We start from the raw sequence: 72,089 nt of genomic DNA, 5'->3' as shown, positions 1-72,089 counted from the left end.
TTTGATTGTAATGTTTTGGGACTATATAATGTAATACTTAAGACTAGAATTATTCACTGTCTTAACTCGTCACAAGAAAAGCTAATTTTACTCTGATAAGAGAATTTTTGATTGAAAACGTCACAAACATTTCTGTCAGATGAAAAATGTTGATCTGTCTGTATCCATTTCGTTTTCATTTCGAGGCTGACAACAATTATTGCACGTAACTGTCATGGTTGAATGTCGTAGACAGACGTTTCTTCCACAATCACCGCATTCTCGGTTTGTTTTTATATTCTTTTTAGAGCCACATAAATAACATATTCCTCTCCTTGTAGGGATTGATACAGCTGGATAAACTACGTCACTGTCTCTGTAATTTTCCAAAAATACTAACAAATCTTTTGGTAAATGTTTCAATTTATCTCTGTCTTTCAGGTTTTCGCTCATCAGTTCCAAAGATAACGCATGTAAGAATTGTCTTCTCGCTTTTTCTTTCATATTGCCTGTGTTGAATTGAAAAATGCGTAGTGAATTTATTCCTGCAAAGTGAAGTAAGCGGAAAAATATACACGAAGGCCACCTTTGTGTTCTTCTTGATGTTGAAATTCTGGAGCACATGAGGTCTACAGTATCAACTCCACCTTTGGTTAAATTATAGTCTGTGATTTGTACAGGTTTTTTGGTATCTTCATCAATGATTTCGGTATCATGCATTGTGGAGAGCACTAGTACAGCTTTCCTTTTTTTTGTAATCACAGAAATCAAAGTTTTGTCATCTTGACACTGCATTTCATTTACTGTCACAAATTCTGGGGGAATTTCTTTTTTATTTTTTCTCATTGTACCTAAAAAAGTGAGGCCTTTGCTAAGGGGGTATTCAGCCAACAGGTAACATGAAAAATAATTATCAGTTGTTACATTTCTATTTGTTCCTTCTATTCCTTCAACCAATCTAGCAACCAAGTCGTATGGTTTGTTGGAGAGTACACTTCTAAATTATATGTATAAAAAGTACGTGCATCACACAATCCTTACAGTTTTAACACGTATTTGGCCGGTTTTTGAGACATGTACTAAATGAATGAACATCGTTCTCTAAACGCAACCATCATCTTATCAACACTGACAAATTCCCCTAAACTGAATAGTTTTTGGCTGTTAGCAATGAAAGAAGACAAAATTCCTCGTATTGGAGCTAGTTTGTCCGTTGCTTGACGTTCCAATCTCGAGTTTAGGTCATCAAATCTTATAGCTGGTAGCAAAAATCTAAATGTATTTAGGCTGAAATTGGCTCGCAAAATTGTCAGACCTGTTCCATTGCTATTGAAATATTCAGAGAAATTTGCACGGTTTCCTCTTTTGACCGCAATCAAAAACAGACCACCAAGCAATGCTAGCATTTCAGCCGTTGTTGTCGGCTTATAATCCCTTTCACATACATCAGAGTTACTGTTTCCTTCTGCCAGTGGTTGACGTGCCAGTTTTTTCCTTTCAATATAAATATTCGTGTACCTTACGATCCCTTCTACCATTTCGGGAGTTATTATACACTAAAAACTTTCCAATCGAGTTTCACATTGTCTGGCTTGTCCTCTAGGACCTGCTAGAGATTTGATTATATCGTTTTGACTTTGACTTTGTGCTGGTAATATTGGCCCTACTAGCCCAAATAGTGTCCATCTCCTTCCTATATAAAATCTGATTACGGTTAATATGAAAATGTAAAGTCGTTTCTTCAGTATCTAACAGTGCTCCTAGTAAAGTCACATTATTAAAGCGCTTTCTTGAATAACAACGGAACAGTAATTCTGGAGTTTCACCAGCTTCTGCACGTATTTTTATAGGTGGAAAGTACTTAACTTTTCATGACGAACCGGGTGGATCCTCTACGAATTCTTACCACAAATCTTTCGACTGTCCCAACTGTTAAGCTTCTTTTTGCACTCGATCATTCCCTTTTCAAAATCGTGGCCTGTTTTTAACCAAACAGATAAGTTAAATGAGAGTTGATCAAGACTTTAACTGGAGTATCCATAGTATAGTGTCCTACTTCCTTTTTCCCGGTTATTGCAGCTCTACTTCGCATAGACTCAACAAATCTTTGGAAGTCCCTGTAGCCTGTATAGCCTCCCATAACTGTGAATGTTTTACCTGTGTAAGATATAGTGCACGAACTGAACTTTCGATTATGCCCCAAATGTTCGGCGAAATTCATGTCACGCTAGGCGGGTTGTCAAACTATTCCCTCATATTGTCCACAATGTTCTTCAAAACAGTCAAGAATAATTCTGACCTGGTGACATGGCGCAATGTCATCCATATAAATTTCATCATTGTTTGGGAGCATGAAGTCCATGAATGGTTGCAAATGGTCTGCAGGTAGCCGAACATAATCATTTCCAGTCAATAATAAGTTCAGTTGGACCTGAGGACCCAGTTCATTCCTCGTAGACCCATTCCACACTATTACAGAGACTCCACCAGCTTTCACAGTGCCTTGACAACTTGGCACGCAAAATTTTACATAAACGGTGCTGCTCTCATTCGATAAGTGAACACCGTTGGCCACTGCTTTGTTCGAGGTGAGAGGTAATGCCTGAAATTTGGTATCCTCACCACACTATTGACACTGTGGCTCTCGAATTATAAAATTTCCTAACCATTTCCGACATGGAATGTCCCATGCGTCTAGCTCCAACTATCATTCCGCGCAAAGAGTCCGTTAATTACTGTCAAGCTACCACAATAATGTCGGAAACCCTTTCACATGAACCACCTGAATGGCAAGATCAATGTGTAGTTTTTATTTAGAAAAGAAAACATCGTGGTGGATAAGGAAAGGATAGGTACTTTATTTGAATTTCGGTACTAATATGTAAGATCACCAGTGCATTTAATTTTTGCACTGTTTCCCTGGCCTTTATACCTCGTATACGCCATGCTACCTTTATTTGTGCCTATCACTAGCCGGTGACTTTAGTCACCTCAGTGTAATTTGGCTGAAGTACGTCATCTGTCGACCAGCTGTGATACTTTGGTCACGTAACAATTCGCTTAAAAGTCATTTAAGCTTGTAAACACACTTAGATCAGAATCAAGAGTTGCAGCTGCGAATGCCTTTTTCTACTACTAGGAGACGTAGGTAGTAGGATCTGTGGAATCCGAAGGATAGCTCCGAGAAAGCATGCTGAAAACTCTCGGTGGGGCATAGAAACCCTACAAGGTAACAGTTCACTACCATGGCTTTGATTTGTCTTGTATAAAGGTAATTGCGAAATAAAAATTGTGAACTTTACAAAAGGGAGAAATACACCACTGAGCAGGTGCCTGTCCCTCCATCAATCCTTACGCACAGGTAATAATTGTAACACGCGGTCCCTTGCAGTACACAGTTTCAAAGTAGAAAATACCTTAGTGCAAAAATTGGGTTTTGAATGAAAGACGAAGGATGGTGCAGAAGAACTGAGACAGATAAATTTCTAATGACTCTGTTTTTTTCTGAATACATGGAAACCTACAGGACAGCGAAGAAAAATTACAAAAACCGGTACAAAAATTAAATAAGCCTAAATTACAACCTTAAGACATCAAGAACAAAATCGAAACAATGGCCTTCTTAGGAAAATATCGAGTAACCACTAAAATGATTCAGAGTAGCTTAATAACTAGCGGGTATCACTGTGGGTGGGATGTGACAACTTTTGAAGAGGTTTGTTTATAAATAAATAAATCTTCTGCTACCAGTCACGATTTTTCTTTATTTTACTATTCGCACGACGCGTTTCGAGAAATAATTCCCATTTTCAAGTGCGTTTTTTTGATGTGTGTTAAGCCATTTCTTTTGATCTTGTCAGTGTATGTGACTCTGCTTCATTTCGTTGACGTTTACTGTAATACATAAGAAACGCGATTTTTTAGTTGGGTATCAATTCTTTCTGTGAGGTTAGTGGCTAAAGTTTGAGAACAATTTGTACTTACAGTTTTATAATAGTCCATTTGTGTAGAGTCTCACACACACTTAACATCACACACAACTTGTACACTTTACACATCGAAAATATCTTATATAAACAAAACAGTTACAAAGATTTTATATAAGATATTTTCGATGTGTAAAGTGTACAAGTTGTGTGTGATGTTAAGTGTGTGTGAGACTCTACACAAATGGACCATTAGAAAACTGTAAGTACAAATTGTGCTCAAACTTTAGCCACTAGCCTCACAGAAAGAATTGATACCCAACTAAAAAACAGCGTTTCTTATGTATTATAGTAAAAGTCAACAAAATGAAGCAGACTCACACACACTGACAACATCAAAAGAAATGGCTTAACACACATAAAAAAACGCACTTGAAAGTGGGAATTATTTCTCGAAACGCGTCGTGCGAATAGTAAAATAAAGAAAAATCGTGACTGGTAGCAGAAGATTTATTTATTTATAAACAAACCTATTGTATCTACAGTCGCAGGCTTTCAGAAACCATTTATAATGGATCAAATCAAAAATAAAAAAAATACTTTTGAAGAAGTGAAAATAAAAAATAAGAAAACGAACACCTATTAACATGTGTATCACAAGATAATAAGAACATCAAAGTTTAAAATATGCTGAGAAACCAGAATAAAAGTTTATAATGATGTGTGTTAGCCACACTACTACGTCGAGCGAGAAATTGAACAAAAGACCCAAGACGACCCGAAACATCGGAAATGAAGTTCGTCAGATCAAAGAAAATAAGAAACAAGGGATGACAAAGTATGAAGAAATGGGGGAAGAACACGAGTACAACCATTTACTGAATAAGTTATCCAATGAAAGCAAGGTCATTAAGAGCATTTATTGCGTATAAGAGAATGCCTCAAAAGGAGATGGATTGTAAGCCTACTGGAAAAATATTTGTGGGAAGGTCGAAGAAATGATGCGGCCAGAACGAGGCAAAGGCGTAGTCTTGGACTGGCAGGTAAAAGAAAAGTCTAGGTATTTTAAAAGTTTCAACCAACAGAAGGAATGCAATTTTAAAGAAGGATAATATTAATGTGATGAACTTATGGTAGATATAAATGAAGCAAATTCAAACTCATACGGTGCTGGAAAACGTCATATTTGCGGCTGTGGGAACTTAGATCCAGGGTGAGCAGAGTAGGATAAAGTAAGTATTATGAATAAACAAAGTTACTTCGCTGTCAAATGAAGACAAAACAATAAGCAAAATAATAATTTCAAAATGAAAATGTTTGGGTATCTGTGAATTCAAATTCCACTTCCGGGTAACATTTATTACTATGTTTCATCCCCACATATTTTATGCTTTTCGGCACGCTGTCTACAAAATAATATAGAAATTACCTTCAAGCTTGTCTTAACTCACAACGGATGCACTCTTGAGATGAGACACTGCACGCGGAAAGTTCCTGCGGTGACGCACGGCATATGTCGACTGTTCCCAAGCACGCGCAGCAGTGTTCATGTCACTGGATTCATCAGAGCTTTCTGGTTGATTGGCTCTTGACTACTGTGGGTATGTTTTCACCAGGCGTACGCAATGGTCTTAAAAAGTAATCCGACAGGTGAATTATTGTCCCTTGCATACTTTCTTTTCAGAGCGTATTGGTAGAGTTCCTTAACATTCAGACACTTTTATATATCTTGACCACAGTATTTATTTACTAATTATGCCTTAAGTGTTTCGGCTACAAAAATACGTAAATTGGTAACAGTGGAGGAGCATTATGACATTTCCAAATGATGTACATTACACGCTAAAATAAAGTTTTCACCAGAAAAACATGTATTTCTGGTGAGTGCTTTATTACACAACTGTCCACTGAAATTGCTGCACCAACAAGAAATGCAGATGATAAACGGGTATTCACTGGACAAATATATTGTACTAGAACCGACATGTGATTGCATTTTCACGCTATTTGGGTGCATAGATCCTGAGAAATCACTATCCAGAACAACCACCTGCCCAAGCAGCTTCAACACGATACCACAGTTCATCAAGAGCAGTGACTGGCGTATTGTGACGAGAAAGTTGCTCGGCCACCATTGACCACACGTTTTCAATTGGTGAGAGATCTGGAGAATGCGCTGGCCAGGGAAGCAGTCGAACATTTTCTGTATCCGGAAAGGCCCGTTCAGGACCTGCAACATACGGTCGTGCATTATCCTGCTGAAATGTAGGGTTTCACATGCATCGAATGAAGGGTAGAGCCATGGGTCGTAACACATCTGAAATGTAACGTCCACTGTTCAATGTGCCGTCAAAGCGAACAAGAGGTGACCGAAACGTGTAACCAATGGCACCCCATATCATCACGCCGGGTGATACGCCACGATGGCGATGACGAATACATGCTTCCAATGTGCGTTCACCGCGATGTCACCAAACACGGATTCGACCATAAAGATGCTGTAAACAGAACCTGGATTCATCCGAAAAAATGACGTTTTGCCATTCGTGCACCCAGGTTCGTCGTTGAGTACACCATGGCAAGCGGCCGGCCGAAGTGGCCGTGCGGTTAAAGGCGCTGCAGTCTGGAACCGCAAGACCGCTACGGTCGCAGGTTCGAATCCTGCCTCGGGCATGGATGTTTGTGATGTCCTTAGGTTAGTTAGGTTTAACTAGTTCAAAGTTCTAGGGGACTAATGACCTCAGCAGTTGAGTCCCATAGTGCTCAGAGCCATTTGAACCATTTAGCCATGGCAAGCGCTCCTGTCTGTGATGCAGCGTCAAGGGTAACCGCAGCCATGGTCTCCGAGCTGATAGTCCATGCTGCTGCAAACGTCGTCGAACAGTTCGTGCAGAAGGTTGTTGTCTTGCAAACGTCCTCATGTGTTGACGCAGGGATCGAGACGCGGCTGCACTTTTCTTTACAGCCATGCGGATAAGATGCCTGTCATCTCAACGGCTAGTGATAAGACGCCGTTGGGATCCAGCACGGCGTTCCGTATTACCCTCCTGAATCCACCGATTCCATATTCTGCAAACAGTCATTGGATATCGACCAACGCGAGCAGCAATGTCACGATACGATAAACCGCAATCGCAATAGGCTACAATCCGACCTTTATCAAAGTCGGAAACGTGATGGTACGCATTTCTCCTCCTTACACGAGGCATCCCAACGTTTCACCAGGCAACGCCGGTCAACTGAAAAAGTAATTATAAATTAGACTAATGCTGTGCACATTTTAGTTGGAAACGAGGTTCCGTCGACTCTTATCATCGTGGTATGAGGAGTAAAAACATAGCAGCTTCTGAAAATATTTATCTCGTTGACAGACAACATTTAACGTGATGTTACGCAGTGGTAAGGTCGAGTTATGACACAATAGAGCCAGTTTACTTTATAAATATACAGAAAGCATGTGTTGCTTTAGTAAAACACACAGTTGTTACAACGCGATTAACCCTCTGTCGTCCTACAACTCAGTATTTGGCAGAACGCGTACAGAATAACTGTACCGAACGTGTAGAGTACCGTATGTAGGCAGCTAGTCAAGCTACTGTTTAAAAATGTCAATTTCATTGTTTACTTGATGTTTTTCTTCGATATTAAAGCCACATAAAAGTTTTATTGAACCATATTGATTCGTTATTTCATAAGATAAAATTTATCGATGCATATATGATTACCACTGATTTCCACTTTTCTTATGTAGTCATTTGTGCTTAGCTCGGGCATAATTTGTCAAACGCATACAATGACAAGAATTTTTCACAATATATTTTTTCTGAGCGCTTTTGGTAGGCAACAGGTCAACAATATCTGCAACATGAACGTTGAACGTAGGTAATTCGTTTTAAATATGAATCCGCTGCCAATTATATATTGTAGCAGAACATGTTCATTGTTTAAATTTAGATTCCCTTGCGGATTGCTTTGCCAAATAAAAGTGTGTAACTGGATGTACCACTCACGTTCACTTCTAGACCACACATTGTATGTAATACGTCCTTTATATATATATATATATATATATATATATATATATATATATATATATATATATATATATATATTAGATTCTGAACGAAGAAAATTATGTCTTACAATTCCGGAAATCCTTTGCAGTCTGACGGAAATCCTGAAACATGGACTCTGAACGTAAATTATTTCTTTTGGAAATGAGTCTGTTGCTACCTATTGCAGCAGAAAACATTATTCTTTATCATTTAAATTGGCTTGTGGACGATCCACAAAGTAAATATAATTATGTTATTAGAAATGTCACATTTACTTCGCAGACATACAACTTATCAATTACTTACAAAAGCCTATGAAGTTATTTACCAGACGAACTTTCGTTTCTACTTAACCATATCTGTCTTATCGACACTTAGTCGACAAGTTGCACTCGAGGAGAAGCGCTACAAAGAATCCCGACATTAATCAATTTTCAGAGGAATGGAACATAAGACATAGTAATGAAACAGACAATTATTAAATTACCACAATTAAATCAAGTTGACAGTTAATCACGACAAACTTGAGTGTACGGTAAACATTTTTCTACTGTAAAAGTGATTAAACGGACAAAAACATTTCATAGGGGAAATTATAAGTACGAGGAAAGCCTGTTATCAAGTCTAAACATCATTTTTAGCTAACTAATGAAATTGAGGACAAAAGATATTTGTTGACCTTTTAAAAATTAACGTGTAACAATAAGACGAAGCATAATACAGCAGTATTTGAGCAGTGTCAATAAAGTTGAGGACGTACTGCTGATAACTGATGCCTTGCGCATTACACCAGGAAGTGTAAATATGTTACAGTTTCTCAGTAACATTCGTATGAAGCGAAAATGTGTGCGCAGTTAGTCATTTATTTATAGCGAACCTCCCAAAATAAAAATTAATTTTCGTGTAGTCACCAAGCCTTTAAAGCTACGGTTCATTTACGGAAATCCATTTGAAGTTTCCACAGAAGTGTAATCTTCACGAAACGGAGAACATAATCTTGTGTGTAACGATGCATCACTCGAAGTGTAGGATGAATGAGGTATTTATTGCCGAACTTTTAAATATTTATGCATGCACTCTCATAAATTTCGAGGGATAATGCGTAATAAATTACGTAAATTTCGCCACACTGTTCATTCCAGATGAGCAACTGGTTACGGTTTCACAAAAAAATCTAACTTCTCTGTGAGTCCACAAGCTGAATTATGCGAAGAAGCGAAAACCGAAGTACGTCGCCGTCACCGCGTCACAAGCGTGTATAAAGTCCTAATCAATCATGATTAGTTTTACATCGCGGAATGCATTCACATGTAATGTTTCGGTAGACAGTGATGTAATGTGAATCAAATTTCAATAAATTAGCCATTTCACACACAGAGACATACGAAATTGTTTGAATCGAACTATTCGTGTTGAACATATGCCGAGCTTGCCAAATGTTACTGTATCGAGAATACTTTAATATGGGTCCTCTCACGACATTTTTAGGTAGCCATAATGACTTGGACATATTCCCTTGAACATGTTTACCATCGTGAATATCGAATTTTGAGTAAGAATTTTGAATAAGCAGCATGAGATTGACGATTGTTTAACTTCCTCACTAGCAAGATCCTATAACAGAACAGGAAATCAGTTTCATCATGTGTGAGTCTACAGCCTCTACATAGTTTACGAATTCCAAGATCATATGAAATGTCCACTGTAAGCCATCGATTTTTTTCTACTGATGAATTTCATTCTGCTATTGGCCAGTTTAGGCCTGTAGCAGTTTTCAGAAGCAGTTTCGTCTGTGGAAAGTGTAAGTAATAAGTGAAGTAATAAACTTTATAAGTACAAAAATTTTTATAGCCCACAGTGGACATTTATAATTCTTTTAATATTCAGAATACACAGGAAGTGGAAGGCGTAGTCTGATTAATGTTGGGAAATACTAACATAATTTCAGATCTAGTAATGTGGTTCGTGTTAAACTAGCTATGTTTTCCGGCTTTACTTGGGCTCAATGAAGTGTTACTTTGAACAAATGATTTGGTTGTATTATCATTCAATAAAAGATTAATTTTTACTGTTATTTATCTTAATTTTCTTACGTTTTCTTAATGTGTTTCACATTCCACTTGTAATGTTCCCACAGCAAATACCCTCTACCACGTACCAATTAACCATTTTCAATCAAACCATCCACATTCATTCACTTTGGAAAAGTTATCTGATCTCATTTCCCCGTAATATATGCGGCGACTGCTCGCCGACGCCAAAGTATTTTCTAGTGCGTTTATTCTTTGAAATAATAGAGATGCATATACGCATTCTCCATGGTTGTTAGAGTGGTAACTAGGACAGCCTCTGGAGTATCTGTTATGGAATTGACGTGTTTCTGAGAGATACATATTCTGCTTTTCTTCTCGATAAAGCGAGTCAATTAACATTTGTGCCGTTGGCGGTTTGTTTTGAAGAGAAAGAGATTGTAAAAGGAAAATAATGAAGGCGAGGAATGACCGGAGATCTGGACATGTAATGGAGATGGATTTAATACACGATTTCCTCCACAAATAAGATTTGTGACTTTTTTGTTCTGGAGTGAATGAACGAATGAGTTTTTTTCTGAATCATTTGTTGATCACGTTGGCCCTCTAATTAGTGGGGAAGTTTCAGCTGTGTCGAAGAGAGCCTGCAATCACTGAGCCTGTGTTAAATCGTCCAAAAAGGCTTCGTACACATCTGGAATTCGCAATCTTTCGTAAAAGGAACAAATTGTCCATACGATTGATTCTCCCGACTGACTGCAGTGTATAAGAGTAATAATAAATGTAAAGATCTCTTACAGCAAGCCAGAAGCTGATTACCAAGACGAAGGTCTCCACCAAAGATTCTATTTGGCTGATTCCTTTTTTTCATGTAATGAAATCATATATTAAAAACTATACGTAGGTAAAGGAGAGAAAGAGAAAGAGCGAATGAAAATAGAGATAATACTAATAATCCTCCATTAGTCTAATTTTTCGCCTGTCTTATCACGGATCAGCCAAGAACTGGGAGGGCCTTACTTTACTGTAGACTTATGTGTGAAGGTGAAGGGATCTTAAAGACAACAGATACACGCCTATACAGACATTACTCAGAGATAGCGGCTAGCTGCATTGATCATCTATTGTTAGATTAAAGAGACGGTATCTTATTATCCGAACATGTGAAAAATGTTATACACTCTTACTGATAGGTCTGTAAATAAACAAAATTTCGCGAACCATGTAGAAACCCCGAATACTTAAAATATATGTGTTTTGTATCCTTAGTCTCAAAGAAAGTGACTTAGAAGAAAGCTTTGCAATAGTTTTGTAGAAAATATTCTGGTATCTTCCGGGCCAAATAAGCGATTAGTTCTGGTGGCTACACCTATAAACTGTGCAGTCTTATCTTGGCCCTGTTACGACTCTTGCCCCTGCATCAATTTATACACATGTGTTGCCCATTCTTTCGAAGACGACGTTTCTATGTTGATTATATTTCATGACGTGTATGTAATTGAAGTCTGCTAGTTGCAACTTGCACTTCCTGCATGCTCATCTATTTTTGGGAAGAGTTCAATCTTTATCGCTTATATCCTCCTTCAGTTGATGTTTCTCTGTTTCGAATCGAATGTACTCTAAAATCGCCTCTTCCCCCTTCTGACTTGTAACTTCTTCTAATCGTTGCATTCCTCCATGATTTACGGTAATTCATTCTTCTCTTTCATGTCCCATTTCGTTTCTATGTGCCACCTTATGACTTTGTGATTCTGAAAACTTTTTTCAGTTGATAGCAAGGTTGGTAAAGCAACCAGTATGTGTGATATGAAGAAACAAGCACTCTTGGTTGCAGTGTTAAATTTTTTACTATTTTACCATCCAGCGTTCACATTCATTTAGGCTCTTCGGAACTCTCTACAGGAGAGATACAAAATTTCATAGTAGTGGTGTGAAACAGTTTCACTAAATGGGGTATTTTGTATTTCTTTCGTTGGCCACTCCGCAGATGGCTGCATAAAGGTGAAACTCGTCATTGGAAAATAATAAAAAAATTTAACACGTAAAACAAACATGGCTTTTTTGTTCATATTTTCGATTTTGGTTGGTGTTGCGTGAATACTCTTCTATTTTTCGGTATTTTAACGACAAAACATCTGTTCTTATTCGTTGATACAATAATAATGACGCCTGCACATCAGTCTTTCCCTCAAATACCTCATGATGGAAATCGGAGAGCAGTGCATTTACAGTTGAGATTTCTAGGAATTTTACAAAGAATTCCTGAAATTTTTTCAACAATACATCTTACTCGCACTCTAAGCGTTGCACTATATACCCTGGAGGATCGAAAACTGAACAAAAAAACATCGGGCAAAAATTCCGTTTCCAATAGATTCCTAAGAATTTGTAAGTAATTCTTACATATCTACCATCTCTTTCGCAATCTTCTATCTCGCTTGCACAGCTCTGCTACACACTGATACACGTTGTTGCTCATCACTTGTAAAGCATTCAGCATTTTCTCAGAAGAAAATACTGTTAGATTCTATCTCGCTATAATATTTCGCCTCCTGTTTCAGGCTTTACACAACCACAACCGCTAAATTTTATTATCCTTGGAAGGCCAAAGGTTATATACCACTATAACAGAAAGTTGGTGGCAGGTGGTGGATGTGTAGAAAACTCAGTATTTACCAACACACACATGCTTTCGTAAATATAAACGACGCTCTTCTGTAAACAGTTAAATTCCTTTCCCTTGTGATCTGTCCCGACAAAGTGATATTAATATGGTAGAAATTAAATGGTGACATCTCAGCTATTTTCATCTGAAACGGGTAACCCAGACTTCAGTTTACGTGATGATTCATCAAAAGAAAAGGAAGATTTTACTGTCACTGCTTATGATGGTCCATTCTGGTTTTATGAAGAATGTTCAAAAGATGGAACAAGGTTCAGCAATAGCGCAGGATAGAACGATGAAGAAATGAACTTTCCTATATTTCTCGAAAGAAATGTTCATTCTAGGAAATATGCGAGATATAAATCTTACTGAACTTGTATTTATGGAATTTACCTTGTTTACCAGATCCCGTTGTCACAACGTAACCACTTTATAAAAACTTGGCTCTAATTTTGAGGCAGGAACAGCAGTAACGGAGTTTTCCAATTAGCAGAAAAGATTTATAGAATGCAAAAGTAGCTTATTAATACTTTGAAAGTACCTCCACAGATTATCAAATAGAAATTCAGCACATATCTTACCAAAACCACTTGGTCTTTTTAGAACATAGTGACATATATATACGTCTAAAGATACTTGAGGTGAAGAAGTAGTAGAAATATGTAAGTAACATGAATACATACAAACAAAAACTCGACGAAATCATTAACATTACAGACACAGAACGAAGATAACGTTCCATGTCGTGCAGTGGTTTCGACGTTTGTCACGCATTACGGAGTACTGCGGTTCAAATTCCTTATCGACCGTCCAGTGTTTGGTTTACCGTGGTTTCTGTAAACCTCATTATGCCGGTATGGATCTCCAAAACGTGAAAGCTGATGCCCTTCCCTTCCTGTCGTTTCCAAGAGTGTGTTTTGTTTCTGAGGATCTCGGCATCTACGGGTCTTAAACCGTAATCTCCTTTCCGTTATTTCATAATGTCAGTCATCCAGTAACTAAATACTAAATTGAATACAACTTAAAAAAGGTAGGTATTATAAAATGAAACAACGAGAGATATTTTCTTTGTCGTTATACTGAGTGTCAGAGGTGTAAGGGCAAATATTGTAATCATTGGTACCTTTATATGTACCCAATTTACCGGCCTGTGTGGCAGAGCGTTTCTAGGCACTTCAATCTGGAAAAGCGTTACCCTTACGGTCGCAGGTTCGAATCCTGCCTCGGTCGTGGATGTGTGTGATGTCCTTAGGTTGGTTATATTTAAGTAGTTCTAAGTTCTAGCGGACTGATGACCTCAGATGTTAAGTCCCATAGTGCTCAGAGCCATTTGAACCATTTTGTACCTATTTTTGTGTGTTCGTTGTCTGCGTCTAACCGTCTTTTCTAAAACACGTCACAAACTTTATTACCGGATAATTGCAGCACGGTAGTGTCCGTATAGACATGCCGTTTTGTTTCCACGTGACCTACTGCCCAGGGGAAAATAAGCATTAATAACTAGTTCTTTCCAAGTGTACTTGGAAGTAATAACCAACCTAAAAACACGCAACTCCTAAGAGATACAATCGTTAGTCTGCAGATGAAGTAAATACTGATGTAATACCGTTGTTGAGTAGCCTGTCCTCTATGGCCGATAAAAATATCTGCACTGACACCCCTAAATCACCGTATGCCACTTGGCTGAAGATCCAAACTGATTTTGAAATAAAATTCATGTGCGTTTTACGAATCGAAAATAAAAGATTCAATTCAAGACAGAAGATTTAATGAAGCTGCACGAGAAGAATTTTGTCAAACGAATATTAGAAACACAGTAATTGCTACGACATGGCAATAACACATTTTTATAGATGTGGAACTTGAGAAGTAACGAAGCTCAAATTCCAATAGACAGGTTCTGGGCCTCTGTACCACCCGCAGCTACTAACAGGTCCCTAAATTTACACAGGTTGAACCATTTGAGTCATGAGAGCAGTTTCTGTAAAAAATTGTGCTTTGAAAGAAAGTAATTTACACATCGTCATCGTCATTTATCATCATCATTATTGGTGGAAATTTGACGACAAATGCTGGATAATGGCCCACTCTAGATATTTTCATGCGCGTGGCTCATAAGCTATGCTGTTTGAAGCTGCTCCTGCATTACGTCTATCATCTATCCACGGCCGTTAAACGGTCGCATCTGTTTTTATCTCTTGGAATCCAACATAAGAACTTTCTTGGTTTATGTGCCATCCATTTTCCTGGCTGCATAACCCGGCCACGTTCATTACATTTTCAGCACATCTTCCAGTCCAGTCAGTTTTCTGCTACATTACCTTGTTTTCTTGTTGCTGCAGGTAGTTTCCACCATGCGAGCGGCGTTAGGTAAGAAATGCAACACTGGATCTTTCTAAAAGCAGTTTGGTTTTATTTCAGTTTCCAGTGCACCATTTTGTTCGCCACAATTTTGACTGCAAAGCCTAATTTCCCATTATAATACGCGTTCAATGCGACGGCGTTGCGCCACTTTATACTGAGGTCCGTTGTGCCCTCAAGGTATCACGCTACTATTCTATGTGGGAGCCCAAACCCTGCGGCATCAATAACTTCCGTATCACCTACTTGTTCCTTCCAGCAGTGTGTGTTCATCATTCAACCAAAGAGATGGAAGTCGGAAGGTACGAGATATGCGCTGTAACATGAATAAGGAAGAGGAGTCCAATGAAGTTTTGTGAGGTCCTCTCGGGTGCATAGTCTTGTGTGAGGTCGTAAGTTGTCAGCGAGAAGGAAGAGTTCGTTTGTATTTTCGAGATGAGTAAGACGCTGATGTCGTTTCTGCAATTTCCTGATGGTAGCACTATATACCTCAGAGTTGATGGTTGCACCATGAGGGAGGACATCAAACAGAATAACCCCTTAGGGGTCCCAGAACTCCATCACCATGACCTAATCGGCTGAGGCTGCGCTTTTGATGTTTTTCTTCGAAGTAGAGGTGGCGCCACACCATGGATTGCCGTTTCGTTTATGGTTCGAAGTGATGAACTCATGTTTCAGCGCATGTGATGATGTTCGAAGAAAATGGTCATGATCAACCTCGTAACGCGCAAGCAATTCTGAACAAATATCCAGCGTTGCTGCTTATGGTCTTCTGTTACGCTGCGAGGAAATTGACATGCATGACCTTTGAGTTCCCCTACCTGGTGGACGAGTGTAATAGGACTTCCAACAAAGACGCCCTGTTGCGAACCGAAGGGTTTGATTGTGATCCGTCGATCACGTTAGACGTCCAACATTTCAGAAGTCACAGCTGTGAACAGGCGGCCGGCATGCAGGACATCGGCCAGGCTTCCAAGACCTCGTTTCGATGATGACATTCGCCTCGCTCAACGACTCATTGTGCTTTTGTTCAGTGACAGGTCTTCGTAAACATTCTGCAAGCGCCTATGAATATCTTCGATGATCTGGTTTTGTGCGAAAATAAAATGACAGATCTCTGGTTCGAACGCACCTTCGGTACAGACACCATTTTGAAGTCTACGTGCCGGCCGGAGTGGCCGAGCGGTTCTAGGCGCTACAGTCTGGAACCGCGCGACCGCAACGGTCGCAGTTTCGAATCCTGCCTCGGGCATGGATGTTTGTGATGTCCTTAGGTTAGTTAGGTTTAAGTTGTTCTAAGTTCTAGGGGACTGATGACCTCAGAAGTTAAGTTCCATAGTGCTCAGAGCCATTTGAACCATTTTGAAGTCTACGTACTACTCTGACACCAACAGGAACTTCATGAAAGTTCAGGGAATGAGGCGGGAACACTGCAGGATATTCCACAACAAATACTGATTTGTTTCAATTAGATGTATAACTTACTGAACACGTCTCGTACTTTTGTCCATTGCACAAGTAAAAACATCCAGTTATTGCTTTAAATGTCCTTGTACTATATGCATTAGAAAAATACTTGTTATACATACCGTACTCATTGTAAGCTTTCCTGTACACAGCGCTTTTTTATCGTAGCTTTAAAAACACTACATAGTTCACCAAACGCCAGTTACACTTCTTATACTCTTCTGTTTACTCTTCTTCTCGTCTATTCAATCAACTGCAAGAATTTAAGCTTCATCCACTGGTTCTGTCACAAGCTTCTACTATTACACTTTCAAATTATTGATTATATATTATTTTTATCTTATTGTAATTTTCTATAGAATTTTATATATAGTAGAAGCAAACACTGCAATACTATCTGCAAAGCTATGTGATAATGGTGATTCATTAGCAGGTATTCATCTTCATTTTTGTTGTCATGTGGGCACCTTCTTGTTGTCAGGAAAACTCCTTGTCTTACTCCTCCTCTTTTCATAAATTCTCATAGTACTCACACAGTCTGAAGGAAGCTGTGAAACGTCCCCTTTTGAACAATTATACAAGACTGTGCTTATACTGACACACAGTATTTTTAGCGCAACGCAATCTGACTTTCAATAATCGCTACAAGAGAATGGCCCTGACTAACATTAACCTGTACTTTTCACATATCACTTACCTCACAAAAATCTTGGTTACTCCCACTACTGCAATACAGCGAGCGCCACTACTGCCAGCTAAATAAAAGATTCAAACTATGGAAGGCACTAACTACTGATAGGGATAGTTAGCAAATGAAAGATATTAATACAGAACAAAGAATGTATTTACCTTGATATCATCATATATATATATATATATATATATATATATATATATATATATATATATATATATATATATATATATATATAGAGAGAGAGAGAGAGAGAGAGAGAGAGAGAGAGAGAGAGAGAGAGCAGTTCATGACAAATTCCAAAACTCCACCATCTCTCTCCCCACATCCACCACTGCTGGCGGCTCACCTCCAACTGCGCAACGCTACGCGCTGTTCACAGCCAGCTGCCTAACACTACAATGGTTGAGTATTACAACAATGCAAAGCAGCCACAGACTGCACACAGCACAGCCAGTGATTTTCATACAGAGGTGGCGTTACCAATAAAAAAACCTAAACAGCCTACTTACATAGCCCCCATGCTCCCCACAAAAAATTTTACAAATTTTGTTGGGCACTGGCCAATACATATTTGTTAAAATTTTTTTTCACAATTACAATAACAAAGAAATCAAATGCACACACTTATTGATACAATGTTGGTCAAAAGCTAAAATTTTCTCACAGTCCATAAAGACAGTCCTGATCATTCATCACATTGCAGTGCTTTTCTCAAAGTCCGAGCAGTAAAAGAAAATGCACACGGAAGTAGTGGATTTCCATGCAGTCTTGAAGAAGTAGTGTTGTCCTTCCAACGGAAAGACAGTGCTGACTCAACATGCACACAGGTAATGGGCCACAACAGAGTAAACCCACAGCAGAGTCAGTCGACCTTTTGAAGAATATTGGTAGTTAGGTCATCATAGAGCAGACCCACTGTAGTCCTGGTAGAGATAATGGTATTGGTGGGCCACCAGAGGCGCAGACACACTGCACTCCTTGTAGAAATAATGGTATTGATGGATCATCAACGAGGTAGACCCACTGTAGTCCTTGTAGAGATGGCCAGCAGCCATCTGTTGCAAATGTGCAGGTGCACAATCACCATCGAAGAGTCTTGCGGACAATATAGCAAGTCCATAAACCACCACTTGTGCACTCACAAAGTTTTTTTGGAATTGTCCTTAGAACCAGTAATGCTGTTATCCAGTCCCTTGCTGAATTTTTTTAACACACGTGCAAGCACTAACAGCCCCTACTTCTCACATATTGTCCATAAACTAAGACCAACAGAAACGTGTGCAGTGAAATGTAACTTACAAGTTAATAATATGATGAACTGGTGACAAGTACAATTTTATAACATAAGAACACAATAACAAAGGTACAAAACACATCAGTAACGAACATAACAATACAAATAACATTTGCGGTAATAGGAGCTTTACAAAAGAATAGAAATAAACATATACGTCAGTGTTACAGGAATTATGAGAAAAGTAGACAAATAAAATAATGAGAATAGTTTTCGAAACATTAACTTCACATATGAGAATTGAAACAGAACAGAATTAATAATGTGTAAACATCTTTACAAAGAAAATTACATATTATAAATGCAAATTATATTTGAGGATAACAGTATTCCTCATCATAGTGAATGTAGCTTAGTATTAGAAGAGAAACAAAATTCTATGAAACAGTACACAGAGAAAGGAAGAAAACAAATACACATGGGTACACAAACACATAGTGGGATAACACAAGGAAAGGACAGGGTTTCTTTTACTGCAGTATTTTGCAAACAAAACATTCTTTACTTCTCGGAGATCTCCCTTCGTTCCTCATTATTTCCAAAAAGTCCTATCAATACCTGCTTTCTCTACTCTGTTCATATTTCTTTCAAAATAATTACGGATCATTGTACAATACTCATTTTGGCCCAAAACGTTTTCATATACCTTCAATGCATTCTTTCCATTCATCATAACTAGTTTCTTATATAGTCTACCCCCTCTTAAGCTAACTTAAATCTACTGAGCTCAGATATTAAACTAAGGGACGAGGCAATGCAGCAGCACAGAACAATTAACACAAACAGCAATGACAAAAAAGTGCAGATTTGCAAAGGAAGCAGCATTTTAGAAATTAGCGAAGCAATTGCAATATTACGACTAATATAAGGCAATGTGCAGCAAACAAGAAAAATAAATCTGGCTTATCAGAGTAACACAAATTAAAATTCAGTAGCACTATGCCTGGCAAACAGCATAACTTATACCTAAACATGACAAAGTTCAAGCAGAAAAAGTATTACACTAAAAATGGCCATGTCTAATACCTATGTCACATCTTAACACTAGAGTGATGCATCACAATTTATTCTACGAAAGAAATTAACAAGTACTTGAAAAGAAAACTATGATTGCAGTTCCTGTGAAGGTAAATGTCTTTTTGTGCTCCCTCATTTTTTTGAAAAAAATTATTATTTACTCGATCTGTAGACAGAAAATATTTATATTAGTACATCTATAAAATTTTATTTTAACCAATGCTGCAGTGCAGCTAGAAACTAGATATTAAACAAAATGAGTAAATATGTACAAAGGAAGGCATGAAACATCATTCATTAGCCATAGGGCATTTCATAAGGTAGTACAGAAAATCTCTCAACTCTCGTAGAAAGACGCTTGTCATAATCAGGTGTGCAGATGTAAAAATATTTCTCGTCATTTCATTAGGCATTTCTGCAAATATCATAAATTAAGAGCTCCACAGTGTCAACATATGTTTTCAAGTTCGACCGTGTCGTTTTTGCGATGCTCTCTACAAAGGAACGTCAATAGCGAGGATAATGGCCTCCCTTTTTTTTTTTCTTCCTGTGCCGCTGGAAGGCACACGCTAATGGCTATTTTTCTCGGGTGGCTGTCGCCCATCTGGATGCCCACGACGTATTACGTGCAGGTGGTCACTTAACTTTCTTACGGAAATATTTACGACAGCAGTTTCCGCTATAGTGGCAGTCTTATATAAAAATATTTCACAGGTCAAGAATTAGCGTTGCAAATCTGTAGAAACAAAATCCTATAAATATAAGTGTCCAAAAAAATATTCATCAGCATTGTGATACAGTCACACATTTACACACATTTCATAACCTTGAAGTACGATTCTTGGGTTCCAACAACCTTTTCCACAAGTCAGAGTCCCTAATCACTTTTCATTACTCCTTACCTTATTACACATATACATATTCGTCGACACGTCAATCTTGCGACGACACTTCACTATTTCATCGTGATAAATACATAGCATAATCAAATTCCCCATATAGCATCAAATTGTTCATCATAAACATAGCTCAACAGCATAATACACATCGTCGTCGTAAAAATAACATCATAATACCTCAGTCAACTCTCAAAATCGTCGTAGCTTCCTCCAATAGTTTCAAAACCTAAAAAAATTCTCTGCTCATGTCAAAAGTGTCATCCGCCTCAACCGCACTTCAAAAATCATGATCCCATACCAAATACATCATTCAAAGTTCTCATAGTATCACAATGGTTCCAAAAAAATATGAACAGTTCCAAAGTACTGACAAAATGCAATTTCATACGTGTGAAGTTATTCAACTGTGTAATTACATAAACATCTGTCACTAATGTAGTAAAAAAAAATGTTCATCTCTCAGTTACATGATCAGATAGCTGCGTAATTTGTGTGTTAGAGAAATATAGTACCGATGTGTAAAGTTGTATAAGCAAATACCATATTAGCTAGGATTCCTTGTGGTTGCCACACACATGGTACACAAAGTAAGCGTGTACCCCCCTGAGAATTAATGTAATTATACCCTCAGGTGTTACAGATTACAGCAATGGAATGAAATGTATCACGGAAAACCCTTGTCTCATTGCACTTCAAATATCTTAAAAAAATAAATGTTTTAAGTACAAAAGTAATCACTCAAATACGTGTCCTGTAGCGCTAAACTGTGCGTCATGTTGTAAGATAATTCTGTGGAAGTGTCGTAGTTATCGTCCTCCGAAAGCTAAGTTCTGCAGAAGTCAGTGTACTTACCTCACGATAAACAAAAGTGAAATGCTTTGTGTATGGATATCGTAGTTATTACGCTTATTGTTGTGATGAAGAAAGTACTGTACTGTAACGTATTGTTGTGCCACGAAAAAGGCTGTCTCATTGTTGCTATACCACAAAAGTTACTACTAAAACATGTTTTTCTTTCCAGAAGAATTCAGAAAACTGTGCAGATATAAAACAGATACACCGCAAAAGCAACATTGTAAATTGTCACTCATTAGTAGCGTCGTGATAAAATCGTGTAGCTGTCACATAAACTAACCACTGTGTCATCTGGTATCTCACAGAATGTACTTTAAATCCAGAATGTATTTTCAAGTAAACCAAAATGTTGCATTAAAATCTCATTAGCAGTACCGGTAAATGTTCTAAGTATGTGAGCCTTATAGTCGTTACGTAATCGTGCAACAAACAAGCAAGAATGCACACACACAATAACACTGTGTCATCTGTTCCCAATAACAATGCAGTCGTAATTTCTGTTTAAATAAGTTCTCTAATAAGTTCCTTTGGTTCTTGACTGGATATTTAATTTCAAACATTGTTGCATGTTAACAGTTTCTTAAATCTTACAAAGCATACTAGTAATGTTAAGTGAAAAGTTATATGGCAAAGACAAAGTTAAAAAGCAGATTATTTTTCAATAAACGGTTTTACATGTGAAATGTGGTGTAAACGTTTACTCTTCCTAGTACGCAGAGTTTCAACTTTAACGCAATTGTCAAGTGGTAAACGTCGGTAAAGAATACTGGAATTTTTCTCAAGGTTAGCGTCTATGTTATTTTTCCCTGAGCCTGCGGGCGCACGCGGCTGCCTGCTGTGCGAGTCATTGTCTGTCTCTTTGTTGGCGCTCGCCGTTATTGGGATTTGGAGACCTAACTTCTACAAATTCACCTCCTCGAGAGGGCCCCGCTCTGTTTGTATCCCGCCAGTTCTGATGCAATTCAGGTCTGTCGTTACGTTCATATCGTCTGTCGTCACGTCGGTAGATGCCATAGTTTCTTTCTTTTCGGTCACATAGTGGAGAATTTCTCCCTGAATCGTAACTGCGCGCTGGACCGTTGCGTCTAAAGTTATTCTGTCTCCCTTGATAATAATCATTTTGGTTCCCAAATTGTCTGTTTCTATGGTAATCTCTATCATGTTCATTACTATGGAAGTGCGATCTTTCTCTGTACCTATTATTCTGCCAACGGTTGTCATATGGGTGGTGTCTTTTTTGGTCACAATTTGTGTTGTGAGAATAGCCTTGTCGTGTCCAGTTATTATTTCTTTCATCGTGGAATTGTGACAGATGTGATCTTTAATTGTTGTGCTCCTGCGTTCCGCGATTGTCAGTGTCAATTTCCAGTTCTTGTAACAGTCCCTGAAAAGCTTCAATGTCGTCTTTGCAACGTCCTGCCAAAATAATATGTCGTAAATGTTCAGGTAATTTGATTAAGCAAATGCGGATGAGTTCTGAGGGGCTGTATGGGTTTGACAGGTACTGATTCTTGTGCAACATGTCTTCAAAATATTTCACAAGACTGGAGAATTCAGATTGTTCGAAATGTTTCATCATTATGATGCCATGTTTTACTCGATCTTGTGTGGCTTGAGACCAATATGCTGAGAGGAAGGCATGGTAAAATTCTTCTTCACTGTGGCAATCGTGAATGACCGATCGCATTCTTACAGCTGGTTCATTCTCTAAGTAGCCACACATAAATTATAATCTGTGTTCTAACGACCAGTTGGGAGGAAAACAATGAGAGAATTGATGGAGCCACGCTTGTGGATGAATGTCGTTGGCAGAATTCTTAAATGTTTTGAATTTACGTGTAGTAATGAACAGCTTATAGTCAAAATCATCATGTCGGCGAGTCGCATATCGGTCATTGTTAGGTCGTGTCGGCCGTTCCATCTCGAAATTCGGTGCAAATTGCCAGTTTCTTTCATAACTTCCGAAATGCCCTGTGTTATTATTTTGCGTCTTTTCCGTATTTCTAAGTCCCTCTTCCCGTGTTGGGGCGCGAGTGTCCTCTGAAATACGTAATTCTTGTATTACCTGTGTTAGCTGATCTTGTACTTCCCGGATTTCTCTTTGGTGTTGCGTATTAATTTGATTCTGATTTTGTTTGAATTTCCTAATTTGTTCATACTCTTCTGTGTCAGTGAAGGCTACGGGTCTTGTGTCATTCAGATCATCATCTACCTTTGTAGATAAGTTAGTGACCTGATCAGAAAGTTCGGCTACTTTATCCGATAGTGTACTTATTTGCTCAGTGTGTTTTTCTGAACCAAATTTCAGAGTATCTACTGTGTCCTTTAAGTTTTCCTGAGTTTTTGCAAGTTGCGTAACCGAATCGGTAGATGCAACTGAGTCAAATTTAACTTGCAAGGTCTCATGATTTTCATGAACAATAGTTTGCAGTTCTTTTATGGCTGCTTTGTGATTCTGTAATGCATTTTCATGCCGCGAAAAATTAGGTTGAAAATGCTCATAAATTTGTGTTTGTACGTCATTACAGGCTTTTTGACATTTCGATTCAATGTTATGTAACTCAGTAGTTAAATCTTCACGTGTTTGTTCAAGAGTTTGTTCCAATGAGTCTAACTTTTTAAGATTTTGTTCCACTGTGCCTAACTTTTGAAGCTGTTGCTGTGTTTGTCTCTGATTTTGTTCCATTGTGTCTAACTGTTGCTGTGTTTGTCTCTGGTGTTGTTCCATTGTGTCTAACTTTTGAAGCTTTTGCTGTGTTTGTCTCTGATTTTGTTCCATTTGCTGCATTAATTGCAATAATAATGCGTTAGTGGCTGGAATCGGTTCCTCTATGCTTTTCGGCACTGAATTTGCACCGGCAACATTTACATTTTGACAAGCAGAAAATGTGTCTTGACTTATTTGAGAAAACGGTGAGGATCCAAAACCTGAATCTACAGTATTTGAGAGATCGTGTCGTGTCATTTCGGATTCCTGAGCCGAGCTATTGCCGACCGATCGATCGATAATGCTTCCCTGCTCACTAATTGTTTCACTGCCTACGCCATTGTTTGCAGCCCGCTCCATTTCCCTATGCACAGTTACCAAATTACTACTTTGAACGTCTGTTAATTCATTACACAGTGGTGCTGGCAAGCTACGCTCGTCGTCACTATTATTTCTCAGTTTGCTTTGGAGCCTAGTGTTACGTTTTTCACACGCCATTATTGTCACAGAAAAACACAATTTGAAGAGCAAAAATAAGAGAACACATTAACATAACACTGAAAATAATATCTAGTTAATTGCAGCTGCGAAATACTTGGTGCAAATCTACATGCGTGCCACAACTGTTTTACTGTACAACAATGAAAGACTGCAACTACAAAGGAGATTTTCTCTACAATTACGCGCTAGCAATAAACAAAAGCTACACTAATTACACAAACTACAAGAAAAAAACAGAAGATTCCAGTGAGGTATCCTAGGCTAAGGGTCGACATATGAAACGTCCCCTTTGAAAAATTATACAAGACTGTGCTTATACTGACACACAGTATTTTTAGCGCAACGCAATCTGACTTTCAATAATCTCTACAAGAGAATGGCCCTGACTAACATTAACCTGTACTTTTCACAAATCACTTACCTCACAAAAATCTTGGTTACTCCCACTACTGCAATACAGCAAGCGCCACTACTGCCAGCTAAATAAAAGATTCAAACTATGGAAGGCACTAACTACTGATAGGGATAGTTAGCAAATGAAAGATATTAATACAGAACAAAGAATGTATTTACCTTGATATCATCATATATATATATATATATATATATATATATATATATATATATATATATATATATATACTCCGCTGTACCGGTCCCAAGCCCGGGGCCTTATTATGCATGTGCGAGGAAGGAGGAGGGGGAGGAGTAACAACCTCGTTTAAAAAACCAGAGTTCACCTGGCCCGGGTGATAGTACTCTGTCAGGGCCCCTTGCTAGGGTTACAGCGAAGACCTCAACGGTAGTGAAGGCGGAGAGAACGAATCTCGGTACGGTGGAACTAGCGGAAGAGGCACATAATACAATAAATCCACCTTGCGTCTGACTTGTAACAAGCGGCACTGTGGTCGGCGTCTGTTCACCAGAGGTGCGGCCGTAATACAAATTCTGGAACTAACCACTCCAGTCTTAACCACTGAGCTTTTCAGAGCTCAACCCTTTGATTCTAAGTACTATTATGGAGCGTTTGAGTAATTACAAAATTACCCCAGGTGGTAACAAATCCTCCGCCATCAGTGGCGCAACTAGTCTATCGGATTCTGGGGAGACTAGGCTGAAACGTTATATCCCAAACCAGAGGAAATCGAAGTCTTTTGACCGACTCATGCCCAAGGTCGAAACATTTTTTGGCACTATCAATATTAACTCTCTCTTGACACCAGGAAAACTCTATAAATTAGGAGACACACTAAAAGAACAAAATATAAAAATTTTAGCCCTGCAAGAAACAAGGTTGCCTGATGAGAATACCATGGATTTTGGAAACTACCGCTTGTTTAAAAGTAAAACAGACAAAAGAATTCTTAAAAACACTCCGCATCTGGGTGTTGCATTCGCAATTTCGCAAGACATTCTTGGCTCCGTAATCGAAGTAAATCCAGTAAACAACAGACTAATGACAATTTCCATGAAATGTGCAAATAAAATGTACTGTTTAATTAACGCACACATGCCTATCAACCAGGAGAATAAAACAAATCCAGAAAAAGTAAATAAGTCATGGGAAGTGTTAGAGAATACAGTCTCCAAAATTCCTCAAAATTATGTAAAGATTTTAATGGGTGATTTTAATGCGCAGTTAGGGAAAGAGAGAAAATTTAGAAAAACGGTCGGTGAATTCCCTGCACATAAATGGACCAATCAAAATGGAAAGAGGCTGGTAGAATTTTGCAGAAATTTCTATCTCAAAATTATGTCAAGTCATTTTAAGAAAAAACCTTCAAAACAAAAGACATGGCGATTACCTAACAAGGACATAGGTGAATTCCAAATTGACCATATTGCAATCTCGTATCCATGTCACAAAGAAATTTTAAATGTTCAAGTTCGTAAAGGCGCCAATATTGACTCAGACCATTACTTAACCCGTGTGAAACTAAAGCTAAAACCCCAAAATTTCAACAAAAGGACACCATTAATCCCCAAATTTGACACCAGTAAAATCCAACCATCATTATTAGCAGACGAATTTGACAAAACAAGTGCACAAAATTGGGAACAACTCAAACACAAGATTATCAAAACAGCTCAAGATCAAATTCCTTTACGAAAACACAAGAAACATGCTTGGTGGAATGAAAACTGTGATCATGCAATTAAAGCGAGACAAGAGGCATTTAAAGCATGGAATAGCAACAAGACAGAAGACACATATGATACATTCATGGCAACTAGAAAAGACACTTCAAAACTAATTAGACAAACAAAAAGACAATATGAGAATAGTCAACTCTTAGAAATTGAAGAAGATTTTCAGAAATACAATACCAGAAATTTTTATAAAACTTTTAAAACCAAAATAAAGGGGTACCAACCCCAGAATCTTTGCTTCAAGAAGGAAAATTGACAGTTGGCTCTTAACAACCAAGAAAATTGCAAAGAACTTTCTAAATATTTTAAGAATCTTCTAAATTGCCCCGAGCCCACAGAAAGATTTCCACCAAAAATTCCCCAACAATGCAATCCAGTTTCACTTGCACCAAATGAAGAGGAAATCATTAAAGAAATTCATAGGTTGAAAAACAACAAAGCATCTGGTGAAGATGGAATTGTTGCAGAACTTTTAAAGGCAGCTGGTCCAAAAACCGTTAAAGAAATTACTTCAATCATGCAAAACATTTGGCAAACTGAAAAAATTCCTGATGAATGGAAAACCGCCTTGATTCACCCACTTCATAAGAAGGGAGACAAAACTGATGTTAATAATTACAGAGGAATTTCTCTTCTTCCAGTCACATACAAAATCCTCTCTCAATGTCTTCTGAACCGAGCACAACAGCAACTTGAATGGAAAATTGGCGAATATCAAGCAGGTTTCTGGCCAAATAGATCTTGCCCAGAACAGATTTTAGTCCTCAAACTAATTCTCAGACATCAAAAAATTTACAATAAAAAACTAGTTTGTACCTTTGTAGATTTTAGAAAGGCTTATGACTCAGTGGATCGTGAATCTCTTTTCCAAATTGTGAAAGAACAAGGCCTGGATCCTAAAACCACGGCAATTATCAGAGACACGCTAACTGGTACAAAATCAAAAGTAAAGTTCAGAGGAGAAATTTCAGAATCCTTTGAAATAAAAACAGGCGTGAGGCAAGGTGATGGACTCTCTCCGTTGCTATTTAACTGCGTTCTAGAAAAAGTAATACAAGAGTGGCGCGAACGAAAATTGGAGTTCAAAATTGACCAACCAGTGAAATTAGGACGAACAAATATTCGAATAGACTGTTTGGCCTTTGCAGACGACTTGGTTATTCTAACGCAGGACATCCAAATTGCTCAGAAACAAATAGAAATCCTTAAAGAAACAGCAGAAAGAGTAGGTCTCCAAATCTCATTTGAAAAAACACAGTATATGACTAGCAACAAACTGGCACCCAAACTTTTGGAAACTAAGTATGGAAAAATCAAAAGAGTTTCGCAATTCAAATATTTAGGTGAAAGAATCTCAGAGACTGGTCTAGAAAAAATTGGAAATGAAATTCGTTGTCAAAAGATGGACACAGCTTTTAGACTTACAAAAGACATCTACAACAAAAAATGTCTCTCGAGGTACTCTAAATTGAGACATTACAACACGGTCATAAAACCAGAGTGCCTTTATGGGACTGAAACGCTAATTTTAAACAGAAAAAAGGACATTCAAGAAATCCAAAAAAGAGAAAGAAAAGTAATCAGAAAAATTCTAGGTCGAAAATATACTGAAGAAGGAACATACAGGCTAAGAGCAAATAGTGAAATTCAACAATACACCAGCATATATTCAGATATGAAAAAACGCAGATTAAAATTTTATGGGCATATTAAAAGAATGGATGCTACCAGACTAACTAAACAAGTAGTGGAATTCTACTAAAATCGAAGTAAAGCTAAATTTGAGACAATAAAATGGATTGCTGCTATAAAAGAGGACATGAAAGAGGCAGATATAAAACAAGATGAAATTCAAGACAGAAAATTATTTAGGCAAAAAAATCATGACTGGGTTGTTGGTCAAGCTGAAAAACCAAAGAAAACTGGAACCACATGGTCTGATGAAAGGAAAAGAGCTCATTCCGAGAGAATGAAAACAATTTGGGCAGAGAGAAAGTCTAAAAGAAAATAACTGAATGCCCCGTGATTGTACTTCGCGTGGTCCAGTAGGGCCCAAACGTGAATAATAATAACAATATATATATATATATATATATATATATATATATATATATATATATATATATATACACTCCTGGAAATGGAAACAAGAACACATTGACACCGGTGTGTCAGACCCACCATACTTGCTCCGGACACTGCGAGAGGGCTGTACAAGCAATGATCACACGCACGGCACAGCGGACACACCAGGAACCGCGGTGTTGGCCGTCGAATGGCGCTAGCTGCGCAGCATTTGTGCACCGCCGCCGTCAGTGTCAGCCACTTTGCCGTGGCATACGGAGCTCCATCGCAGTCTTTAACACTGGTAGCATGCCGCGACAGCGTGGACGTGAACCGTATGTGCAGTTGACGGACTTTGAGCGAGGGCGTATAGTGGGCATGCGGGAGGCCGGGTGGACGTACCGCCGAATTGCTCAACACGTGGGGCGTGAGGTCTCCACAGTACATCGATGTTGTCGCCAGTGGTCGGCGGAAGGTGCACGTGCCCGTCGACCTGGGACCGGACCGCAGCGACGCACGGATGCACGCCAAGACCGTAGGATCCTACGCAGTGCCGTAGGGGACCGCACCGCCACTTCCCAGCAAATTAGGGACACTGTTGCTCCTGGGGTATCGGCGAGGACCATTCGCAACCGTCTCCATGAAGCTGGGCTACGGTCCCGCACACCGTTAGGCCGTCTTCCGCTCACGCCCCAACATCGTGCAGCCCGCCTCCAGTGGTGTCGCGACAGGCGTGAATGGAGGGACGAATGGAGACGTGTCGTCTTCAGCGATGAGAGTCGCTTCTGCCTTGGTGCCAATGATGGTCGTATGCGTGTTTGGCGCCGTGCAGGTGAGCGCCACAATCAGGACTGCATACGACCGAGGCACACAGGACCAACACCCGGCATCATGGTGTGGGGAGCGATCTCCTACACTGACCGTACACCACTGGTGATCGTCGAGGGGACACTGAATAGTGCACGGTACATCCAAACCGTCATCGAACCCATCGTTCTACCATTCCTAGACCGGCAAGGGAACTTGCTGTTCCAACAGGACAATGCACGTCCGCATGTATCCCGTGCCACCCAACGTGCTCTAGAAGGTGTACGTAAACTACCCTGGCCAGCAAGATCTCCGGATCTGTCCCCCATTGAGCATGTTTGGGACTGGATGAAGCGTCGTCTCACGCGGTCTGCACGTCCAGCACGAACGCTGGTCCAACTGAGGCGCCAGGTGGAAATGGCATGGCAAGCCGTTCCACAGGACTACATCCAGCATTTCTACGATCGTCTCCATGGGAGAATAGCAGCCTGCAGTGCTGCGAAAGGTGGATATACAGTGTACTAGTGCCGACATTGTGCATGCTCTGTTGCCTGTGTCTATGTGCCTGTGGTTCTGTCAGTGTGATCATGTGATGTATCTGACCCCAGGAATGTGTCAATAAAGTTTCCCCTTCCTGGGACAATGAATTCACGGTGTTCTTATTTCAATTTCCAGGAGTGTATATATATATATATATATATATATATATATATATATATATATATATATATATATATATATAGAGCAGTTCATGACAAATTTCAAAACTCCGCCATCTCTCTCCCCACATCCACCACTGCTGGCGGCTCACCTCCAACTGCGCAATGCTACGCGCTGTTCACAGCCAGCTGCCTAACACTATAATGGTTGAGTATTACAACAATGCAAAGCAGCCACAGACTGCACACAGCACAGCCAGTGATTTTCATACAGAGGTGGCGTTACCAATAAAAAAACCTAAACAGCCTACTTACAGCTGTAGGAGTGACACACATTCTTTAGCATGCTAATTTCTGCTGAACCATTCCTCGTTTCTATAAGGCAGCTGATACTACAGTTGAAATGTTTCTTGAAATCTAAGAATATTAGGAAACGTTGTAATTCATAGTCATCGCACGTTTAATAGTTACGAATCGTTTATTGATCGCTCAACGCGTATCTGTTCCTCCTAAGCATTTCTATTGCTTTTATAATATGTGGACATAGGAAAAATGTATAGATCTAAAGTATTGCTATGGGAAGGATGGATGACGCTTATAGTGAAGTTAATCCATTGATGCAAGCATTGGCATTGATTGATAGAGTTATTGGATGTCCTGCGTGATACCTTGCCATATTGTGATCAATTTGCACGTTATATAGCGATGGCCCCTACTCATAACGCTCGAAAAGTTATCAATTTGGGAGAGTTCCTGTGACCTTGCTGGCATTAAGACACTCAGTAGAGACTCTCGCCATGTACGTGCGAGCATTATCATGGTGAAATGTAAGCTCAGAATTGTCTGTCATGGTGGTAACAAAACAGGACGTATAATATCGTCAAAATACCTCTGTGCTGTGAGGGTGCTAAGGACGACAAGAAAAGGGGTCTTTCTATCAAAAGACATTGCTTCCCAGACCACCATTCTTGGCTGTCGGGCCAAATGGTGGGCGGCAGTGAAGTTGGTATCCTACCTCTGTCAGAGGAGTTTCCGTATATGTTTTCGCTGGTTATGGGGTCTCTGTTTGAAATGGGACTTACCACTAAAGACAATTCTACCCCAGTATAGTCTGCAGAAGCCTCGAACAGCGGTGGAATACCAACCTGACTGTCGTCCTCAGTACGAACAGACAACCAGGAGTGCTCATTTGGAGTGCCATGTGCCATTCCTTTTCACAGTGAGACCCGTTTGGTTGGAATCCTTTGCGTACTTACAGCACAGCGGTCCGTCGAACATATTCTATTGCCCGTTTTGTTGTCGTTAATGACAAGCTATCATGCGGACATTTCGGCAAGATATTCCCCACCCGCACACGACGAGAGCTTCTGCTGCCTGTCTTCATAAATGCTTGCCAAATCCTACCTTGGCCAGCAAGGTCGCCAGGTCACTGCCCAAGTGAGAGTGTTGGGAGCATTACTGGAAGGGTTCTACATCCAGCTCTGGATTTTGACGATCTGAGGCATGCATTGGATAAAAATTGGGACATTATCTGCAGGGAGGGCAACTAGCAACTCGGTCAGTCATTGTCAAGCCAAATAACGGCATGCCTAAGGGACAGAGGAATACTAAAGTGTTATTTCATTACTCAATTTGTGATGCTCCTTCTCTTGAATAAATTATCCAGTTTTTTCTGAAACTGTAACCATTTGTTTGTCTGTACGTGTATGACACACCTATCGACTACATTCCTTCAGATAACTCGTTCATGTCCTGTAGTTTGCTTTTTCGTCTTAGTGTCTTTATCGGTAGCTCAGATGGCACTCCAACAGTAAAAAAAACGAAAGAAAATTCGGAAGATGAAAGGAAAATACCGAAGAGCCATACAGGTGAAATGATAATTATAGAAAGAGCAGTAGGTGGAAGTTCATCTAAGATACAGTGATGACCCAATATCCTTTGACCGAGTGCCTAATACCCTACTGGGCATCATTTGGAACGAAGTACAACAGTTATTCTGCAAAGTATGGATTCTAGATGTCCGTAGTAGGTTGAGACATCAGATGTCTGCAGCATGTTACGCAATTCCGGTAAATCGCGGTCTGGTGGTTTGTCAACGCTGAGTTGACGACCGATAGATCCCCAGATGTGTTCCGTCGGGTTCATGTTGGACTAATTTGGTTGACAAGGCATCAACATGAGTTCTGTAACACACGGGTATCGGGCATTGCACTGGGTGGCTGTTGGGTCCGCCTATTGAGGTTTTGATGTTGAGGACCATAACCTCAGGATGAAGGTGAATAGCAACTTACTATGTCATTTTTGTCTGATTCCCAGCCGGCTTCAGTAAAATAAGTGTTAAGGTACCAGACATTTTCTGTTCAACAATTCACAAATCTTGCGACGACAGTCGAGGCTGGCTGCGTCTGCACGGCTGCACGGCTGCACGGCAGAAGCAGCGTAGGCCTCGCCACGAATGCGCCGAAGCCAGCGCACGGTCCATTAAGACGCCTTGGTGACGACAGGAACGGCACGAGAAGCTGAGGTGGTGAGAAGACTCCGGGCGTCAGCTATACCTCCAGCGGCAGTCGGCAGCCCCGTGTGAAATTTGTAGAGTCGTGCTGAATCACATTCAGGTCTCCGGACAGAAGAGCGCCCAGTGGCTATGGAGACAGCCCAGAGAAACAGGAATAGGCTGCACGCTTTGTAATAACAGAAGAGTAGCTGCACGTCTGGGACCGCTGATCGAAGGAGTCTATGTCCTGCTCACCGGAATTGGCATGGATGGTGGCGGTTACAGCTAAGAGCGTCTCCAGGGAGGATGTTGCTACTTCATGGAAGCTTGTAGAAAGCTATATGAAGAAGTGGAAGACTGACATAAGTTCCTCCACCAGGCTGGCTGACTGCAGACTAAGATAACTGAACTGAAAACTTTATATGGGACTAGCTCGTGCTTGAAATGCTACAGTACTGCTCTCTGTCGCCGAACTCAGGTCTGTAATCTGGCGTCGACCATGCTTGTCTACGGTCTGAGGTAACCAGCTCTTGGGTCAGCCATAATGCTTGCACTATTACCGGACTCACATTGCTGAAATTCTGCCAATCTGTTATGGATTGCCGGCCGGAGTGGCCGAGCGGTTCTACGCGCTACAGTCTGGAACAGCGCGACGGCTACGGTCGCAGCTTCGAATCCTGCCTCGGGCATGGATGTGTGTGATGTCCTTAGGTTAGTTATGTTTAAGTACTTCTAAGTTCTAGGGGACTGATGACCTCATATGTTAAGTCCAATTAGAACCATTTTTTTGTTATGGATTCACCCTCTTTCCTCTGTTTGTTCCGTTGCTAGGAAAGGTGTCAAATGGCCAAATTTCGAAGGGACCAAACTGCTGAGGTCATGGGACCCTAGACTTACACACTACCTAAACTAACTTATGCTAACAAGGGAACCTCCCCATCACACCCCCCTCAAATTTAGTTATAAGTTGGCACAGTGGATAGGCCTTGAAAACCGAACACGGATCAATCGAGAAAACAGGAAGAAGTTGTGTGGAAGTATGAAAAAAATAAGCAAAATATACAAACTGAGTAGTCCATGCGCAATACAGGCAACATCAAGGAGAACGTGAGCTGTGGAGCCCCGTGGTCCCAAATAGTCGGCTCGCAGCCGTGCTAGCGTGCGGAGCTGCTCCGCGTGCCGTCCGACGCTCCGCTCTCGGCGGTGTTTACTTCCGCGTCACGGTGTTTGTGTCTATTGAGTACAGTACTAACGTACACCATGGCGCACTCGTACCGCCGTGCAACGATCAAAGTAACGTTTCAGGCCGAACATCCACGACCCAGAGCTTTCGAAGTTGAACAGTTCATACGCGAGGATCTACGTTTGAACCCCCAGGACGTAATCGGCATACATTTTTCCATCACTGGAAGTGTTGTCTACATCAAGATGTCGACGGAGGAAATTTGCAATGACATAATTCACCGTCATGCCAACGGACTGAAATTTAAACACTCTGATGGACATATGGGTGCTCTGACAGTCGCCCATGCTGGATTCGGTCTCCGGACATTGCGGGTGTTCGAGCTCCCGTTCGAGGTGCCTCAGGATGTGGTCATTGCCGCTTTCCAACCATATGGCACAGTCTTGGGTCACATCGCGGAGAAGTGGCAAACATTTACGACCTACCCCGTATTAAATGGCGTCCGGCAAATAAAAATTGAGCTGACGAAACATGTCCCATCGTACCTGCTGATTGGCGGTGTGAGGGCCATCGTCATGTATGATGGACAGCCACGAACGTGCGCAGGATGTGGCCAGGAGGGACATGTCCGTTCCGAATGCTTACACCGCCGTTTAATTCAGACGCCGTTGCGTGATGAGACCCAGTCTTCGACGGTCACGTCCTTACCCATCACCTACGCCAAGGTTGCACAGGACCCCGTCGTACCAATCTCGATTGCGCCAGCAGCATCGTCAACGCCGCCCGCCGCAGCACAACGCGCCGAGGACACAAGCACGGTGTCGCCTCCAGTGCTCGCTTCAGGACCATCCGGTTTGCAGACCGAAACCGATGTTCCTGTTGGAACCATGGACGTCGACCTGGGTGTCGTGCCAACGTCTGCCTTTGTCCAGACGGGTTCGGCGTCAGACGACGGGCGACCACATTCTGATTCAGAAGGCCACATCAGAAAACAGCGGTCTCCTCGCAAACACAGGAAACGACGACGAACGCCTTCCGATGACGCCCTTTCTCAGACGGCCCCACGAGATGTCGACCTGATGTCTGACGGTGATCTCCCACATTGCGTCCAGTCACGCGATGTGGCAGCAACAGGCGCCCCTCCTGTGACGCCTACTCTCCCAGCCAGGGACGTGTCCTCGCCGTTGTCAACGAATGATGACGGCGGTCCCCCTGCCACTCATGTTGCGGAATCCACAACACCCGTTCCGGAAGTACGTGACCGTCACATGTCCACGTCGTCAGCTTCCTGGGCCGATGACGTTGACGAAGAAGTGGAACAGACTGCCAGCGTGTCTGCACAGGAGTCCACCTCGGCGACACTGGGGCTGGCGCCCCGCCAGTAATTATCACCACGGCGGGACCACCGGCGGGTCTCCACCTGCCGACTACTTCTACCGCACGTTCTGCAAATACTGAGAATGGCCGTACACAGCAATATCGTATCGCCACGATGAATCTTGCCACCATTCGTGCCCCCCATAAACTGGCCATGTTCAGAGACACTATTTACTCTGCGGATGTGGATATAGCACTCTTACAAGAGGTGTTTGTGGCTGACTTCCTAGTTCACACCGGATACAACGCTCATGTTTCCCCCGCATCCGATACCGGTAGCGGCGTCGCCATCCTGCTACGCGACGGACTCCCTGCAGAGGACGTCATCTACCTCCCCACTGCGCGAGGTATGGCCCTCACACTGTTCGGCGTGCGTATTATTAATATCTACGCTCCGTCCGGCACTGGCCGCCGTCATGACCGACAAACTTTTTTTGCCGAAAGCGTCACACCCCTCTTCACCGGTCCGCAGGACGATTTGGTACTCGGTGGGGATTTTAACTCGACACAAGAGCCCGCGGACCAACTCCCGCGACATTCCCCTTGTGCATCTCTCTCAGTGGTAATCGACCGTCTCCGACTTGTTGACACATGGAAGAAGCTCCGCGGAATTCAACCGGGTTATACATTCTACACCTCTCACTCGTCAAGCCGCATAGATCGCATCTACGTTACCCGCTCCCTTGCTGATGGCCCTTGGCCTTTTCAGACCATGATGCGTACCTCTGTGACGTCACTCTCGCCCGACAGCAAGTGTGGCATAGTCGTGGTCTGTGGAAACTCAACGTCGCTCACCTGACCTCCTCAGACTGTCGCCGTATGGTCGAAGAAGCGTGGGCACGCTGCCACCATCGTCGAGAAGCCTATGACTCCACCTTATCATGGTGGCTCTCCTGTGCAAAGCTGACCCTCAGGAAGACTCTGATGAGTTATGGGAAGGAATTAAAGGCGTGGCAAACTAATACCCTGCACTTCTACTACACCATTCTACGTGACTGTACGACGATGCCTTTCTCGCCAGCCCGGCAGTCGATGGTCCATCGCACGAAGGCGCAGATCTCCTTGATCATGCGGCGTAACTTGGAAGGCACTGTAGTCCGTTCTCGAGCTTCTAATCGAATCCCTCAAGAACGTCCGTCGATGTACCACCTCCTTCAGGAAAGACAACGACGACGACGAGCTCTGATCCAAGTCCTCACTGATGTGGAAGGGCGCCGGCACGACACCCAACAAAGCATCGGTCGTGCTCTCCATGCTCATTTTGCCGGGCTATACGCAGCCGTACCGCATTCTGCAGCACTGATCACAGAAGTCGCTCAGCTTACTACGAACGCTCTTCCGCAGGATGCAGTGCATGACCTCCAAGACGACGTCACCACAGATGAAGTGGTAGACGCTATCGAGGCGGGTTCCGATAACAGATCTCCTGGACCTGACGGTATACCCATCGAATTTTATAAAAGTTTTCACTATTTGTTGGCTTCCACGTGGACGGCAATCGCACAAGAGCTGATGTCACCGATGACAGTGGTCCCGAGCGCCTTTCTAGAAGGAATTATTATCCCCGTACATAAACCGCGCGGGTTATCGAGGGTCCAGGACTATCGACCAATTACTTTGCTCAACAGCGACATGAAAATATTCACACGGCTACTGGCATCGCGACTCAAGAAGGTCGCACATTATGTCACATCCTGCGACCAGACTTCCCTAGGAGGCGACAACAACATCCGTACGGTCCTTTGCCGTTACAGAGACATGATAGCATTAGCGCATCATCAGCGTCTCCCTGGCGCCTTGGCTTCACTGGACTTCAGCCAGGCTTTCGACCGTGTTGACCACTGCTATTTACGGACAGTTCTTCAGCATATGGGTTTTCCTGTCAGTATTGTCACAGCGGCTATGCGCCTGTTGAGTAGTGCAACCTCTAAAATCATGTACAATGGTCGTCTTACACCGTCCCTGGTCATCGCACGATCTGTACGACAAGGATGCCCTCTTTCCACGATTTTGTATGCTTTCGCCTTGGAACCCCTGCTCCAGGGCATGCGCCAACGTTTGGAAGGCATGACTGTGCAAGGCCTCCGTTTTTGTTGTACAGCCTACGCAGACGACATAGTACTATATCTGCGCAGTGAAGATGAAGTACGAGCAGCACTGACATGGGTGGCGACTTACGGCGAAGCGTCGGGGAGCTGCCTCAACGTGTCAAAATCCAAGGTCCTGCTCATTGGTGAGCGCTTGCCGGAGAGATGCGCTGCCTCCCTTAGTGTCGCCGCCACCATACGGTGTCTTGGACTTGATTTCACAGCAGACCTGCGCCGCTCAGCGACAATCAATGGTAGACGCTTGCTACAGACAATCAGAGCAACTCTCGCAGATCACCGGCTACGAGCTCTCGACGTTATCCAACGCGCGCAATACTTGAACATGTATCATGCTTCCCGTATACCACACGTGGCTCAAGTACTACCAGTCCCAAATCTCCTGGCGCGACGACTGTTGATGGCTTTCGGCTCCTTCGTCAGCTCGGGGATGTTATTCAAGGTGCAGTATGAATCCCTTGCACTGCCACGAGATCGTGGCGGGGTGGGACTCATCCACGTGCCGACTCGTGTCAAGGCACTATACGTCAGCTCCCAACTAAAACTTTGGTATCGTTGCCCACAGAACCTTACTAGCCTCCTGCTTCACAACTTTGCACCGGCCTCCTTGTCCGCCCCAGTACTGGTATCGACCATTCCAACACCCTTTTATTACATCCAACGATTTTTCCTGGAGTTCAGTTATATCTACCGGTCCTTACCACTTACCCGTTTGTACCTCACGAAAACAGTCTCCGAATTGTTACAACAGTGCCGCCCGTCCAACCCCATCGAAAGTAAGTATCCACAGTACGTGTGGCGACACATATGGAAGGCGATCCATGCGCGTGTTCTTGAATCAGACGTTCAATCAGCGTGGTACATCACCGTGAATGGCAAACAAGTTAACCGAGATCGTCTGCACCGCATCCATCTCGCCGATTCATCCCTCTGCACCCACTGTGGAGTGGATGACACGGATGTGCACCGGTTCCACTGTGGCACAGCGTTCGACGTCTGGACACTTGCGCGGCGAATTTTAGCGTTTCTTACTCGCCAGACACCGGCTCAGATCGACGTCCACATGCTTTTGTACCCCGATAAGACTTTCTACCCCTCCGCCAAAACTAACTCTGTGAATTGGATCTGTGGCCACACGATCCGCTATCTTTTTACTTCTGGCGACAAGTCTACGCTAGGATATTGGACTTATTTCAACGAACGACACTGCGTCCTGATACGCAACCCACGCTATAAACAATATTTTTCCAATTTCTTACGGAGCACTTTCGATGACCCACCTAGTAGCTGGAACGTCCAAGCCCTGAGAAGCTGAAAACTGTATAAACCGAACCGAACTGAATAGATCTGCTACCCAGAACCCAAGCCTACGCCATGAGAAGACACGTTTGGACGAGCTGGCATGCTGTAGGCGGATACACTTCAAGAGCTCCTGTAAGAACTGGACTTTAACTACAAGTCACACGACGACTTAAAAAGCTTTTCCTTATTTATTCCTCATAATTTGTTCTTAAAGGAAAAAGAAATTTGATTTTGGCTTTGAGAAACTTTTTTTTGTTCCAAAAGATTGCTTCTTCGCCAACAAGACGAAGGAGACTCATGTTTGTTTACTGGAAGGAGAAACCAGTATAATTGGAGTCTTTGTTTTCTTTTGAAAAAAAACATTTCCCTATTTATTCCTCACAATTTGTTCTTAAAGGAAAAAGAAATTTGAGTTTGGCTTTGAGAAAAAAAAATAAAAATATTTTTTTTTGTTTCAAACAAAAGATTGCTTCTTCGCCAACAAGACGAAGGAGACTCATTTTTCTTTACTGGAAGGAGAAATCAGTATAATTTAAAAAAAAATAAATAAATAAAATAAAAATAAAAAAAATAAAAAAGCACCCTAGATACGACGTCACGGGTTCTATTATATTCGTTGCTACATATTTTTAAAAAGCAATTCTGCTGTTTTCTGAAGTTATCAGTTTAATGAAACTTCAAACTTAATTCCCTTACAAAAAAAGGGGGGGGTAGCGTCTAAAAAGAAAAAAAAGTGGCTAGGATAGCTGGCTTTCACCCAGCAGGCCCGGGTTCGATTCCCGGCATGGGAATGTATTTTAAATTCTCAGCCTCGACGCCTGTTTGTGCTCTTGCTCTTACAAGCATCAAGAGATACATTTCATCGAAATATGTACTACTGTGAAGCAAAATCTGTTTTAATGTTATTTTATGGGTGATGGATAAAAAAAAAAAACAGCTGCGGAACGAGAGATCTGTAGTTCAAATCTGCCTTCGACTGAAAATTTTGCTTTCTTTATTTTCGCAAAATCGTTCTTTGACGTCTCAGTTCACTGTAATAAGTTTAGTGTCTGTGTTTTGCGACCGCACCGCAAAACCGTGCGATTAGTTGACGAAAGGACGTGCCTCTCCAATGGGAACAAAAAAAAAAAAAAAAATGGTCCCGTGGTTAGGGTGAGCAACTGCTGAACGAGAGGTCTTTGGTTCACGTCTTCCCTCCAGAGAAATTTATAATTTTTTATTTTCAGACAATTATTATCTGTCCGTTCGTCCGTCCGATGCGATCACTTTTTTGACAGTGATTATCACATCCAAAAGAAAACCTAAATCGGGTAAGGTAGAAGAACCTTTTTACCCATTCGCCAAGTGTACAAGTTAGGTGGGTCGACAACATATTCCTGTGACGCACATGCCGTCACCAGTGTCGTATCGAATATATCAGACGTGTTTTGCTGTGGAGGAATCGGTTGACCTATGAACTTGCGATCAAATGTTTTCGGTTGCCATTGGAGAGGCACGTCCTTTCGTCTACTAATCGCACGGTTTTGCGGCGTGGTCCCAAAATACAGACACTAAACTTATTACAGTGAACAGAGACGTCAATGAACGAACGGACAGATAATAACTTTGCGAAAATAAAGAAAGTAAACTTTTCACTCGAGGAGAGACTTGAACCAAGGACCTCTCGTTCCGCAGCTGCTCACGCTAATCACGGGACCACGGCGCTCCTCAGCTCACCTTCTCCTTGATGTTGCTTATGTTGCGCATGGACTACTCAGTTTGTATATTTTGCTTATTTTTTCATTGTTCCACAAAACTTCTTCCTGTTTTCTCGATTGATCTGTGTTCAGTTTTTCAAGGCCTATCCACTGTGCCAACTTATAACTAAATCTGAGGGGGGTGCGATGGGGAGGTTCTCTTGTAAGAACAACACACACACACCCATGCCCGAGGGAGGATCGAACCTCTGACGGGAGTGGCCGCGTAGTCAGTGACATGGCGCCTCTAACAGCGCAGACACTCCGCGCGGCTAGGAAAGGTGTGCGAATGTCTGCTTGACTGCACAAAATACGTTATTTGGCTGTGCAACAGCTCACTACCGTGCTCCTCACACCACTGCAGCGTAAGTGTGACCGTTTGATACGGACAGTTTTCCTGCCATGGCAAGCCGGGTAGACATAAATCATGAACGGTTGCAGGCGGTCCGTAATAGTATTCGCGATATCCAGAGCTACCATATTTCTTTCGATCAGTACCACAAGCTGGGGCGGTGCATGTTTCAAGCAACCATTCACACATTCATACACAACTATCTCTATGGTGCAACAAGAAACTTGGTTTATTCGACTGAGTAACACGATTCTTTTCATCTGTGGTGAAATATCATTGATTTTGTGTCTGCTGCACTCATACTCGTATTTGACAAAATCATTGGGTAAAAATGAGAAAACATACGGGACGTATCTCGCAAAGCGTCGCGTTGAGTACTGAGCGCTGATCGGTGTGCACCGATCACTGTACGTTGCCGAACAGCCTACACAAAACTGTCCCAGCGATTTATCTTGGTAATATTATCTATAGCATTTCTAGAACCAAACAAACGTTTTGTCGATACTGACTGGAATACCGTCTTTGAAATTCTGTAGGTAGTAGGCTATTTACAATTTAGAGAGAAACCAGTCTGGAGTTATAGGTGTAAGGGCATCAAAGGAAGGGTGGTACAAGAATTATTACGTCGACTATCGCTTAGATATACATAAAATATTAACATTACCGGTTTCGGCAAATCGTTGACGTCTTCAGATGTGCTTAATCCAATAAAAGTCTTCGTGCAGATAATCAAAAGCAGTTAGCCACTTTGAACACCATAAAATTATTATAAACACTTTAGTGTACGTACATCACATCGTTACATGATAAGAGTCCTTAATCATTTAACGACATAATGTCAACTCATTGAAATTTTAATTAACCTCATGATGTTAGACGTGCCTAATTATGTTTGTTTATCTGTGCGATGGTTTCCAGTGGATTACGGTCATCTGCAGATCCCAAATACTTGCCGAAATGGGTAATGTGAATAATGTTTTGTACAGGATGCGGCGCTTAAATACGGATTAAATTCAATTTGAATTTCCCGCCATATCGTAGTTTCACCGGAGGTCGCGACTGATGTTTTTGAAAGCCATCTAGTAAACAGCCAGAACCTGAAAATGGAGGGTTTGTTACGGACAAGTGCGGGGTACAACTCAAGAACAGCGATTATCGGAAGTCTTTGCGCTGGGCGTTCGCCCACTGAAATAGATTCTTTGGGTACACGAGATCAGCTATTTACGATATTTTGTCCAGGTTGAATGATGCTTTGGATAAGTATTTGGTTCACGTCTTAGATGTTCTGTCCAGTGAAGGTGAAAACATACAGCCACATTCCTTTGAAAATGGACAAACTGTCACAAAAGAAGGTTATCTGCAAGTTTTGAATAACAACGTGAAACCGTCGATGATAACTCTGGCCTGGAAAGACAATATGTCTTTCAACAGGACGGTGCGCCGTCTCATATGAGCCATTTAGTCCAAAACTGGCCCCTGGATAACGATGACATTTTTTGGTGAAAGGAGTTCTGGCCCCCGAATATCTCAGATTAGCTTAGATTTGAACCCTCTCGATGTTATGTGCACCGATATCGAAGCAGCATCAGTGCATATGGATAGCGCTACTTCAAAGATTGCTAGCGATCGCTTGAGGACAAGGTTGGAAGCGGTCATTGTGGTGGAACTGGTTTACATCGGGTAGTGTCACTCCTGAAAGATACCACCACTTGTATGTAAAAGGATTTTAATTTAAATTTTTTTTAACAATTTCACTTTTACGGAAACGTTTCGTTTGTCCGGATTTATGCGCGCACCCTGTAAGTAATAGAGTTTTATACACACATTACACAAACTGTAAAATTCCATTTGGCAGTATCTAGAATTTTTTGTAAGATAAGGGACATAGTGGTAGAGGAGCGAGTGAGACAGAGCTATAGCCCATCTTTGATACTATTCAATTCGCACACTTAACAGGCACTAAAGAAAACAAGAAATAATTCGGTAGGAGAATAAAATTAGGTTCGTCGATTTCATTGTAATTCTGAAGGAAATTGATTTGGAAAAGCAGTTCGACAAAATGGATAGTATCTTGAAAGATTAAATGATGGTGATTAGATATGTATTAAAAAGTAAGCAGTGTATTCGAATTAAAACATGTGATCTTCAAAGAATTTAAATGGGAAACGAGAAACTGAAAGTAGTAAGTTTATTGTTACTGGGGCACTAAAATAACTGATTACAGACGATTCAGAGAGGATATAAAATACAAAAGAGGAACAGTAAGGAAAGCGTTACTGAAGTAGATAACATTGCCAATATCGAATATAATGCTAAACAGCTAATGAAAATCGCAACATCTGCGTCAAAAAGATATTAATCATATCTAGTCACATCTTCAGATGACAAGATGTTGACTTTTCAGTTCATAATACCCTTATAATCTACCTCAAAGTAAATAACAGAAGCCCCTACCAACCTGCTCAAAATTGGCGTCATAAGGCACGCAACCGTCGTAAGTAAAATAACATGCGGTTTCAATCAGCTGAAATGCATTATTACAGTTGTCGTTGCCACACTTACCAAGTGATTCGTTTATTGATAGTAAATTATTTTCTGAAGGTGTTCCTCTCGCGTTTAATCTCGTACTGAGGTGAAACGTTAGTGATATTCAGTTGAAATAAGAAAAAAAGTATTACAATAGCGGAGGTACAGGAGAATGTTGAAGTTTACATGGCTATATCGAATAACTAATGAAGACATAGTGAATAATATTTTGAGAAAACGACATTTATGGTACAGCCTGACTGTAAAAATGATCGGCTGTTAAAATTTGTCAATTTGTTAATTTAGAGAAGTGTGTTTGTGAGTGATTGGAAGGTGAGAGGTTTGTGACCGAGGTGAGGGTGTGGGCCAGGGAGTCTCCGGATAGCATACATTCTGAAGGTTTCAACGGAAGTAGGCTGTAGTACCTACGCTGAGATGTAGACGCTTTCATTGGATAGACCAGGGTGGAGATCGTTATGACTCTGCTATTCGATTGTAGACGACAACAACAGCGCACAGTGACAAATTTAGTGCAGTTCTTCTGCACTACGGAGAGGAGACCGCTATCTAATTGTTTTTCTTTGCCCTGTGAGCGCTCTCTTTCTCGAGAAGGAGAATAATTACGGTATTTTGGGAGTTTTGCAGAGTTGTCACAATTACGGATACTTTCTACAAAACAATTTCAGTTGTGTGCTTAGATAATTTTTTCCTGTAGCATGATACATTTCTGGTGAAACTTGATGACCTTTGTCCGTCTTACAGTTCACATCTCAAATCTTTTTATACAACCCATGTGCCTTCGTCTCCGGAATCTCACAATTTTCCATGTTATCCATCAATTTTAGTGATACATTTCTTGAAACATACGGAAATTTCAAGAAATCTGGAAATGCTAGGACAACTGGATCTCTGTTCTCGGTTGCTATGTATCTGCCATCTTATCTGATAGAATCGTATGTCTACAGATGATTAGATTCAGTCTAGTTTTCTTCATTTGTTTATTGTTTTCTGTTGTTTCTCTTAACAAATTTTGCTTGGTCTGTCTTGACATTCTATACAAATATTAATGAAAATTTTAATTGAAAGAAGTGTTTGCTAAAATACTACTTTTGTTGGCTTCAAACCCTTGTCTCGTATAATTAAACGTAGGGCCTAAGACAATTCATATTTGGTCTTCTCTAAATCATGTCAGGCCATGTGACACGAAAGATGTATTTTTAAAATATAACTGTGATGAATATAAGAGGGGAAATAAAATGGTTCTTACTCCACTTCCGTGGTCACAGATAGATATCTACTTTACGTCATATCACGCCCGTGTACTCTCTGCGACTCATATCCAAGGGAGAAAAACACACAAAAGTACATTAACGCTAGAAATTACTCGATCGAGACAAAACCTGTTTGCTCTTATGAACTTCAAATAACGATCAAGCTAAAATTTTGTGGAGCATAATTTTAACAACGGGGTTTTCCTTGCCCTATTCAATTTGTGCTTCTAACATCCTCATTCTTGAAAATAATGTGGAAGGGTTATTTTGTTGCTACCACTGATGGAGCGAACTTTATTTTGGACATCACGTGCAATTACAGGGAATATCAAAATGTTAAGGCAATATCATTCTCTGTTCATATTTTAATAAAAAAGGTTATCGAACGTGTTGTATAATTAATGAAACAAAATCGGAGTACGCCGCTGATGGAATATCTCCGCGTTAATCTTTCATTTCATGCTGTTAGCAATAAGCAGTTTTTTTCAGAAATAACGTGCAATATAACGCTGGTAAACGTTTTGTATCCAGTTGGGAAGAATTTGTCTCTGCAGCGAAATATATTATTAATATTCTATTCATATGTGCTGCACTAGTTGGAAATTATACAGGCGCTAGTTGGGCGGTTGCTTAATCAGCACAGGGAATTGCCGGCATATTAGGTTCTTTTTGTAACAGTTACGCTTTGAAACGATTGCGGCGCTGAAAATTATAACGAACGTTTCATTATAATTTGTACTGCTAATGATGATAATACGGATGCACCGAGCCAAAGAAAGCAGTAATTTACGCACAGTAATTTACGCACCATATGAAAAATGTGAAGGAAGCAGGTACTGTAGCAGGAGTCAGGTTATTATGATGTCAGATTTTTCTGTCAGTATTTGATGAGCAAGCAATATTAAATAGTTAGTAAATCTGTTGAAGTTCCAGTCGCTATTCGGTGCTGCAGCATCCAGAAAATCCAAAACGATGGCTGCAGCAAACTCAAAAATGTAACAGGTCGTTGGCAGGAAATTTCAAAAATGCAAGATGGCGATGACGAGAAATGGTAAAGTGCTAGATGATAGAGGTGGAATATTTAAATAAAGCAAGTTGGCAGCGAAGGGAAATTTAAAAACCCAAAATGACCGAAGCAGCCTCTTAGTACTAAGAACCCTATCTCTACCCCATCCCCGTCCCGCCTACTCTCCCCAAGGACCACAGCGCAGTATCAGAATGAGGTAGCCTGTCACTTGGATTGCGCGAAAATAGCGCCAATTTAAGAGGTAGCCAGTGTTTCCGAAAAATTGCGAAAGCCTCTCTTGAAATGGCATCCTGTTCAAAGATTAACGATCTGGAAAGACGGCAGTCAGTCGGCAAGATGCCTGGCTGTAGTGTGCAACTTGTGTACCAGTAACGTCCTACCATATAAAAACTGTTCTCGATGTTGAGACTAATTGTAATATGAATGTGGACGAGGCCAAAGTTATCGACGCTCTCCATGGTGGTCGTGTGGATTTCGATTGGAAATGTTTCAGAAGTATTGGGCCTAGCATGACTTACTGTAGTTATTGTTCGCATTGATTCAGCTCTACGTTCACTGGTGACGAGTTTGGAGAATTTTCAACCGAGTGATGTTATGGTCTAGAGGACATTCATGATATAACTTTTTCCAGCTTCATATGTCCGGATTTGTATGGTTCTGTGATTTAGATGCCTACTGCTGCAGGTCGTGATATGTCAACTTCCGCCAAATGTGTTCTTATCTTACATTCCTTTATTAACTGAATTTTGGATCAATTAGGGTGAAGAAGGGGGCTGTAGCCTCTCACGAAAATTACCTATGTTTATTAAATCCAATATAATCACCGAAATGGATTTTAGTTTTTGTTAAGCTATCATTCTGATCTTATTATACACAGCAGACAAAAACTGTTGCATTTCACATCAGAGGATTGTTCTACACTATGTGATCAAAAGTATCCGGACACCGGGCTGATAATGACTTACAAGTTCGTGGGCCCTCCATCAGTAATGCTGGAATTCAGTACGGTGTTCACATACCCTTAGCCTACATCACACCTTCCATTCTCGCAGGCATACGTCCTGGCAGATTCTACATCTACATCTACTTGATTACTCTGCTAATCACAATAAAGTGTCTAGCAGAGGGTTCAATAAATCACCTTCATGCTGTCTACTGTTCCACTCTCGAACGGCACGCGGGAAAAACGAGTAATTAAATTTTTCCGTGAGAGCCTTGATTTCTCTTATTTTATCATGATGAACATTTCTCCCTATGAAAGTGGCCGCCAACAGAATGTTTTCGCATTCGGAGGAGAAAACTGGTGATTTAAATTTCATGAGTAGATCCCGTCGCAACGAAAAACGCCTTTGTTTTAATGGTTGCCACTCCAGTTCACGTATCATGTCTGTCACACTATCTCCCCTATTTCGCGATAATACAAAACGAGCTGCCCTTATTTGTACTTTTTCGATGTCATCCGTCAGTCCCACCTGATGCGGATCCAACACCGCACAGCACTCCAGAACAGGGCGGACAAGCGTAGTGCAAGCAGTCTCTTTGGTTGGCATGTTGCACCTTCTTGGTGTTCGGCCAATGAATCGCAGTCTTTGGTTTGCTCTACCCACAATACTATCCATGTGATAGTTCCACTTTAGGTTATTTGTAATTGTAATCCCTAAGTAAGTAGTTGAATTTACAGTCCTCAGATTTGTGTGACTTACCGCGTAATCGAAATTTAGCTGATTTCTTTTAGTACTCATGTGAATAACTTCGCACTTTTCTTTATTCAAGGTCAATTGCCACTTTTCGCAACATAGATATCTTATCTAAACCATTTTGCAAGTTGTTTTGATCATCTTATGACTTTACAAGACGGTAAATGACAAAATCATCAGCAAACAATCTAAGACGGCTACTCAGTTTGTCTCCTATGTCGTTAATATAGATCACTAACAATAGAGGTCCTATAACACTTCCTTGGGAAACGTCGGATACTAATTCTGTTTTACTCGATGACTTTCCGTCTCTTACTACGAACTGTTACCTTTCTGACAGGAAATCACGAATCCAGTCGCACAACTGTGGCGATACTTCGTAGGCACGCAGTTTGGTTAGAAGACGCCTGTGAGGAACGGTGTCGAAAGCCTTCTGGATATCTAAAAATATGGAATGTATTTGACAGCCCCTGTCGGTAGCACTTATTACTACATAAGTATAAAGAGCTAGTTGTGATCCGCAGCTTGTGGTCGTGCGATAGGGTTCTCGCTTCCCGCGCCCGGGTTGCCGGGTTCGATTCCCGGCGGGGTCAGGGATTTTCTCTGCCTCGTGACGACTGGGTGTTGTGTGATGTCCTTAGGTTAGTTAGGTTTAAGTAGTTCTAAGTTCTAGGGGACTGATAAATATAGATGTTATGTCCCATAGTGCTCAGACCCATTTGAACCATTTGAAGCTAGTTGTGTTTCACAAGAACGATATATTTGAATCCGTGCTGACTATATGTCAGTAAATCGTTTCCTTCGAGGTGCTTCATAATGTTCGGATACAGAATATGTTCTAAAACCCTGCTGCAGATCGACGTTAGTGATATAGGCCTGTAATTCAGCGGATTACTCCCACTTCCATTTTCGGTATTGGTGCGACTTGAGCAATTTTCCAGTCTTTAGGTACATATCTTTTTTGGGAATCGCAGCCCATTCTTCACTTACTGTTGCACTGAGGAGAGGTATCGATCGGTCGGTGAAGCGTTCCCAATCACCCCAAAGGTGTTCTATAGGATTCAGATGAGGACTCTGTGCAGGCCAGTCCATTACAGGAATATTATTGTCCTGTAACCACTTCGCTACAGGCCGTGCATTCTGATTAGGTGCTCGATCGTGTTGAAATATGCAATCGCCATCCCCGAATTTCTCTTCAACAGCGGGAAGCAACAACAATGGGTGCAAGTCCGCTCCATGAAAAACACGACCACACCATAACACCACCACATCCGAATTTTACTGTTGGCACTACACACGCTGGCAGATGACGCTCAACCGGCATTCGCCATACCCACACCCTGCCATGGGATCGCCACATTGTGTGCAGTGATTCGTCACTCCACACAACGATTTTACAACGATCACTCGTCCACTGTTTACGCTCCTTACACGAAGAGAGGCATTGTTTGGCATTTACCGGCGTGATATGTGGCTTATGAGCAGCCGCTCAACCATGAAATCCAAGTTTTCTCACCTCCTTCCTAACTGTCATAGTACTTGCAGTGAATCCTGATGCAGTTTGGAATTCCTGCCTATTACACATTACGACACTCTTGAACCGTCGGCGGTCTCTGTCAGTCAACAGACGAGGTCGGCCTGTACGCTCAGGTGCTGTACGTGTCCCCTCACGTTTCCACTTCACTATCACCTCGGAAACAGTGGACCTAGCGATGTTTAGGAGTGTGGAAATCTCGCCTACAGACATATGAGGCAAGTGACACCCAATCACGTGACCACGTTCAAAATCCGTGAGTTACGCGGAGCGCCCCATTCTGCTCTCTGACGGTGTCTAATGAGTACTGAGGTCGCCGATATGGAGTACCTGGCAGTAGGTGGCAGCACAATGCACCAAATATGAAAAACGTATGTGAGTAAAGTGGTTCAAATGGCTCTGAGCACTATGGGACTCTACTTCTGAGGTCATTAGTCCCCTAGAACTTAGAACTAGTTAAACCTAACAAACCTAAGGACATCACACACATCCATGCCCGAGGCAGGATTCGAACCTGCGACCGTAGCAGTCACGCGGTTCCGGAATGAGGTGCCTAGAACCGCAAGACCACCGCGGCCGGCGTATGTGAGTAACAAGAGGAAGATCTCACCCAATGCCGGAAAAAAATGGCGTATTTCTTTTCACGTACATTTAGTACTGAGAAAGAGGACAAAATTTTATTATTTAAAAAAAGAAACCAAAACAGTATATTCATTGTAAAAAAGCAAAGTTCATTGCACTCATCAGGGACAAGATACAAATTTCATTATAATACACTCCTGGAAATGGAAAAAAGAACTCATTGACACCGGTGTGTCAGACCCACCATACTTGCTCCGGACACTGCAAGAGGGCTGTACAAGCAATGATCACACGCACGGCACAGCGGACACACCAGGAACCGCGGTGTTGGCCGTCGAATGGCGCTAGCTGCGCAGCATTTGTGCACCGCCGCCGTCAGTGTCAGCCACTTTGCCGTGGCATACGGAGCTCCATCGCAGTCTTTAACACTGGTAGCATGCCGCGACAGCGTGGACGTGAACCGTATGTGCAGTTGACGGACTTTGAGCGAGGGCGTATAGTGGGCATGCGGGAGGCCGGGTGGACGTACCGCCGAATTGCTCAACACGTGGGGCGTGAGGTCTCCACAGTACATCGATGTTGTCGTCAGTGGTCGGCGGAAGGTGCACGTGCCCGTCGACCTGGGACCGGACCGCAGCGACGCACGGATGCACGCCACGACCGTAGGATCCTACGCAGTGCCGTAGGGGACCGCACCGCCACTTCCCAGCAAATTAGGGACACTGTTGCTCCTGGGGTATCGGCGAGGACCATTCGCAACCGTCTCCATGAAGCTGGGCTACGGTCCCGCACACCGTTAGGCCGACTTCCGCTCACGCCCCAACATCGTGCAGCCCGCCTCCAGTGGTGTCGCGACAGGCGTGAATGGAGGGACGAATGGAGACGTGTCGTCTTCAGCGATGAGAGTCGCTTCTGCCTTGGTGCCAATGATGGTCGTATGCGTGTTTGGCGCCGTGCAGGTGAGCGCCATAATCAGGACTGCATACGACCGAGGCACACAGGGCCAACACCCGGCATCATGGTGTGGGGAGCGATCTCCTACACTGGCCGTACACCACTGGTGATCGTCGAGGGGACACTGAATAGTGCACGGTACATCCAAACCGTCATCGAACCCATCGTTCTACCATTCCTAGACCGGCAAGGGAACTTGCTGTTCCAACAGGACAATGCACGTCCGCATGTATCCCGTGCCACCCAACGTGCTCTAGAAGGTGTAAGTCAACTACCCTGGCCAGCAAGATCTCCGGATCTGTCCCCCATTGAGCATGTTTGGGACTGGATGAAGCGTCGTCTCACGCGGTCTGCACGTCCAGCACGAACGCTGGTCCAACTGAGGCGCCAGGTGGAAATAGCATGGCAAGCCGTTCCACAGGACTACATCCAGCATCTCTACGATCGTCTCCATGGGAGAATAGCAGCCTGCATAGCTGCGAAAGGTGGATATACACTGTACTAGTGCCGACATTGTGCATGCTCTGTTGCCTGTGTCTATGTGCCTGTGGTTCTGTCAGTGTGATCATGTGATGTATCTGACCCCAGGAATGTGTCAATAAAGTTTCCCCTTCCTGGGACAATGAATTCACGGTGTTCTTATTTCAATTTGCAGGAGTGTATATATTTCTTTCAGTGCTCCACAACAACGTCTATTCCTCACGTAATTGTCGAATGGAAAATATCACAACTGACAATCATGTCACCAGTGTCCCGACAATGTCACATTTAATTCTCAAGCCACTGTTTCATATATGTTCGAATGGCTCTGAGCACTATGGGACTTAACTTCTAAGGTCATCAGTCCCCTAGAACGTAGAACTACTTAAACGTAACTAACCTAAGGACATCACACACATTCATGCCCGAGGCAGGATTCGAACCTGCGACCGCAGCGGTCGCGCGGTTCCAGACTGTAGCGCCTAGAACCGCTCGGCCACTCCGGCCGGCATCTGTTAAGAAAAATTTTCTGTCGTAGCGCTGGAGGTGAGTGTAAGGCTCTGATCTGAGTATTATGCACGTCGTATTCTGTCAACAAGTCTTCAACCGATTTCACTTCCTCCGGACCCTTCACGCTCGAAGACACGCCACTCCGGTGGAATAACCGTGCACATGACTCTAAGAACCATTTGGAATAACAGTGCACATGACACTAAGAACCGTCTCCCATGGTACACCACTCACAGTAAGACATTGTCCACTTTAGAATAAATACACTAGAAACAACCACGGCGCGTAGAGCTCAATGTGACACCTGAAATATAAGTTCTCATGGAGAAATCGATTGTCTGCGTAATCGTTGGCAAACAGTGAAAACGTCGTGCATAGTTCATAAGAGCAGAAAACGCAGCAATGAATAACCTCACACTAGTATAAAATAAAATAAAACCTATGCACCCTCTCTACCTTGAGTAAGATACCTGCTACCTGCAACGTACACACAATAAGTGAACTAAATGGCTCTGAGCACTATGCGACTTAACTTCTGAGGTCATCAGTCGCCTAGAACTTAGAACTAATTAAACCTAACTAACCTAAGGACATCACACACATCCATGCCCGAGGCAGGATTCGAACCTGCGACCGTAGCGGTCGCTCGGTTCCAGAATATAGCGCCCAGAACCGCACGGCCATTCCGGCCGGCAATAAGTGAACTCCCAACGTGTATATAGCTTAGGTTCCATATACGTGCACAATCGAGGAGTGCGGTGTCAGAGTACTCCTCAGTAATAAAAGAAATACAGCGTGAAGTTTCCTGTGAAAAAAGAAAAGAAAAGAGCAATGAACAGTCTCAAACAAAATGAAACTTGCTAAGGAGGATAGTCTTTTCCTTTCCCCTGAGTAAGATTTCCAACAAATTATTGATCAGTTGTAGTTATCAAGGCTTATTATATATTTAAATACCTACGATGGCCGCTCTTCCGATCATATGATCACGACGTCACTTTCAGTGATGGAATTGTGAGGCTCTTTCCATATGTACGGCATTAAATGTCACAAAAATGGTTACGCTTCATTACTCATTTGGTTGAAGGCATCATTTCTACAACAGAGCCGTGAATACCCTAATAGGATGCTACCGCATTTTTTGGGATCGGTGTTATCGTTTGTATTTCAATTCTCATATCAATGATAGATGATTTCAGTGTTTCTTCATCATGATGTGAACGATCGATGACATGTATGGCACACTTTTGGAACTCTGTACAACGCTGTAAAACTTATTCTTCGCTTTGCTCTCTATCACGATTAAAACCTGCTCTGAAGCCGGCCGCAGTGGCCGAGCGATTCTAGGCGCTACAGTCTGGAACCGCACGACCGCTACGGTCGCAGGCTCGAATCCTGCCTCGGGCATGGATGTGTGTAATGTCCTTAGGTTACTTAGGTTTCAGTAGTTCTAAGTTCTAGGGGACTGATGACCTTAGAAGTTAAGTCCCATAGTGATCAGAGCCATTTGAACGAAGATTGCACTGACATCTACATAGCACATATTTATGCAGTTTTTTTTTATTTTTTTTTTCGTCAGTCTACTGACTGGTTTGATGCGGCCCGCCACGAATTCCTTTCCTGTGCTAACCTCTTCATCTCAGAGTAGCACTTGCAACCTACGTCCTCAATTATTTGCTTGACGTATTCCAATCTCTGTCTTCCTCTACAGTTTTTGCCCTCTACAGCTCCCTCTAGTACCATGGAAGTCATTCCCTCATGTCTTAGCAGATGTCCTATCATCCTGTCCCTTCTCCTTATCAGTGTTTTCCACATATTCCTTTCCTCTCCGATTCTGCGTAGAACCTCCTCATTCCTTACCTTATCAGTCCACCTAATTTTCAACATTCGTCTATAGCACGACATCTCAGATGCTTTGATTTTCTTCTGTTCCGGTTTTCCCACAGTCCATGTTTCACTACCATACAATGCTGTACTCCAGACGTATATCCTCAGAAACTTCTTCCTCAAATTAAGGCCGGTATCTGATATCAGTAGACTTCTCTTGGCCAGATATTCCTTTTTTGCCATAGCGAGTCTGCTTTTGATGTCCTCCTTGCTCCGTCCATCATTGGTTATTTTACTGCCTAGGTAGCAGAATTCCTTAACTTCATGGACTTCGTGACCATCAATCCTGATGTTAAGTTTCTCGCTGTTCTCATTTCTACTATTTCTCATTACCTTCGTCTTTCTCCGATTTACTCTCAAACCATACTGTGTACTCATTAGACTGTTCAGCAGATCATTTAATTCTTCTTCACTTTCACTCAGGATACCAATGTCATCAGCGAATCGTATCATTGATATCCTTTCATCTTGTATTTTAATTCCACTCCTGAACCTTTCTTTTATTTCCATCATTGCTTCCTCGATGTACAGATTGAAGAGTAGGGGCGAAAGGCTACAGCCTTGTCTTACACCCATCTTAATACGAGCACTTCGTTCTTGATCGTCCACTCTTATTATTCCCTCTTGGTTGTTGTACATATTGTATATGACCCGTCTCTCCCTATAGCTTACCCCTACTTTTTTCAGAATCTCGAACAGCTTGCACCATTTTATATTGTCGAACGCTTTTTCCAGGTCGACAAATCCTATGAAAGTGTCTTGATGCAGTTTTATTTGTGCCAAAACCGAATGAATACTTCTCTTTGGGATGTTTGAATGAACTGAGATATCTCATAACAACGCCGATGAGCTCCTGTTTACTCCTTCTGAGGTATACCTTTGGCTCTGTAGTGTCCATTGCTTCGAACATGACCAGTCATTGGTAATCAGACAGCTGTTTGAAAAGCTGACATTATATCTACCAGTTTTGAGTGCTGTACTGAATTTAACTTACTATACTTAAATTGGCAACGGCCTTGCAGCAGTGGATACACCGGTTCCCGTGAGATCACCGAAGTTAAGCGCAGTTGCATGTGGCCGGCACTTGGATGGGTGACCATCCAGGCTGCCATGCGCTGTTGCCATTTTGCGGGGTGCACTCAGCCTCGTGATGCAAATTGCAATTGAGGAGCTACACGACCGAATAGTAGCGGCTCCGGTCAAAGAAAGCCATCGTCACGACCGGGAGAGTGGTGTGTTGACCACACGCCCGTCCTGCCCGCATTCTTAACTGAGGATGACACGGCGGTCGGATGGTCCCGATGGGCCACTTGTGGCTTAAAGACGGAGTGCTATATATATATATATATATATATATATATATATATATATATATATATATATATATATATATATATATATTAACACACTGAATTAAATCGCGTGACGCAATGCTCGGGTCAGACCCAGATCATTATTTAAGATGTTGCATAATAATATTTGCTCTTTTGTGGACGTGTTTTGTTGCTGTGAGGCAATAAATGTTTCTGAAAGCGTTTAAAGTAATGTTCCTATAGTCATCTAGAAACCGGAACGCAAAAAAGAGGAAAATATTTTTCTGGACAATAAGGATGTTTTTTATGAATCAACATGAGATTCTGAGATGAAGCTCAAACACGAGGCTGTTCAGGCCTCATACAGAGATAGCCTTACAGTGATTTTTGTATGGCTGTTTTCGCAACAACTTTGTGCTAGAACCCTCCAAGCCCAGTGGTTGTAACATCTCACAACGACCGAGACATATGATTTGGGAGAGAGAAGTGATTCACGCAGTAGCATGCAGAGAAACACGGTCAATTGTGTCACCGAAGAGCCTTCTGCTGAATTCAGCGATGGCGCTGCACACCGTGCCTGCATGGGTCAGTAGAACGGCGCCCGGTCGCCGAGCCTTGAGGACGTACTGCTCCTATTCAGGTTACGGCTAAGTGGCTGCCCCACGCGTTAAGGCCGGTTCCCACTAGAGCGCGGCAGCGCGGCGTGCGGCAACGGCAGCGGCAAGTGTTTTCCGCTTTGACGCGGCGGCTCGCGGAATTGGCGTTCCCACCTGGAAGCGGCAGACGCTAGTGATAGCCAATGACAGCCACTGAGGTACGGGGTGGGACCCACCGAAACGACCGGTGTGTTTGAATAACTATATCTTATACCTACATGAAGGAAAGACGACGTTGGCTGAAGACATACAAATTTTTCATTTTCTGTACAATGTACTCTTTTACATATTTTCATTATTCATGTTTTCTCATTTCAACATAAACAGATTTCATGACTACCATTCATTATTGTTCACAATCCCCTAACACATTGAAACAATGTACGATAAAAGAAATTGTTCAGATAGTTAAGCGAGACAAAAATTTAAAGTGTGATACGGTAGCAGGTACAGGAAAACACTAAAAATACAAAGGCTTGGGGGAAGGGATGAAAGTGGAATCCACCTGATAGAATTTCGCACAGAGCATAATGTAATCATCGCCAGCACCTTGCTAAAGAATCATGAAAGAATAATACATACTTGGAACAAAGTTTTCGAAACAAGTTTTTAAATTATAGGATATTTCCTGGTGCAGACGCAAACCTACAATAATTTATTGGGTACGAGCTGCGGTTTACAACTAAAGAGACAGTAAACGGTAGCCAATTAAGGAAATGGAACTTGAATAAGTCAAGACCCACTGTTTTTCGATAATCTTAAAGTTACCGTAATGCAACGAGTGACTGAAAAAGAGGAAGGAGTCCGCTAGAATACGAATGAATATCTTTGAGAGAAAAACTGGTGAATGCAGCAGAGTATGTGAATGGGAAGAAGGTGCAGTAGAAATAGAATATTAAATTTGACACGAGGGAAATATATAAAAATGCAGCAAATAAAGTAGGCCATGGGAAATAGAAATGTCTAAACATGACGTTGACAGAAAGTCCAAAATTGTAACGCGATTTTGCACTTGGAAAACAGGGGAATGAAAATGAGAGAGAACAAAGAAAACTTTGCTCAAAGGAGAAGCAACTGTCAAGGACTCATTTGGCAAGCCAGAACTAAGCAAATAAGAGAAGGCTAGAAAGTGGAAGGAACATGTAGAGAGGAGAGGGTGAGGGGTTGTACAAACTAACATAAGCACAAAGTTAGATTCCTGTGAAATGTCTGAACACGCAAGGAAATACTGATCCTACCACTCAGTTAAGTAGACACACTGAAGAACTGCAAAACTGTGTTTATAGCATTTGCATGTTTAGAGAAAGATTTTGACAATCTTAATTAAAACATTCTTTGAAGCTCTAAAACATAGGGCCACAAGATTATCTACAACTTGTACAGAAACCAAACTGCAATTCTAAGACTTCAATGACTTCCAAGGGAAGCAGTAATTGAGAAGGCAGAAGTAGAGAGGATATAAAATGAAGACTGAATATCAAGAAAAGCGTTCTGAAAAAGAAAATTTGATCACATCGAACATAAATTCTAATGATTGAGTACTATTTTACAAAGGTATTTGTGTGGAGTGCAGCCTTGTATGTAAGTGAAATGTGGGCTATGAACAGTTCTGCCAAGAAGACAATGGACGGTTTCAAAACGTGGTGATCAATAAGAATGTTGCAGATTCGACATGAGGATCGTGTAACTAAAAAAGAGGAACGGAATTAAATAGAGGAGGAAGAGGAAGAGGAAATTACAGCACAACTTTGACTACAAGAGGGGTAAGCTGACAGGACATATTATGAGGCGTCAAAGAGTGAGGATAAAGGGGTTAGGTGATAGTATTCTGATAATAATCATCTGTTAAAATGCTATTCTGCTATTTTATCGATTAATGTAAGCGGTGAATTTACTATTCCATGCACTTCTCCACAAAACATTTAAACCAAAACTGAAATCAGCTGAACACCAAATCTTTCAACCACTGTCTGACAACTGCTGCATTCACTTTCAACTTTCTATAACTATCACTGGCTAGCCACACACACATAAAGATATAAGGAGAACAGAAATAAACTAACATTAGTTTTCAGCATATAATTCTTTAGATTGGCAACATGTACATAAACAAACCAAACAGGAAGGGACATGAGGTGAACACACTGTAGTTATGACTTCAAATCAGTGTTTTCGGTAAAATGTCTACAGCTAGTGACAGAAGAAAAAAGAGCGTACATGAAAATGTGCTTATGTTCCATAATCCAAGGTTTAGTTCAACCTCCAGCATGTGACCAGGTGAGGGGAAACGCAGATGTCCGCCAAAAACTCGATCCACTGTAAGTAATCAGTTGTTGTTGTTGTGGTCTTCAGTCCTGAGACTGGTTTGATGCAGCACTCCATGCTACTCTATGCTGTGCAAGCTTCTTCATCTCCCAGTACCTGCTGCAGCCTACATCCTTCTGAATCTGCTTAGTGTATTCATCTCTTGGTCTCCCTCTACGAGTTTTACCTCCACGCTGCCCTCCAATACCAAATTGGTGATCCCTCGATGTCTCAGAACATTTCCTACCAACCGATCCCTTCTTCCAGTCAAGTTGTGCTACAAACTTCTCTTCTCCCCAATTCTATTCAATATCTCCTCATTAGTTACGTGATCTACCCATCTAATCTTCAGCATTCTTCTGTAGCACCACATTTCGAAAGCTTCTATTCTCTTCTTGTCCAAACTATTTATCGTCCATGTTTCACTTCCATACATGGCTACACTCCATACAAATACTTTCAGAAAAGACTTCCTGACACTTAAATCTATACTCGATGATAACAAATTTCTCTTCTTCAGAAACGCTTTCCTTGCCATTGCCAGTCTACATTTTATATCCTCTCTACTTCGACCATCATCAGTTATTTTGCTCCCCAAATAGCAAAACTCCTTTACTACCTTAAGTGTCTCCTTTTCCTAATCTAATTCCATCAGCATCACCTGACTTAATTCGACTACATTCCATTATCCTCGATTTGCTTTTGTTGATGTTCATCTTATATCCTCCTTTCAAGACACTGTCCATTCCGTTCAGAGTAATCAGTTATTCACGTAAAAAAAGATGTGAACTGTTTTATAATCTGCAAGTATCACATATCAAAACAAAACTGAATCATTCTAGATTCCACCAAAGATGCCTTAAAGTAAAAGGCGAAACACGTCTTGAACCAATAAAGTACACTGGATAAAGAAAGAAACGTTTGTTACTTCCAAAGGAAATAATCAATAGCTGTAGATAATTAGCAAATTACATCTTACGACATACCACCAAATTAGTCTCGGTTTAACTTCTCATTACACATGCTGTTAAATGCTGTTTAAAAAAATTCATCTATCCCTTCCGAAAAAACTGTAGTTTCTTTCATATCTTGGTAGTTAAACAGATTTTGGATATTTATCATGCGACGAAATACGTGACTTTTTACAAGTTATCGTTTGCAAAAAAACACGTTTCGATTTCTTGAACCGTTTACGAAATTTGCAGTTGATACAACCACATGGTTTACGACGAGCAAGACGAAAGTATCGGTCGCGTAGCGAGCGATCTGCGCGCGGCACCGCCCAGCCGTCCGCCGACATATCATTCAATATCTCGAGAACGGTAATAGCTATCGTTCTGCTCTCAGCTTTAAAAACAATTTCGATATGTTGACTAAATTTCATACGCAATAATGTATTATCTAAAATGAACTGTACGCAAGTCCACGCAATGCGTTTTTACCTCTGCACACTCATTCAAATTTCGTGTAAAGGTTTATGTAAATGCGATACAGCAAGTAACCACGACGAATAACGATAAGAAATTCGGTCCTTTATCGAGAGAAGATATCAGGCTGTAACATGCCCAAGAATCAAATTTTTCTACCGAATAGTTTCCTTGGAATCGGATGATAAGTATTTCATAGCTGCCGCCGCGTCCGCGCCAGCGGTTCGGCGACAGTTCGTGTGGCCCGGGGTTCCATACCTGACGTCACGCTCAGCGCGTTCTGTAATTGGCGGCGCGCTCCTGGGGCGCGGCACGCGGCAGCGGAAGCGGTTCGACATGGTCAAACAGCGACGCAGAGCCCGCCGCGCCTTGCCGCTGACGCGCGGTTTTGACGCGCGGCAGCCCAAGTGGGAACCGGCCTTTAGCTGCGCCTGTAGCGCGGAACACGGTTGACTGGCCCGTCAAGCGCGACCGGTGGACCCCGTGGAGAGCCCCGAGAGAAACAGAACCGCCCAGGGCAGCTCCTTCGGTGGCCGCAGACAGCTCTTCATCCGAGAGGCCGCGAGTTCGCGCCTCGGGCCCGCTCCTGCAGACGGCAGTTAGCATTCCGCCGGACAATGTCTCCCAGAGAGCCGACGCCAGCAGCCCTCTCCCTCCTCGCGCCAGTCCAGCTCCAAGGTGCTGCGCATTCCCACAAAGCTAAGACACGACCATGCAGCAGAGATTGGAGGTAGATTCAGCGGGCCGATACGCAGCCGATATCCATTACCAGTAGGCCGTCGTAGTTGGCCTGCAACTGAATCAATCGTCATTCTCTCCCGTTCTAGACGGAATGGTGACATGATTGCCTGATTTGAGCCTCCGGGCTCACTTATTTCTGTGTCTTTTTCTTGGCCTCTTACAGTTAATCTGGAGGGGAAAAGTGGAGTGCTCTTTATTAATTACACGTCAACTTTCCTCAGCCCGCTTCGCCCCTACACCCACGTCAATAGGAGCTGCTATAAGTGCAACGTGTGGGTTCCTCAAACCACCTCAGCGACCTCTGCTGCCCTGATTACTTCACACTTGAAATATGTATGCAGTGCCCGCCAGGCCGTGCCTTTCCACTTGTCAGAGGTATCGTAAACCTGCCTCACGGAATCGTTTCCAGAATACCAATATTGCCCTTTCCTTCTATCCGATGTGGCAGTCGGTCCCTTAACTACTATCTTCCAGCCATAGCTGTTCGAAATTTACGAGATTTCCACAAATCCACGCCTGTACTTATTCGTGGCGCAGCATTACGAATTGAGGAAAACAACGGAACAATGTACAACCAACGCTGGGAATGCGTCGACAGTCAGAACATGAGAAAGACTCCAATTCGCAGCAACACCCCAGCCCATACACGACAGATAAGTTCCCTGCTGTGAGAGGTGTGGTCATGAAACTGCGATCAGTCATTGGGTAGCATTGCAAATTTAGTCCGCAAATGACAACGCCGAGGGATGACAAATTCAAGAAGTGCTTGTGTAAACAGGCTGGTGGAAGTGAAGAGACAATCTGTGAGACTTTGCGGAAGGAAGAGGAAATGGGAGCTCTTCCACCCATCATCTGCCTCCCGACACCGTGATATTGGTCCTCCGGCTATGGCAAAACGCAGCGACAATGTAGAGAAGGGGACGGATCACTGATTAAGAGCTACAGTATCGCTACGAAGTGATGCACCATACCCATCGTCAGCTGCTGACATCACCACACGAAGATTGATCACTAAGAGTGGTGAGGTGAATTATTCACCCCTCATTCCTTTTGATAACTGAGTCATATTCACGCCCAGTCAAATCTCCACTGAGATATGTAATTTAAAGTAGAAAAAGTGCCATAATAACACATTTTAATCGTCTGAATAAGTTTATGTGTCCATTAATATCATAGCCTTATCTCAGTTAACTTGATTATTGATTTCACTTAATCATTACCACCTAGTGTGGTCAATATAATTAGTGATACGCAAGACAGTTTATGCTAGAGACCAGATAATTCTCTGTTTACTAAATTTTTGGTGCCCAACGGAGACAATATAAATAATAACATACATGTCATTTCATACAATAGACCAAAGAATTTCTAGGTTCACAACAGTTGCTGTAGCAGTCCCAACATGGTTGTCTAATGGAGATATCTCAAATACTTACTCAAATTTGTAACCTTTCTCTAGCAACGTATGATATTCCAAATACTGTTCAAGACGATATTTGAACCTGTGTTTCCAACGTGTGTGATAGCATAAAATATTAAATAATTTGCAATTTAGACCTAGCTCATTGTCACTTCTTGTACAAATATTTTAAACAAAACAGATTTTTTGTTTGTTTGTTTTTCATTTCATTCCCATTGTAGTATATACAATGTTGATGCTTGATTAAAGTAGGCATTACAGTGGAAAGATATTTTTGATTACGGTGATGACAAGGTAGATGTGGAAAGTTATATACAATTTTTTGCTGTCGCGTTCACACATGGAAGACGAAATTTAATGATGAGGCAGTACACTATTTGCAGATATGAAGAGAAAGAGACACACACAGAGAGAGAGAGAGAGCAAGCAAACAAAGTTACTGAAATGTATAAATCATTGAGATGATGATAAGGCAGATGAGGAAATAATGTACGTAATTTTTTGATGTTGTGTGTACACATGTGAGATGAATTTTAGTGATGAGACAGTACTACATATACGCACTCGTATTATGGTGTGCTGAAACACGACACAAGGAGAATTAGCGACAGTTGGTACCAGAAGTAGCGTTGATGCGCAAACTAATCACGCTGTTCGCGATAATTACTTCCCCTGGAGCAGCTGCACCAGCAGGAAGGCCGGCCGCTGTGGTCGAGTGGTTGTAGGCGCTTCAGTCCGGAACAGCGCGACTGCTACGGTCACAGGTTCGAATCCTGCGTCGGGCATGAATGTGTGTGATGTCCTTTGGTTAGTTGGGTTTATGTAGTTCTAAGTTCTAGGGGACTGATGACCTCAGATGTTAAGTCCCATAGTGCTCAGAGCCATCTGAACCATTTTTGAACCATCAGGAAGGTAGCCATGTGCCTAAGTAACTGATTTCGAGTAGAAGTTGTCGACTGCAAGTTGTAAGTCAGTCCAAGTGTTGCTAGCGAGTCCTGCGGAGCGTTCGACATGTTTTCAAGTCTGCAAATCGTCGAGTGAAATAGAAACAGTGGCCGATAGGAAGACAGTGGTTAATCTTCAGTAGAAACAGAACAGCGAATAGAATTATCAAGTATGGACAGAGATCGCCTGTGTAGAGATTTAACGAAGTCCTTTTAGTCTGCAATTGTTCCTCGAATAGTACATCATGACAAAAGATTAGCTTTCCTCCGACTTAAGTTCTGAGAACATCATCTGTTTTGTGTTCATAGAATTATAGCACCGCAGGACAGATAGGCTATACCTGCAGGCTACAGTTTTTGTAACCAGCGTTACCGAAGGTGAGTAATATACAGGGTGATAATAATTAAAGATAAACTTTCAGAACGCTTTAGAAATAACACCACTGGCCAGAATGACGTCAAATTGCAACGGAATATTATCGGAGAAAGGGGGAAACGTATGGTAGAAGAAAAAACTGTCTGAAAATTGATCAATAGATGGCGCTATATGTGTCCGAATGCGTAAATTAAAACACCTGTCATCCGCACGACCCATTGAAGTTGGTATAAACACGCCGGGTACACGGCTTCCCCTCCTTTCGAGTCTGCGACGTTAACCATAACAGTATCAATGCTGGATAGTGCTCTTCTTGTAAAGCTGTATTAGAAGAATGATTACTGTGCACACGCCGCTCTGCAGAAGTTTTGGACACAGAAGGGTTTGAAAGGCGTTGGTCTGGAGGAAATGATTCGGAAATTCGAAAACACGGGTTCCTTATGTGTGCATCCTATTAGAGGGAGGAAAAGAATTGATTCGACGCCAATGGAAGCTGTGGCCACAGCAGTGCAGGAGGAAACGAGTGGTTGTGTGCAAACGCGTATTACACGGAGAATTGCCCGAATATTTGACTTAACCGAGGGCACGATGCGAAAAATCCCACTAAAGATCCTTCTTTGCTATCCGTTCAAAATTACCCATGTGCACAAGTTGTTTCCTGTTGACCTGCCAGCAACACAGACCTTTGCTTTAGAACTTTTTGCTCGCATGGAGTTGGAAAATGATTGCCCATGGAACAGACGAAGCGCACTTCCATCTGACAGGATATGTGATTACACCGAATTGTCGAATATGGGCAACGGAAAATCCACACACAAATCAACCAGTACCACTTTACCCTGAAAAGGTCACTGTGTGCTGCGGGCTTACTGCATCATTTATCAGAGGGCCATATTTTTTCGAAGAGTCAGGTACTTTCGGTCCTGTTACCTATACTGTCACTGGTAATGGCTTCATTTCGGAAATGCTAGAATTATCAGCCGCCATTTCCCCAAAGCCTGGCCGTCCCGATCACCTGATCTTAATCCGTATGACTTATGACTGTGGGGCTATCTGAAAGATGTGTTCAACGTTCCGTTTGCAAACGTAGCTGCCTTGAAGGCACGCACTGCGCAACACATTCTGAACGTGACCGCGGAAACACTTTGATCAGTTGTGGAACATGCCGTTTCTCGATTTCAACTTGTTGCCGTAAACCGTGGACCACAAACTAAATATTTTTTACGGCAGTCACACGAAAATTAATAATCCGATTTGACTTTAATAAATGATTTTTATGTGGCTTTTGGCCCAGGATAATTAAAACCCGAGGTGAGTGATGCTTTTTATGCTGTTTTTGGCCTCAGGACAATTAAAAACCCATTTATCCTATTCGATGCGATATGACCTTGCCGTGGTGAACGGGCTTACTTAACTAATAGTATCACGCCTGTACACCCATGCACACTGTGTAGTACAGTTTGTTTTACGTCAAACGTACACCTTAGGCATTGTTCTATGACCACTACTAAATTATGATGCATACTGCGCCATCTAGTGCTACGTTTTGTAACGATTTATTTTTCTTCTACCACACATTTTCCCCCTTCTCCGGTAATATCCCCTTGCAATTTGACGTCATTCTGACCAGAGGTGATATTTCTACAGCGGCTTAAAAGTTTAATTATAATCACCCTGTATTTAACTAGACACTATTCTGTGTTTCTTTCACTGTGTGTGTGCTCTCCTAGAACCCACCCACCCATCCTACCCGGACACCCTTATTAGTCTGTTTCAGCGGCTGTGAGATTTTCATCAGAGTGGATTCCCTCATGCCACAAAACACACACACACACACACAAGTGTGTGCGCGCGAAGGTGCAAATTTACTAATTCAGAAACAACTATCTATTTACATGGCGCCAATTCAAATGAGGATATATATTTTTTGATAGGGTAATAGCAAATACAATGCCATAATGAGAGGCAGTTATCTTTGAGCATGATGCCAATTCAATGAAAGCTTACGTAATTTATTCAGAAACACTACATATCTTTAAACTTGATGCCACTTTTAGGCAATTCAAGCGATTGGCTTCATCGGGAGAGGGGGGTGGAGGAGGATGGAGGATGAAAGGGGGGGGGGTCTAAGCACAATTGTGTTACTTCCACCTTCTTGGATTTAAAAAATTCCTGCTATTACTACCTGGAATTTTTTATTTTCTAGCACCACATCCTGCATATTTCAATTTCACGCCACAGTCACATTTCATTTTGATTTTGCTTGTAGCTCCATTTTTGACTGTTTAGAGGGTGCAGCGTCGACTATCGACAGAAACTTGAACTGTGGACTGGAAGCCTAAGAGATATACTACGCAGGTGTACTTTTGAGTTTCAGATGAAGACTTTGAACACTGAGGTATCACATACAATGTAAACTCAATTGTGTAGTAAGTTGTCATCATCTATGAATAACGGGTTAACTCCTGTGGACAACGTAGCACCGAAGGGCGTTTATACACAGAATGTATCCTTATATTCATCATTGACAGAAAATTTTGTCATTCCAAAACCAGTATAGTCTCTGATACAAGTTGACAGTTCTCAAACACTCTCTTTCATTTTTGAGTTGATAATGTTTCATGCTTTTACCATCCAAATTTCTGCGCCCAACAATTACTGCTTGTAAAGTTTGGTGAGTGAACATGTAAATGGCATTCTCAGTAGGGAACTCATCTGCAGTCAAAATCGTGACATAATGTGGATGCTATTATAGCTAATTCGCACTAATATTCTATAATCTATCACCTTCTCGTCTACATCCAGTCAATTTGGAAAGTTAATTTATGAGATCAAATGTAGATCCAAGTTAAAGTTCCAGATCATTTTTCTTGTTAGAACACTTTAGACAATCTTCATTAAACTCACCATAGACTATTAATTGTTTGTTGATGCCTGAAAGAAAGCGTAGTAAGGAATCCAATTTCTCAGAAATTGTTCAAAACGCCCCAGCAGATGTCTATATGCAGTTACAGTTAAACGCTAATTATTGTTCCATATGAATTCAGAAGCACATACTTCTGTAGGCTGATCACTTCAAAATGTACTTGTCTCATTGTTTCTGAATTGTTTTCTCTTTTAATGTATGTAACAACTCCTCCTTTTCCCAAATGATCTCTACGTGAATTTGATGCTAGAGTGTCATTTATAATATTGAACTTATCTACAACTGTGGTTATGTGGTGCTCAGACATGCATCTGATATCTGTCTCTTCAGAGAACTTTCTGTTTTCCAGACAGAAAAGAAGCTCTTCCAACTTACTCCTCACTCCTCTGATATTTTGATGAAGTAAGCTAACACTTTTTTTCAGTGTGTTATTAAACCATTTTGTGGGGCTCTTCTATTAATTTAAGTTCTTTCATACCAGGTTGACGGAATCCATATTCTAATCCAAAAATGATATGTCTCTGGCAGCAGTAACTACAAGGATCTTACTTTGTGTGATTGTGCCTCCATGTACATATTTTCTGCAAGAAGCTCATTCCACCTAACTTTACTTCTCTTCTTCATTTGTAGGCCATATCTAGTATATCCCCATCTCTCAACTCACGCAAGCGCTATTTCGTTTCCGTTAGCACTACCATGGTCAACTACATAGCTGAAAGGACGTTAGTGAGGCATTTAAAAACCATAGTTCACACGAGGGATTACAGTTTGTTGTGAATGGAAAAGTTAATCGTATCCTTTGACAAGAACAGGTAAAGATACTGCAGTAGTCGGTCACTACAAAAACTACTCCAAATTACTCAGAAAAGTTATTAAAAACCTAGTAACATGCATTTCACTACCGAAATCAGCAAGTCACACGGCTCACAGCAATGTCAGTGCAGCGTTACTCATGACGATGTAGGACTTCCAAAACACAAACCCTGGTTCAGTAAGGTCACACATACTGCTATAATTTGTGTCTTTGCTCAGGATGCCCCCTACTCCACCCTCTATGATAACCTGATCCTCTTTGTCACAGTCTTTGCCGGCCGGGGTGGCTGAGCGGTTCTAGGCGCTACAGTCTGGAACCGCGCGACCACTACGGTCACAGGTTCGAATTCTGCCTCAGGCGTGGATGTGTGTGATGTCCTTAGGTTAGGGTTAAGTAGTTCTAAGTTCTAGGGGACTGATGACCTTGGAAGTTAAGTCCCATAGTGCTCAGAGCCATTTGAACCATTTTGTCACAATCTTTACACAGTTTACCTATTTTTTATCATCTAGCTAAATCTATCACTTTGCTTCATAATACTTGTGACCTGGTGCCGTGTTTCTAATTTGTTCCGTACCATCTCGCCAACACTTATCTTGTGTCTGCTGCACAGCAGCAAGACTCTTTTCTGTCTACAGTTTTTTCGTACCGACCTTGTGGTGTCTGAAGAATTAGTTACCATGGCAAGGTTGGTACTTCGCGACTCAACCATAAGTGAAGATAATCGCTGCCAGAATCAACGACTAATGGGAGAAGGTGGCATAGATGTGACCAGAAGAAGTTCCATATCCCACCACATCAGGTCAGTTACACATGTCTGAGCGCATTGTTGTGCAGCCCAATCAGCAATCATCACTGAAGACGACAGAATTATCTCCCTACCCAGCAAGCAGTGCGACAATTGCACTGAAAAGAACTCTGCCAAAAAGTTTATAGTCGGAAGAGACTAGTATGTTGTTCTGCATCAAATTATACGTCACTTTGCAGCCAAAGCTAGAAATATAACGTTGTTGAGGACGTGGATTGTTACAACGTTAAGAATTTCGTCTTGTTCGTGTTGTAATAAAGTGATCTAATATTTGATTTTGAAGTATCATAAATTTGAGCTAGTAATAACGAATACTTGGTTCTAGAATCACAAGAGGAGGAGGTATACTTGGAAATGGCCCGGAGATACGCGAAGCTTTCAGTTACATTACATAATGGTCAGACGGAGACTAAATCCGGAAGTGGATTATGAGGCGTGCACAGGAGCACATCATAGTTTAGCAGCCATGAAGAGTAGGCTGAAGTATGCAAAAAAATCCGATACGGAAGTACCAAAGAATGAAAAGATACGCTTAAAGTTCTCTAAGGCTATAATATTGCAGTAATGAACAGTTCATTGGGCAGTTCAGTTGAACAGCAGTGGACAACTCTACAAAACGGCTATCACAGAAGTTGGAGAGAAAAGTCGTAGGTACAAAGAAGGTAACTTCGAAGAAACCATGGGTAACAGGAGAAATATTTCAGTTGATCTACGAAAGAAGGGAGTACAAACAAGTTCAGTGAAATTCAGGAATACGGAAAGGCAAGTCGTTTAGGAATAAACTAAGTCAGAAGCACAGGTAACCTAAGGCTCAAGGGAAAATCTGAAGAAATCGAAAAAGAAATTATTGTCGGGAGACTGACTCAGAGTACAGAACAGGACAGTCTTCGGTGAAATTAAAACCAAGCGTGGTACCATTACGAGCGCAGTGGGAATTCCACTGTTAAATGTAGAGAAGAGGGCGAATAGGTGGAAGGTAGTACATTTAAGGACTCTATGTAGGGGAAGACTGGTTTGATGAAGTTATAGAAGAAGAAACAGAAATCCATATGGAAATGATAGGGGATCCTGTTTTAGAATCAAAATTTGAATGGGCTATTGAAGACTTTAAATCGAATAAGGTAGCCGGGCTCGATAACAAAAATGGTTGAAATGGCTCTGAGCACTATGAGACTCAACTTCTGAGGTCATCAGTTTCCTAGAACTTAGAACTACTTCAACCTAACTAACCTAAGGACGTCACACACATCCATGCCCGAGGCAGGATTCGAACCTGCGACCGTAGCGGTCCCGCGGTTCCAGACTGTAGCGACTAGAACCGCTCGGCCACCCCTGCCGGCGGCTCGAAAATATTTCATTAGAATTTTTGAAATCATTGGGGGAAGAGGCAACAAAATATCTATTGAAGTTGGTGTGTACAATAAATAAGTCTAGCGATATACTGTCTGACTTTCGGAATAACATCACTCAAAAAATTCCAAAGCTTGGAAAAGCCTACTATAAGATTCGTGTCTGATCAAAAACAACTGCGTAAGCTGTAAATAACTTTGGTTTAATGTTGCAAACCTATCACAGAAATACACGCATTTTTACAGTTTACAATGTGACAATGTTACAACAGTTGTCAAACAAACGCATCTCGTCCTCAGAATGTGGAATAATCCTAAACACAACGATGATAAATTATAAATAGAAGTTACTTTACAAAATTATTCTCACGACTACGTCATGATGTTAGCCAGTACTACGATAAATCCTCCGATTCCGGTTCAAAGTTCGTTACTATTTACGATGGCAATCAAGACTACGGAGGATGGTTAGTTACGTGACAAGTTGAGCAAAAGATTGCCGAAGGGCGCTCGAGTTTACAGTGGACGTAAGCTGGCTGCTTCATCTAATATCTAGCTGAATGTCAGCCGCAGTGAACGCAGTGTTCACTCCAATTTCTCCTCTGCGTCATAGTGTTATACACTCCATTCTGCACAAAACGCCAGTTCAGAGAAGAGTCCCCGAAAATTTCGCTCTCGTCCTTCTCGTAGCCGAACTCTATCCCCCACTTGGGTTCTTTCATTCTCCACGCCACGTCATTTTTTCGGCCAGTAGGAGGGTTCCTCTTATTTTGTGGAAACTCTCTCTACCAACTGCAAGTGCCCTACCTTTGAACTGCGTCGAAATCTCGGCCTTTCACTGTTTCCTAGTTCGTTTCTGCCAATCGGATGTTTTGTGCCCCCTCACGTGTGTACCATTCGCTGTTCACGTCATCAACTGCGTAAGTGGTTTTGTTCGTATTCATTTGGAATTCCGAAACGTAGTTTTGTAAAGTATCTTTCTGTCCTACTTCTGGTGGCCCGTTACTCGCTCTGTAGTATACAGCACCTGTCTAGCCGCTGAATTCCGCAGTGGGATGCCCCCCATAAGAGCTTTCTGTACTGCCCACCGAGGTGCGGCCTCTGCGTCAGCCCATACTGCCTTCCACACAAAACGCTTCCTCTCGCTGCTTGTTTCACATTCTCCTCATTGGCATGCATTATAGGAGTGGTGTGTTAATACCGTCAGTTGGGTGTCATCCCTTTTGCATTACATACTTATAAGCAAATCTGCTCCTTACCGCCGAAATAAGTCAGGTGTCATATTCACCTTCCTGTTACGATGTATAAGACACTTATGTAAGGTGCGAAATTGACCTTCGTTTATTCTGCCACATTACATGTCCTCCTCCTTCCATGTTCAATTTTGCGCTGGGTTGATCAGTGGTTGAGTAATTGATTGAAATCAGTGCAAAATTGTTTGCAACTTCTGACTGTAGCAATTGACTTATTTACTAACCAGCTTCCTATTTTAATACTTTGTATACCTTAGAAAGTGGTTAGATCTAGTCTCCTTATCGTTCTATTTCATATTGTAACTGATTTCATGTCTATAAATTTGAACTCTTAAGTTGTGTTTTTTTTTTCTTTCAAAATTTAACATTTTCTCTAATTTTGTGATTTTTATACAATTATATTTATCTGAGCTCCTTTTCTTTCAATATAGTAGTCTACATTTCAGTTTCAATTTAAATTTAAGAAATTGGAGGTTGTTGTTGTTGTGGTCTTCAGTCCTGAGACTGGTTTGATGCAGCTCTCCATGCTACTCTATCCTGTGCAAGCTTCTTCATCTCCCAGTACCTACTGCAACCTACATCCTTCTGAATCTGCTTAGTGTATGCATCTCTTGGTCTCCCCCTACGATTTTTACCCTCCACGCTGCCCTCCAATACTAAATTGGTGATCCCTTGATGCCTCAGAACATGTCCTACCAACCGATCCCTTCTTCTGGTCAAGTTGTGCCACAAACTCCTCTTCTCCCCAATCCTATTCAGTACCTCCTCATTAGTTATGTGATCTACCCATCTAATCTTCAGCATTCTTCTGTAGCACCACATTTCGAAAGCTTCTATTCTCTTCTTGTCCAAACTATTTATCGTCCATGTTTCACTTCCATACATGGCTACACTCCATACAAATACTTTCAGAAAAGACTTCCTGACACTTAAATCTATACTCGATGTTAACAAATTTCTCTTCTTCAGAAACGCTTTCCTTGCCATTGCCAGTCTACATTTTATATCCTCTCTACTTCGACCATCAGCAGTTATTTTGCTCCCCAAATAGCAAAACTCCTTTACTACTTTAAGTGTCTCATTTCCTAATCTAATACCTTCAACATCACCCGACTTAATTCGACTACATTCCATTATCCTCGTTTTGCTTTTGTTGATGTTCATCTTATACCCTCCTTTCAAGACACTGTCCATTCCGTTCAACTGCTCTTCCAAGTCCTTTGCTGTCTCTGACAGAATTACAATGTCATCGGCGAACCTCAAAGTTTTTATTTCTTCTCCATGGATTTTAATACCTACTCCGAATTTTTCTTTTGTTTCCTTTACTGCTTGCTCAATATACAGATTGAATAACATCGGGGAGAGGCTACAACCCTGTCTTACTCCCTTCCCAACCACTGCTTCCCTTTCATGCCCCTCGACTCTTATAACTGCCATCTGGTTTCTGTACAAATTGTAAATAGCCTTTCGCTCCCTGTATTTTACCCCTGCCACCTTTAGAATTTGAAAGAGAGTATTCCAGTCAACATTGTCAAAAGCTTTCTCTAAGTCTACAAATGCTAGAAACGTAGGTTTGCCTTTCCTTAATCTTTCTTCTAAGATAAGTCGTAAGGTCAGTATTGCCTCACGTGTTCCAATATTTCTACGGAATCCAAACTGATCTTCCCCGAGGTCGGCTTCTACTAGTTTTTCCCTAAAAATTTTATCTGTGAGACTTACCTGTTTTTTGATTACCTAATTTATGTTAAATGATGATGGATATGTATTGAAGTTGAGGAAACCATCATTTAACATTCTCCTCCTCTTCTTCAATACCTCCAGCTTTCATATCAATCATAATCTAAGAAAGTTTCATTTCTTATGACAAAGCTTCATGATTTATTTTAAACTCAACTAAATCATTCCCATGACTTTACAGGCATAATCCTATTCATGAACATGTTTATATTCCCCAAAATCTTAAATCTCTGCATTATACACACAAATTTTCATATTTGACTTTTACAAGCATATTAAATTTCTAATCCTATTAATTACTTTACAAAATTTAAAACAGATATCATGGAATAACTAAAGATTTATATATTTATCTATCCTTGCTTTTTGAAAAACCTATCACACATTAGAATCTTAACCTCTCCAAAAATGTTAACTTTAGGTTTTCTTAATTAAAAAATATTGAAAATCATGAAATACTAGGAAATATTATCGTTGTGCCAGGATAAAAATTATTAAACTCATCGCCAATAAGGATCTGTTGCTAACACACAAAAATCTTCCAATATTTTTAAACGCAATCGCAATTTCTTTTTATTTCCGTTTTTTCGGATACTAGTCTGTCACAGACAGTTCTTTCTCCTACATCTTTAACATGGTTCATTGAAATCGTCACCACAGGAAGAGGAAAAGAGGCGTTTCTGTAATGCAACTTGCAGAATCGCTGAAACGGTTATCAGACCATACGGGATGTACGTGTTTCGATGTGTCTCCGTCGAATATGGTATGACGATAGGCCGTGGGCCTGACCGAGTCTCTGCTGAGAATGGAATGACGGTGGGCATGCCTCTCGCCACTTCTCCGCTGAGCGTGGGATGACCGTTAGCAGAGAGGAAG

The sequence above is a fragment of the Schistocerca nitens genome, chromosome 7, assembly GCF_023898315.1.
Source record: "Schistocerca nitens isolate TAMUIC-IGC-003100 chromosome 7, iqSchNite1.1, whole genome shotgun sequence".
NCBI classification, from domain to species: Eukaryota; Metazoa; Arthropoda; class Insecta; order Orthoptera; family Acrididae; genus Schistocerca; species Schistocerca nitens.
The sequence above is the reverse complement of the archived record's forward strand: the minus strand, read 5'-3'. Positions refer to the sequence as shown.